The sequence below is a fragment of the Leuresthes tenuis genome, unplaced genomic scaffold (genome assembly GCF_036924035.1).
Source record: "Leuresthes tenuis unplaced genomic scaffold, fLeuTen1.0.hap1 SCAF_9, whole genome shotgun sequence".
NCBI lineage: Eukaryota > Metazoa > Chordata > Actinopteri > Atheriniformes > Atherinopsidae > Leuresthes > Leuresthes tenuis.
In genome coordinates, this window is record NW_027325363.1 from 3,159,236 (window position 1) to 3,223,514 (window position 64,279).

A 64,279-nucleotide genomic window follows, 5' to 3' on the forward strand; every position below is an offset into this window, starting at 1 on the left:
CAATGCTGGGACGTCCCAGGAAAAGATGTGGCCTTGAAGGCAGCATATGTTGCTGTAAAATCTCAGTGAGCTTTTCTGCATTAATGCTGCCGTCACAGAAGTGGAAATGAGCTTTGCCCCCTGATCCAACCCCATACCATCACAGAGCCTGGCTGCAGGGACTGGTTGCTGACAGCAGGCTGGATGCTGCTTCTGCTCTTTGCTCCATTTCTTCCAGCAAAGATGTGGAATACTGATGGGTCTGACCACAGCACACGTTTCCACCGTGTGACGGTCCATCCCAGACGCCTCCGAGCCCAGAGAAGTGGACGCCGCCTCTGGACGAGGTTAACATCAGGCTTCTTTTCTGCACAGTAAAGCTTGTGAATGGAACTCTGTATTGTGGTGCTTGACAAAGGTTTCCACAGTAATCCCTTGTCCATGTGCTTCTATCAGCTGCTGATGAATGACGGTTCTTGATGCAGTGCAGGTGTGAAAGCTAATCTGGTGCAGACCAAACTCATCCGCATGAAACATGGCTTTCGGTTCGCTTCCAGTGGGAAATGCAAACAGTGAAGTCACAGTTCCAGTGAACTAAAGAGAGGAAGTGACGTAGAGCGCGGTGCATTTTGGATAGAAATAAACGAAGCAAACAGACGTAAACAAAGAAAGAGTTGGAAAATGTCCCATGGGCAGATGTAGTAGCAGTTAGCTTTCAGCACCAAAGGAAAAGCAGAAGCCCCAACTCTGCATAAACTTGGTGTTGCTGCATTGTTTGTTTTTGTTGTGAACAACCCGGCTGAATGGGGTGGATTTCCATTATCGCTCCTGGCCAGTCGATGAGCCGGGCTTTCTTCTTCCTCACGCTTTTTTTCTGTAACCTGGCTGTAAGCGTTGTCCAGGCGCTCAGGTCCACTTTCAAAAGTGCACTAAACCAAATGAAGGTGTGAAATGTATCAGCATCCCCTCCCATTCGAGCCCCTGACTATCCTGGCGCCCTCACAGACTCAGCCTTTCACCAATGCTGCTTTTGGACCAAATCATGATTACAATCACCTGTTTGTAATAACTTCATTCTAATTATTACTCAGTTTTACTTTATCCTTCTCAGCTAAATTATCCTGCTCCCAACTGTTGAATGTGTTGCTGGCCTATATTAACAAATTAAATAAAGCTGACAAGAGAAAACATATTATTTATGAGACATAACATATAATATATTTGGCTTTGGAGTAAGTAAATGCAGAAATGTTATTTAATTAGTATTTTCCATACTTTTTGCTTTGTACAGAGTAACAGAAGCTGTGTCGACTCTGATATTTAATGTTGTTGCTGTTGTTTTGACACCTTGATGTTGTTAAAACCTTTACTTTGTATTTTCAGATGCTGTATAGTTTGATGAAAGAAGCATTTTCATTTAGTCTGTGTAGAGACTGCTAAGATAGAATTGGCTACACATCCACTTCATGAGGCCAAAAAGATCACAAATCACCTCATCAACTATACAGTAACTGAGAAAGATTAGAAGTCTTCATGTAATTAGGTTAGAAGAGATGGTGAAGCATTAATTCAGATGGTTTCCTGAAGGTTTGGCTGTGAAATGCCTTGTCAGTTAGCAGTGGTTTGGGTGGAGACGGAGAGGAGGGAGGGGCAGGTTTATAGACACTGATACAAAACAGTAACATACTGTGGGGTTGTTCAATTTTATGGTTTGCAGTATTCTGACAACAGAAACAAAAAGATTGTGGAGCTGGTTTTCTGTTATGATACAAATGTCCCACAAAATAAGGAGATAAATGTCTGGAAGGCGAAAGAAAATCATTTATTTTTTCCACCGATACATGCAATTATCTTTTAGACTGTGTGCTCGCATAAACACAGAGTTTCTCTCACCCTCACAAACACACTCACACACACACACACACACATGCACAACAAGCATGGTGAAGGGCCCCCTGTCTGAGCCTGTCTTGGCCTCTTTGTTGAGACCAGCATGACAAGAGTTCCATTGTCCGAAAGCTTCTCCATATGTTCCCATCGACACCACAGTGAAGCATTCTGGGCAAAATAAGCACACAGGATCCGCTCTAACTGTCTTCTGTGGCTTAATTGAGGGCAAGAGCTCATTCTTAGCCTCACGTGGTTGAACTGCAGTCAGTCGCCTTCAGCAGTTAAACAATTCATGACAAAATTAGGTCATTTGATGCTACAGGTTTATGTTAAACATTTCATCACCCGAAGCTGCTGTTGCTGTGGAGAAGAAGCTATTTAAAATCATTAATTAAACTTATTGCAACTGGACCAAATTACAATAGAAATTGAACATAGATCTAAGGGAAATAAATATTCTGGGGTTCTACTAAGCATAATCCTACTTAAATACGTGTCAGGCTGTGTTGGGATTGTGCATTTGTTCACTCACTCGCTCTATTTTGCTATGTTGAGGGCTTGAAAGTGGACAAGAGTCGCCAGCTGCTGATTAATTTTGAGCGTTAGTTGAATGCAGCAAAGCTTTATAATTATGCTCCGGATATTGTGTTATCTGTTGTCCGACAGTTCGGTGTCACATAGACAAAAAATCTGTGGGGATGGACAGCAAAAGGTAGCTATTTTTGGTTGTAAACATGTAATCTGCGTCTCTCTCCCAACACTGAGAGCTTTATGACCCAAATCTGTGCACAACCATCATCTTTTTTTAATAGCATGTGTTCTTAATTATATTAACAACTAATATTAGGAAGCAATTTAACATGTCAGAGTTGCTAATGCATAAAGCACAATCAATTGGACCTCAAACCGGCCTCGGCATGGTATGAATGTTTTAGTACACAGAAGAAGAAGAAGCAAGAGATAGTGAGCATTTGTAGTAAAAAGTCAAATATATAGTGCATACAAAAATATAGAGAGCTGTAATGCTGTCCAATAACATAAACTGACACCTATTTAATTGTTTTGACAACTGGAAAAGGTCCAAAATGATTCCAGTACAGGAGTGCTACTGGGCCAAAGACAGTAGAGCAGTTAAAGGGTCGGTAACTATGGGCTGTAACCATAGTCCAGCATGTAAATATAGGGACTATGCTGCATGCATTTAGATGCATCTGCACAGGTAAATGGAGATGAAGCAACAAATCTCTCCTAATATCTGCTCCTTTGGATTGGATATCATCCACAGGATGTTGGAGAAGACGAATTCCACACATATTTGTCCTGAAATGACAGCTTCAGCAGGGCTGCAGTGGACTGAAAACTGTTGTCATGTCCAAACGGTGAGCATCAGTGAAGGAAGTGGGACGATGGTTATAAAAATGTGTCGAATCGCTTGATCACATCCTCTGAGATGAAGTGTCGTCCTTCAAGAAGAAGGTGATGGGTTGTTTACTCTTCAGGTAAAAACGATTCATGCTTTTAGTATTCATCCTGATCTCCTCCCTGCCTGCACATTGTCATGGAAGTTGGCTCTTTGGGGTATTGGCCGTTAAGGGGCTTATTTTTAAGGCCACATCCTATTGATCAGACCAGCCGGCTCTGGGATCGGCGTGAAGCTGGACCCTCAGACTGCTGGACATTATGCACGATGCCAGCCACCCTCTGCACACCGTCATCAGCAAGCAGAGGAGCCTGTTCAGTGGGAGGCTGAAGAACTCCTTTGTCCCTCCGGTTATACAACCCCTCACTTGGGGGGAGGAGTTAACAGGTAGCCACGAACCACCTCATCATCGTAAACAGTTGCTGTTTTTCCTTTTATTCAGCAGCAATAATATATTCATCTGTCAAAATGGTCGTCATATGTGCAATAATTTAATTTCACTAAATAACTTCCACGGTTTACTTCTATATTCTCAAAGAGTGTATATTTTTCTGTCTAATCTTGTGTTTTTTTTATATATTTTTTTATTTTCTTTTAACCATCTGTGAGCTGACTCTTGTATAAGCTGCTGGAGACTGAATTTCCTGGAGGGAGTCATCCCAAAAGGATCAATAAGTTTAGTCTAAGTCCATTGTTGCAACCTGCTGTGCTTGTTTGCATTATGGATATTTGCTCCCACTTTTCTGCCTCCATTGATCCATCCTTCCTTCCTTCCTTCCTTCCTTCCTTCCTTCCTTCCTTCCTTCCTTCCTTCCTTCCTTCCTTCCTTCCTTCCTTCCTTCCTTCCTTCCTTCCTTCCTTCCTTCCTTCCTTCCTTCCTTCCTTCCTTCCTTCCTTCCTTCCTTCCTTCCTTCCTTCCTTCCTTCCTTCCTTATTTCCTTATTTCCTTCCTTCCTTCCTTCCTTCCTTTTATTTTCTTTCGTTAAATTTCTATTAAGAAAATAACTTGAAGGCTGAAGTTTGTTGGAGATATGGGATCCTTGGATTTTAATATATACTTTAGCTTTCAGTCCTTGTTTGGTTAGGTTTAGGTATTAAAAACGAGTGGTTAGGTTTAGGAAAAGATCATTGCTTACTTATAAGTTTCTTCTGACTAGTCCCTTCTGCTAAAGAACTTAAAGTGACGCACCAGCTGAAAAATGAAGGACACATGCTGTTAAAATACATAATTCAGAACGTAGTGCTGGATATCAGACATAAAGAATAAATAATCAGTGCCTATCAGCATAAAAGCAGTGCTGAACCTCTTTAAATTTAGCTACTTTCATTTATGTGATGTTGTCTATAACTTTTCAAAGATGACTTGCATCTAAGAATAGAAATATCTGCAGCTTTTGCTTCAGATTAATGAGTTGACTCCCTTGTAAAATCATAACTGGAAAGATACAAATGCTGCAGTTAATCTTCTGGAAGTTTTACCGCGAGGAATCACGCGTTTGTGCCAGTAAAAGTTGCTTCTCTTCAGACACGTATGCTGCTTTCTGTTCACAAACAGCCTCATCCTACATCCCTGACATGCTGCAAACAAACACATTCATTTCTGCTGCACACTTCCTGCATGACACCCTCAAACACCTGAGTGTTTAACTAACAATCAACTTTTTTACTGTTAAAACATCAAATAAGAATCAACATGTGTGAAATAGCATGAGTCTAGTTAATATAAAAACTCAAATTATATCAAAATAACTACTGAGATTTTGGTAAAATTGCTATTAAATGCTGCTTATTTATCTCTTTTTGTATGCAGGGAATGAACTCTTTGACATTAACTGTACCATGCTAGTGCTAATAAAACAAACAGCTCTTTAATGTACTTTTAAGCTGTTGATTTATGGTCCGTTCTAAGGTGCCAGGAAATATCTGCAGCCCCGATATGAGGAAAACTGTTAAAACGGTGGATTGAAATGAAAAGCCATCGAGATTAATGATGGCTTCAGTTGAGAAATGAACATGTTGGTGAGGCTAAGGAATGGATGTCGGTGACTGTTAGTCAGGAGTTGATAAATCACTGTCCAAACTATCAAGACAAGGAGGACATTTCCTTTTGTTTTTGGTCTGGTTCCAATCAACAACCCAACCTCCTCACTCTCATAGCCTTTGGAAAGCGTTTGTCATTAATCAAGATCCCTGATATAGATAATCAGACAGTAGAAAAACAGATGTCCAAAACATCAAGTTTACTATAAATCCACGAGGGAAACAACAGGTGAATTATAATAAAGGCATAAAATATGATCAGTAAAACTGTTCAGCATTATGTTTATTCCTTAAGAGATGCTTTTGCTTCCAAGAGTATCATGTATAGCTTTATGCTAATTATCCTTTATGCTAAGGACTTAATATTCATACACTGACTGTTTCTCTGTCCTCAAACATAAAAAGAATCCGCTAAAAACACGTCGATGCTGCTCAAGTCCACCAACTCAAGTCCATTTTGCCTCTAACAAAAATTACGGAAACATTCAGCTTCTATATTTTGTAAAGAAAGAGAGGAAAAGCTATGGAATCACCTTAAAATTTGCATTTCCAAAGCAAAAAAGTGCATGAGCGCATGCAGAGCTGTTGCACCTGGCTGGTTGGCAGGAAACTTGGTCACAACAAGAGAGCCACAAACTTTTTTGTGCTTCAGGTTTTTGTCTCATTGAGACCTAGGAGCCTCACCTCAGACCTAGTTTTCTTCCACAGGGTTTCACAGTTTACTTGTTTCATTTTTCTTTTGATACATTCTGTGTCTCCTGTAGCTGAGGCAGTGAAGTTGCCCCACAGCGTGATAGAACCTTTATGTCTCCACATCATCTGTGAAGCAAGCCATGTTCAGGCATGTTGGAAAACTTTGCTGTTTGCTGTTTGCCCTCTTTGGCTGAGTCTGCAGTATAAAACAGGCTAAAACCACCTTAAGAGGTTGCTTCAGGCCACAGACTAATCTCACAGAGCCAAGTTTTTCAAGCATCAGACAGTTTTGACTGTGGAACTTCTCAATAACATCTCAAACTACTTAAAAGAGGTTTCGTCATTGTGTTTCCTTTGGATTTTTTTATACCAAATGTATGATGCTCCCAGGCATTGTTCTCATCTCCATCATTGTTAGAAAGGAGCTTCTATAAAATGCCAATTTATGAAAATATTCTAAATTGGTCCATTTGAAATTATGTCTGACGGTGCCAATAATTCTAACCAGATCTGTACAAAGAAAATACAAACTTTTCAAAATCAGTGAAGTGTTACACTGTGAGTTGAGTTTATTTTCATAAAGTGAAACAGTTTCACCGATGAAAGCTGATGGAACTCATGTATGTAGGCAGAGTTTGATGCTCCTTCTGCTCAGAAAAACACATTAATCTTCTTAGTGTTCTCACAGTTCCTTTTTTCTCCTCTGATCCTCCGACGGGCCAAATGGCTCCTTGAATCTTTTCTTTTGACCAACTGCACTTGACCCCCACCCTGAACTGACACAGCCGCTGCATCACAGCGCCCTTTCATCCCACTCTCTCTTTCTTACCCGAGAAGGAATCCCTGACTTCCCCTCTGCGGCACACTCTTGAGGAGGTAAGCTGCAGCTGGTCCTGCTTCCTGGAAGAATATCATCCTAAAAGAAAGATTAAGTGTGTGTGTGTGTGTGTGTGTGTGTGTGTTTGGGGGCAGGGCAGTGAGGGAACAGAGTGTTAACCGCATCCACAGGATTATGTTTTGACAAAGGACCGGACCCCCTGCTGCAGTCATTTTCCCGCCAGTCCGTTTCCTGTTTCCTAGAATCTGGCAACGTGTCACACGGACCAGCACACTAACACACATGCACAGGCCGTTCGGTGCCAGCTGCTTGCTATGATGCAACAGCACACTGACCAGCAAGCCCTCAGGGCATCTGGGTAATAAAGACTTCCTTTCATCAAATCCATGGGAACATAATCCATACGTTATTCTATCATTTGGAAATCGCCTTAAAAAGCAGGCGGATGGAGAATCTGTACAATCCTGTTTGTCCTGTGACAACAATAAAACGATTATTTTCCACATTAAAGCTGACTCTCAGTTTTCCTGATACACACAGCATGTTCAGCATGTGGTTTAACATTTCAGTAGTCAGCAGTTTAGAATAAATGCTGAGGTAAACTTGAATATTCTCTGTATTTATATAGTTTTATAAAAGAATACAGTTTCAAAGTTCACTTTTACCTTAAAGTCTGTTTGGGGCTTCTGTAGCTCAGGAAGAAGAGGCTGAACACTGCCTGTGATGCGAATGTGTGCGATGGAGAAAAAGCCTCTAACACTGTATAAATGAGTGTGTAGACTTGAGTGTTTGAGTGCTTTTTACCATTTTCATACCTGGGCGCTGATATTAGATGCAGCCCACACATATTTTTTAAAAGTTGCAGCTAAAAACACATCCAGAACTCAGTAAACCAGGAGTATCTTTGCTGAGATGTTCAGTGAAAATGGTTCAGAGCTCCTGCTGAAACCATGTGGCTGAATTTATCATAATGGCACGATGGTTTTTATCATGATTTGGTCTTATCGGACGGACACTTGTCTTCTTGAGTGGTTTTTTTTTTATCTTTAATAATCATTACCTCATCTGCTGGACAAACCTGTCATAAGGTCCCTGATGTTAGCTACAAAGAGCTTAATGGAACGGCTCCATCTACTTGAATGCTCTTGCAAAGGCTTCTGTCCCAACTGGGTCCCTCCGTTGGTCCCAGGATTGTCGTCTAGCAGCTCCTACACCACGCCTAAGACAATCCAAACTCTGTTCATGTGTCGTCCCACGATGGTGGAATGACCTACCGAGCGCTACCAGAACAGGGGCGTCCCTGTCTATCTTCAAGAAGCTCCTGAAAACCCAGCTCTTCAGAGAGCATCTCCTATCCCAGCACTTACCTTGTACTTCCCTACCCCCTCTATCTCTGCACTTTATCTTTCTGCACTTCCTTCTATGCCTGCACCCTATCTCTACTCTGTCCCCTCTGACAGAGTCGGACTCCTGGGTTCCTTCTATGTAGTTTATTGTTAGCTTTTTATAAAGCTGTTATATCTTCATTTGTAAGTCGCTTTGGATAAAAGCGTCTGCTGAAACAGAAACAGAAACATAAGGTGATGGTGGCTGCATTATACAAAGTTAAACGCATGCTCGGAGGAGGCAGGTCCTCGATAACTCGTATCTGCACGACAGAAGTAAATAAGAAACCTTGTACCTTGTATTGATAACACTTGTGCAGTAAGAGGAAATAGGGACACGTTGTTTCATATCACATAAAGCCCATGTTATGGACAGTGAATGCTGGGTTTAGGTATTAATTTAATAACGTATGAATAAATTCAGTTTAATTCAGAGCTTGTAAATGTCACTGAAAATAGAAACCGGACCAAATGTTGCCGCAGCAACTGTGAATGTATGTTCAAAATGTAGAGAACATGCTGAGAATGATGTGCAGATTCTCAAATGTTCTCTACAAATGTCTCAGGACAAATGTCGGCCTCCCAAACACACACACACACACACACACACACCTTCAATGCCAAGCCGTCAACTGCCACAACTAGTGGATATTTGCTAAGGTGTGTGTGTGTGAGACAGACTGGACCTTGTTCACTCCAGACAGCCTCAGTCTTCTGTCACCGTGTGAAGTAACAGTCTGGAGGTGTAGTTTGGTGCTAAATGAGAGCAGTCTCCACGGCAGCTGCTGCTGTGTTATTTTAACGGGGGCTGCCGTGTGTGTGTGTGTGTGTGTGCGCGCCTCTTACCCTCAGCTGTTAGTTGCTGAAGCTCTTTTGCTTTTGAATTACATCATAAAGTTGGGAACAGAGAGGAAGAAGTGGGTTTGTACTTAAATACCAGCACACAAGAATATAATACAAAGAAAAGCTCGTTTGTCAGCTGTGAAAATCCATCAAATGACCATCATTCATGCAGCTATCAGAAATAGCATCAAGTTGTGTGTCAGTAATCAGCAACACGGAGTTGCAGACATGTGCATCTGTGTTACACACTTGCAGCACAGTTTGTTCTGTCACTCTGGTTTGAGTTACAACAAAGCATGCTGGCAACGCAGTGCTGTCCGCTGGAAGTCCCCACTGTTGGATTTTCCCTCCAGCAGGAGCGAGGACATTTAATCCGATTTGATCAAATGGAATTTACATGCTGCGCATGAGAAAGAGCATTTCATATATTTCTGTTTCTGACAGAACATTTACGTTATGGTCCGAGTCTGACCCAGAAGCAGCAGCGGAATCAGACCTGAGACCAAACAGCTGTTTAAAAACAAAGACTAAATCTACATGAGTGGACATGAAGATCAGAAACTTGCTAAAATAGGATGCTGCTCTCTGAAGGCGTACTTCTTCGAGCTCTTTTGAGCTTTCTCTCGCTGATCATCACACAGGACTTGCACTGGTATTGCAGGAATGTTGGCTATGAACCAGAATAATATGAGGTCAGAGGGGTTAAAAGTTCTCTCTTTTACATTTCTAAACACAGCCTCATTGTCCACGCAGTCTTCCATTCAGCTGCCATGATGCTATTCAGAGTCACTGCACCCAGTCCAAAAATCCTACTTGTGTTTCCCGGTCGTGCTCAAACGAATATTTAGACTGAATCACCACTGCCAGGACAAATCAGCCACTACCTACTACTCTCTCTGATGCACTGTGTATTGCTTACTTGTTAAATGTCAATTAGGGAACAGCAGAAGCCACAGCAGCAGTTGTAATCTAATAATAAAGGCATTTAAAACAGCGTCAGAGCCATTAACCTTATAAACACTAACCTTATTAATGGCACACAAGCTTAAGATAAGGAAACTCAGCGGTGAACTTTGGCTCAATGAATGGTGATGTATTCACCTACTGCTGAACTTACCCAAGTGCATTTAAATGGTTATTATAATCATGAGAATATGAGAAAGTGACCTGTATTCTAACCTTTATTGTCCATATTACAGATTTGCAGTCACAAATTGAACAAATTACAACTGAGTGAGGTCAGATGTTTAAAGAACATGCTTTCCTTGACCTACATACCTCAACATCTGAGCCTCTCATTGCTCCTCAATGCATGAATAAAATGTGTTAAAAGAATATTTTTAAAGAAAAAGGTCAGCACAAAAGCCAGATGTTCATATCTAACAAAATCACACCTTTGATTGTCTGTTGTACAAAGAGCCAGGTGGTCCTCTTCTGTCATTTAGGAATAGTTTTATTTGGAGTTATTACAGTTATTCATCAAATCTGGTCAAACAAAGCAGGAAACACATCAGACTGAGGTAAGCACAAGTAAGCAGGGAGGTTGAGTGACTTAATATGATTGAGTTAGAGAACATTATGTGTTAAATGAGTTTGTAACCATTGAAATTTGTGATAAACTTGGTGTTTCCAAACTGTTTCCTTCAGCGGAGTCTATCATTCCTGCTGTGAAAAAGTTTCGAACCTAAAGCATCTTCTGCTTTTTAACTTCGCAGCATCGTCATGATCCAGCGTGTTCATAGGAGCAGCCATCCAGCCATTTATAACAGAGTCATTACCATAACAAACATTAATTCCCTTTGGAATTCCTGCCGTCTTTTCATGCAACGCCGTCCAATAGAGTCAACACGACAGTCCACTGAACTGTACCATTTACACTGCTATTGTTCCCAGTTTGTATGCCACAGTGGGTCTCCAACGACCCCATTACCCCTCAACACCCGGTCCACTCACTGTATATACACTTTAGTCATCTTTTTACGGTAAATCAACGTTTACATGTAGGTCAGTAACGTTATTCAGAAAGATGGTTGTTTGAACCTTAAAATGTACAACAAATTCTCCACAAACTTCCAGAATTCTGGCTTATTATTATGGATAAAGATGAGTGAATCTGACACCCAGATCAACCATGAAAGACTTTTGCTCCTGCATATTTAAATGGACCCTTTAGGAGCAGAAGTCCCATCTCTGAAGAACGCTCCCTCCTCTGACCTGTGTTCAGCTGCCTGATCAGGCGCTGTCCAGCATTTGAAGTCACCTCAGGTGAATTTGACATTAACGAAATTAAAGTTTAGCATCTTTAGTTTAGTTTTCAGGGACATTGCAAAATCTCAAATTTGAGCTGGTTTAAAAACGCATATCAAATGCTTTCGGTGTCGGTACAACTTGGAAAAGAAATTCAAAGTGCTTTTAAGTGTGAGTTGGGCATGCTGCAAGTGGTAATGAAGGTAAAAATGGATGCATATGCTCCTATAACATTGGGTAGAGCCACAAACCAGAACAAACACAGAAACTCCCTTGAGTTCGGGACTGCAGTACCAGAAGAAGAGCGGAGTGGTTCCGAACCGGCTTAAGCCTGTATGACTAAGTTTAAACAGCTGACTGCAGACTAAGAATTCAGTCAGTGGGCAGGACACCTTAGGTTAGTAATGGAGGTTAATCTGTTGTGCAGTGACCTTTTCTGGCTGACAGAGCGGCAGACGCGCCGCCACATTCTGGACCATCAGAGGGGGTTTCAGCTTGTAGAGCGTTGCAGTGACTGAAGGAAGACAAAACAATGACATGTTCCAGGATCTTTGGTATTTTCTGTGGTAAAGCACAAAAAACAAATGCAACGTGGTCAGAGATGAAGGAGCGAGTTTATACAGAGATTCTGTTGGTTTCTGAGTTCCTTCATCTGGATTTCTCAGCCAGATGAGGAGAAATTTAGGCAGTCATCTGGCTTTGGGAAAGTTTCTGAATGTACTCTTTGTGTTTTTAATGTGCAAGATTTAAATTTGAATGGAAAGAAGTTGATTAAAAACACTACTAAGTGTACAAGGAATAAATTAAGACACCAGGAAGGCAACTGTAAGGGAAACATAATCAGGGCAGAGGACATTTTTTATTCATTTATTTCGCATTGCGGAATAAACTTGTTCATACAGCAAGTTTGAAGCCAGTTTATGACATTAAAGCTCAGGTCAGGTCACTGTATCAGTCAGTGGGTTTACTTGATGAGATGAACTGGATTACAGCTACAGTTGGGTTCTGCTCCTTATCTGAGGGTAATTATCCTTGGATATATGGCGGCGAATGAATGGAATCACTGGCACAAAGCATGTCATACCCTGGTACGATAGGTGGCGCTGTCCCCATTTCAGCTATCGCTAATAGAGCCACTTCCTGTTGACGTCTTCACCACCAACAACAACAAACTCAGGCATTCAGAAAGATGGCGAACGCAGAGCGAGATGAAGCTGCGTCCCTCTCCATCTGTGATGAGCTGGTTATGGCACAGAGATGCACAACGGCGCATTCTCCATCGCGTTGTTTCTTTCTTTCTGACGACAACAACAGTAATATCATCTCCTTCCACTTCCGGGTGAAAAAATCTGGAGCATGTGCAGAACGCTCGATCCGATCCACTGTCGTCTACGTGCACGTTTAGTGCACGTTTGGATCGAGTTATCTCGGGGTCTTAACCCGATCTGATCCGTTTTAGATTAAGACTTACAAATGAAGATATAACAGCTCTATAAAGCTAACAATAAGCTACATAGAAGGAACCCAGGAGTCCGACTCTGTCAGAGGTGACAGAGTAGAGATAGGGTGCAGGCATAGAGGGAGGTACAGGATAGGATATGCTCTCTGAAGAGAATGAATATTACATTTCAAATCAGTTTTATTTAGCCAATGTAATTTGATGAATGTAATCTCAAGGCACTAGATTTAGATTAAGTTGTCTACATGAGCTGAATAACTCAGTTTTATTGTAATTTAGCCTTTAATCCGATCCGATGGCGCTCATGTAACCTCATGTTTCTCCAAAGTGATTCTCTTGTCAAAGTAAAGGCGTCATATCTGTTGAAAAGCAGGACTGTCAACATCACTCGGACACAAACACACCTCTCTTCTCTGTTGGTCTGAGCTCAAACACACAGCGTAAAGAGTGCGACACCTCAGCAGCAGCGCATGTGTGTGTGTGTGTGTGTGTGTGAGCTGCTTCACAACTACACGTGTCTCCTGTCAGCGAGTCTGCAGACCAAACATACGGTGACATAATTACAGCAGGAAAAGAAACAGGCTTAACAGAGGTGTGTGTGTGTGTGTGTTTGGGGGTGGTCTGGTACACATATATGACAGACATATAAACAAACAAGCTCACACACACACACACACCACCTTGTATACGGTGTCCTTATGCTCCTTGTGAATGTTTGCCATTAACATGAGGGAACTGTGTGTGTGTGTTGCCTCACAGCGCTGATAAGCAACTGAGCCGCTTTGACCGCATCCCTTGCCTCACATTGATAATCTGAGCAGTTAACGAGTCACAATGAGTGTTACGAAGCGCACTCTGCATGTGTGTGTGTGTGTGTTTGTGTGGTTAGCAGTGTGGTAATGTTTGAGCGAAGCGGGGTTAACGAACGCAGCTGCCGTCAGTTGGAGTGTACAGCAGGAACTCTGGATGTGGTTTACAGTTGACTGTTTCTGCGTGGGTGTGTGTGTGCATTCTTCTATGTAAACATGGGACAAAATCTACGTATCGAGTTCACGCATTAGAGTCATTCTTCAAAGGTTTTAGTTATTTGGGTTAGGGTTTTTGGGCTGAATTTGTATGAAGAGAAACTAAGAGCGCTAACGTTGACGTTGGCTGTCTGTTAGGAAGAAAAGGCCTCAAAAGTCTGAGTTCTGGTAATTTACATGGTTTTATTTAGACTTTAATGATTTATTTTAATGGTTCTTGTGCAAATAAAAAATAAAATATGTTGGATTTTGATGTGTTTCTAATTCTTTCGACTAGATGTGGCTGCGCTCTCCTGTCATTGGTCAAATGTCTCTGTTTCTGGGCACAGGAACAGAAAAACAGTACTGATGATGTTCCTGTCAAGACAACAACATGCTGCTGGTCCACATCCAACCCAGTGTTGTTGAAAAATGTGAAACAGGCACACAGCTCCACTATCAAATAACAAGATTTCAGTGTCATATATGAAAAAAAAGGATGTTTATAGCATGCAGTTGGTGATCTGTATCAATTTTAAGGCAAGCAATGATGTTTTCCTTAACCTAGCTATCATTTTCAGTCCTAAACCTAACTACGTAGTTAGGCTAAAATACCTGTTAAAGAAGGAATACATTTAATTTTTGGAAGTTTCATTACTAACTTGACTTTATTTCGTTATGCATATATTTTAAAATTAAAAATTAAGGGAATAGCATGTTGCGATTTTTCTAAAAAATGATCAAAACTTGATTTTTTTCTTTGACTAATTGCTCGCAGCTGTTGACTTCATATCCCAGCAATCCTACTCAAGGGTACAGAGACCATTTAACCAATTCAGATTAAGCCATTTTTTACCAAAATGTATAAGTAAAGAAACCAAAATGTTTGGTTCGGTGAACAATTGTAGTAGAAATATCGTGTTGCTCCAAACGACTAAGCTAGGTTCTCCTAAGATATCAACGTCAGAAAACTGTTGGGAGCCCAGTCTAACCGGGAAAAGCGTTTCCTCACATGACCAAAAGTAAGTGTCACAGTCCATGTTTGGAAACTGTGAGATGGCAATGAATCTGTTATTTTGTGTTTGGCAGCATCTACTTGACATGATGGGAACAGCAACACATGAATAGTATAAAAAAGTATTTTAGCTGTAAACGTAACCACAGAGCGAAATAGATCGTTGTAAGCAGTGTAAAAAAGAAATTGCAAGTATTTTATGTTAATTACTGTATTTTTTGGGCTATAAAGCGCAATATCAATGATTGACTGCTAACGGGTCTATTTTCTTACATAAAGCGCACCATAAGGCGCATTAAATTAAACAAAACTCGGAGAAGTCAAACTTTATTCAACTCACTTGCTGTACTGACTGATAGCGTTGAGTTTGAAATCCGCTTCGTCTCTGAACAGGAGGCATTTTTGGGGCAGCAGGTATAGAAAATGAATGAATGAATGCACACACCTTAATGTTGAAGCACAGATCGTGTTACTCCGCGAGGCTCCTGACTACGGTGGCCCGTAATGCTCAATCCATCAAGCAGCGCAGCTTCGTAGCTCACCAAGGCCGAGCTAAAACATTTTGACAGACTTTTGAGCGCCGTGTACCACATAAAATCAGTTCTAGGTCAGAAAGCACAACCAGAATTAATCCATACATTAGGCGCACTGTCGATTTTTAGTTATTATATAAAATATACTATATATTTTTATATATATGTAGTTATTAGAAGTTATAATGTGCATCACAGGAAACTGAGACAGCAAAGAAAAGCCTTTAAAATACCGAGCCTCTCTGAAAGCTTCACTTCAACAGTGACATCAATGGAAAAATGAGAAAAATAGTCTTTATCAAGCTTATATTTGTAAATTGTTGCATTGTTTAATTGTACTTGGGGTCTGAGAGCTTTCTTTTGACTCAGTTTCATCCACATCATAACATCACAGCAACCATTTAGGAGACTGTTGCTGTAACAATCATTCAGTGAAAATGTTTCTGCATTAAAAACACAACGACTCCACCAGGGAGAACACAAGCAGCCAGTCACAGTTGCACTCCCCACAATGAGCAGGTGCACGTGCTTACAATCCAGCTTAATGCTGCTGACTGGGGTGTGTGCGCTTGTGTGTGCTGTCATTGTGTATTTATTCTTTCCTGTAGTAGCTGAAGAGAGGGGTCTTTTTATGTGAGTGTCATGTTCCTTCCTGTCTGTGAAAGGAGGACAGATATGGAAACTGACAGAAAAGAACTGCCTCTTATGTAAAACACACACACACACCACTCAAATACCTCTGGCTGGTATGGACAGCTGGTCAGTTGGCGGGAAAAAGCTGAGGACCAGCTGTCACTGGGAAAGGCGGGAAAGCAGGGAGGGTTTATATTCACCGAGAGAAAGAACCAGAGGAAGAACAAAAGGAGATACAGTTAACAGCTAGAGGCAGGAATACATTCAGTGACAGACAGAAGCAGGATGATAAAAGGGGAATGATGAAAGACACGGACAGAAAGGAAGATAATAACCTTGAAACAGAGGAAACATGCTGTTTTACTCCCAACAACAGAGAAAATACAACTGAAATCACCATTTTTACCACTCCAAACTGCAACACTGCTGGATTTAAGAGTGTAAAATCAAATTAAATCAAACCGAATTTATTTATGAAGCTCATTTAAAACAACCACAGCTGAGCACGAGAACATAAGAAAAGGAAACTAAAATATATATAAGCAGAGACAGATCAAAAGCACGTAGGAGCAAAAACAGACAGCACCAAGTATAACTTAAAACAAATGACTTCCCTAAAAAGTCAAAAACAATACTTAGTCTTTAAAAATACTAAGTTTACTAAAGACTTTTCAACAGAAAAAGTTTTGCACAGTTTGAAATATCAGCGTTACAGCTTGGGACAAAACGTCTGCTCCCCATGGCCGATTAGCACATATTTAAAGGTCTGGTGAGCCGGATCGGTGGTTTGGTGGGTGCGGATATTCAAAAAAATACTTACCCACGCATCACTTGACTTTGTGATACTGCTCACATTATGTAACATAACTTCTCAGAGTTACCACAAGCAAACTTAATCTACTTTGAATAAATCGGATAATTTAATCTTCATCATCTTGGCTTCTCCAGTTTGCAGCATTGAATTTGATTCAGCGCCTTTAAATCTGAATCAATTCAGAGTAATTTGACAGTAGACTTCATAGAATGACAACACAAGTCACAGTCATTTCTATTTTGGTGGCTCCTAAGTTTCAGAGCATGTTTCCTTTCTGCTGCTTTGAGAAACAGACATAGGTAGTACTAAACCATGGAGCTTATCCATACCAGTGCTACCAGCAGCAAAAGCTGTGAAACCCCTATTTTCACGTCTTCCTGTTTAAGCTGCAGCAGATACAAGGACTGCAGTCATTTGAGGAACTGGACTTTCCACCCAGGGGCTTTTCTTTGTGGGGAAACTCCTGCATCACAGATGAAAAGAAATGCAAGAGGGAGGTAAATAAAATTAATCATGGAATGTTTTCTGCAGTTAAGAATGCAGTTTTTTCTCTTCCTCGTGTCAAAATTGACAAAATTCAAAATGTTTCATTGCAGACTAACTGACTTAGAGATTTGTTGCCCTTGCTTGTCCTCATTATCCGTGACAGTGTTTTATCCATCCATCTATTTTCTTTACCCACTGAAATAAATCCAGGGTTGCGGGTGGGGAGCCTATCCCAGCTGTCACTGGGCAAGAGCCACGGTACACCCTGGCAACCGTGCACGCTCACACTCACGACTTGGATCAATTCAGAGTCAATAATTAACCCAACATGCATGTTTATGGATGGTGGGAGAGTAGCGGGTGGTGTAAGGACCCAACTGCAGTACAACGGACTCTGAAGACAGTGGTTAAAAAGTGCTAAAAAGTAAAAAGAAACTGGCAAACAGGAATCAGGAGAGGAGAAGTTCCTGGTCAGGGATGGAAGGTTTGGTCGAATTACCAGGAGGCAGACAAAGAGAATCAGGGACAGACGAGGTCGGTACCGGGAGGACAGGCAGGAGGACGCTGGAAAGACTTGCAAAGGAGTGAGTGTGGAGCTGGGCTGGTTGCATGTGATGAGAGGCAGCTGTGTGCACAGGTGAGTGGAGTGAACTGACTGTGGGGGGGGGGCAGGATCAATGGAAAACTACTGATGGCTGAACTGTGACAGGGAGGAAGCCAGAGTACCTGCAGAGAATACACATTCAGACCAGGAACCGTGTTGCTGTGAGGCGACAGTAGTACGATAAGCCGTGTTTCAGTCTGTCAGAATACCCCCGGCAACAAAATCTGTTTTCAATTATTCAATAAAAACAGGTTATGATTTGCAGAACAACAGCCTTGAAAATGTCTTTTTCTGTGTGTGTTATGGTTCTGGTGATGGCTTAACTTAAAATGTCAAAATCGTAGGCTAAAAAAAAATGGTGGACGCGACAATCATTGATCTGTTATATCTTTAATATAACTTTTACCATTGATTATTCTTCACCCTTTGCAGAGGATGTGATCCTATTGGCTTCATTGGGTGGTAGAATAAAGCAACCAGGATGAAAATTTAGCCCCTCCCAGTCCGAGGCCATGATCCTCAGTTGAAAAGATGACTTCCCACTCAGGGTTTGAAGTTAGTTGTGGCTTTAGGTTGAGGAATTGAAGTATCTTAGGGTCTCTGGTCTGCCGTCCCACATTCCAGACTCCATCTTTGGTCTGTGGGTAGTGACCAAAAGGGAGAATTGCAAATACAAGTGGCCAGAATGAGCTTTGAGGTGTGGCTAGCCTCACCTACAGAGATAAAATCAGGAGCTCGGTTGTGAACGGATATATCTTTTACATGAATTAAAACACAAGTAGATCCGGCTAAGTGCAATGCCATTTAAACCCTAGATTAAAAGTCCAGTATGAAGGTTGTGCTCTTATACACCAAACCACTGTCAAAAAACAGGGGCTCAGACAGGGCTCCCTGCTGGCCCAGATGGACAAACAATCTATCTGGACAAGAGGACACAACTCTCCAGTGCCGAAGGGGATGGAACACTGGAGGACTGCATGGATAAAAAATGCACACAAGGCAGTATTTACGTATTATCAGACCATCGTGGTTCACTTACCATGAAAGTTTGTGTGCAGAGTGGCGTTGGCAACAGTTGGCCTGTTGGTTATGGAAGACCACACAATTCAACTTGTTGAACTGGGTTTGGAAAACGTTCCAAATGATGCTTCAGACGTTTCTAAATGCCGATTGTCAGCTTGGTTTCTCGGGCTAATTATAGCAAAGTTGCAGGTTTCGGGTAAGTGTCTGTGGCAAAAATGTTGAGGTAACTTTGGGCTTTAGAGTCCCTTGAGCTGTAGTACTTTGGCTTTAAAGCCAGAGGAGAAAAACACAACTTTGTATCCCTTCAAAGGATGGATTTTTTTCTTTTTGAGTAAGGACAGGAAAGAAAGGGCTTTGGTTTAAATATGGACCTTATGTGTCAGGGATTTTCACAACCAACTGAGCGACCTTTCACCTCAGAAAAGTGGTGTTTTTGGAAGGTGAAAGATGAATAGTGCATGAAGGAAACTTAATGTTCATTCTGATTTTTAAGCGGTGAAACAACAGATCCATGATGAAGGTCATTTTATGACTGTGATTTCGGTTAAACATTTAATTTCTGTGGCACATGGCTGAAGTTGTAAGCATTTCGCTACATTTTCAGCATGTTCTGTCCATTTCTTTTTCTGTTTCTTGCTGTTTTCCCACAATGTGTCCTTCATTCAGCGATCAGTAGGTCAACTATCTGTCTCCTGACTGGCCTCAGGGCTTTCCCCACACAGTCTCTCTCACACACACAAATCTGACATAAATCTTCAACCAGCACACAAACAGATGAATGTAAACACATAAACAAAGAAGAAAACACTAAAAAAAACACTAAAAACTCACTTGTTTTTCCGTTTTAGCTTTTTAAATCTGGTAATAAGTTTACTTGCTAATAAAGTTTTTGCTCTTATTCAAAATGTTCTGCATACAAATGCATTTGTTGCTCAGATTTGACTGATATGCATTCAATTCTAGTTCATTTGTACCTACTTTCCGTCAAAATAAATGTTTTATTCTGGTTTATGATGAGGCATTATCTTCAATGAGCACGACTAACACTAAACCAAAGGTTTGAAACGCACACACACAACCTTACAAACACACACACACACACACACACACATGCAGAAGCCAGGGATCGTGGTAAAATAAGGGTGAATAGTGAAAGCACCCATTTATCCCCACTCCCTCAGGTCTCTTGGGACACTCACTGATAGGAACAATGACCGGTTTAACTCCATATACTGACCTGCCAAACACACACAGACACACACACACACACTCCTCACTCTGTTTAAGACATACAAGCGCAGTAACACAGCTGCTCATGAAAACACACGCACTCTCTCATACTAGATCCACTCTCTCAGTAACTTGAGAACAAACTTTAAGATATCTGTTGTGGATGTAAAACTGCATATTGATTCATTCTCAACCAGCTGCTGAGTAGCTCAAATTGTAATCAATCACACATGTTCTCCTTTGAGTTGGTAAAAACTTGGTAGCTGTAATGGATATTAGACAGCACAATTTATCAATAAATGCGTCATATGTCCTTTTTTATTATCTATGTACAATATGAGAAGACACGGTGAGTAAAATTGCATGTCATTATGGCATTTTAAGCTTTTCATTTGTCTTTTTCTGTCGTTTAAATAACATAAAATGTTAGGATTCGGTTAGAAGATCAGGGCAGGCACTCATTTCTTCACAGTACTTGGTGTTAAATCACATGCAAAAAACTCAAAACGCATCATAAAGATACACGACATAACTAGGCCTTTTATTCATATGCCATTAATGACACATTTCTTGCCATGTTACACAGTGTAGATCCCATCTTAGGGAAGTAAATAATCCATCAGAAGTCGGGTGACAGGCTGTGTTAAAGGAACACTGGGTAACAGTTACTGACATCTAGTGGTCAATTTGGAGATTGCAACCCTCTCAAATACTGCCAACTCAATCTGTCGGGAGAAAACAACACATCTGCATCTGTTTTAAGATCTTTGTTCTTCATCAGTGATTTCTATCTGGGAAAAGCTGCATCAGTGTTTATTCTTGTTTTCTGCCTTTGCCTATCCTGAATATTTGCTTAATTTATTAATGTTTTCACCTCATTGATTCGTGGGCTGTTGTCTTCCATCGTGTAAAAAATGGTCCTCTGAACAGTACTCTTCTTCTATGGTGTGCAAATACGTATCAATGGTTTATTCTTAATGAACACAGAACAGATCAAACAAAACCATTAGAAACATACTGTAACTTAAAGGTTCTTCCAAACTAAATAGTTTCTGGGACTACCGAGCCATTCACACTTTGAAAGTGTCATAAAGTGTTTCTTAGACCCATGATTTTCCCCTGCTTCTCTTCTAAGTTCCTTAATAGAGTCCAGACTGACATTTGCTGTGTTTGCTGTCAGCATTTTTTATTTTCACAAGACCACCCACCCCAAAAAACCCTTTTTTGAGTCTCTCACAGTGTATTTGATGCACTGGAAATGAAAATGGCTTCGGACTACATTCTTTAAAGCAATTTTTTTCTGGTTAGATTTGCACAATAGCCTGATGTCGTTCAGTGGCAAGTCAAAAATGTTGGAATACCTCCGTGGCATGTAGACTAAGTATAGTTTGGGCTTCACCATTCGACATTTTACTGATTCTCACATTCTTTTATAATGGCGAGAGCCTGTGCTGCCTTCATGTGTTCCAGCAGTTATCGTACATTTCTGTCCACACCAGTCTGAGAGTTACATTGCTGATAGTTCCTGTTATGGTGAAACTTTGCCAAGGCACAAGCTACAAACTATATTTATCCTTTGCTTCTTTATTACTCTCCCATAATGTTTTGCTTTAACATGTTCACAGTAGATTATATATTGTTCCATCCATTTAGAATAAAAAAAGCTTTAATCATAACCTGTTTTTCATTTTTGAGCACATTATCTCCTCCTTTCGTTTTTTCAGTGGTATCAAAATTTAGATTCTTCTTCCCCTCATTTATTCCTTTTCCCCTGTTCCCACCCTTCCCCTTGCATTCTAACCTTCTCTCTTTGTTGATTTCTTTCTCTCTTTATTTCTTCTCTTTCTCTTGGCCCCTTCCCCCAGTTTTCCCATCCCTGTGCTCCATCGGGAGCACCACAAAGCCTGCTGCTGTCCTAGCAACCACCACGCCACCGCCTCTGCCCTGGCAACAGGCCGTCGTCAGGACTACTGACCCTTGACCCCATCACAGCTGCTCAGCCATCAAATGTCCCACAATCCCCTGCTCCCTGCTCGTTCCCGTGACCAGGGGGGTCACACATGGGAGTCAAAGGTGAATAAAACTGCACCGCTTTCACTTTGTCCTGCATGCACTTCTAAAAAAAGAGGAGGAGAAGAAATTCTGAAGAGGAGAAAAAGGAAAGAGGAGAAGAGTGAAGGAAAACATCAGGGGAGATGGGAGGGAGGGAGGGAGGGGTGGAAGGAAAGAGAAAAGTAGAAGAAGACGAAGATGTGGATAATATCAAAGAGTAAAAGAAAAGCAAAGATGGGTAATGGATGACACCAAAGATTAGAGGAAATGAAAAGAAATAGAATAAAGTAAAAACAAAATGCTGAAAAAAGCAAAAAGAGACTAAACAAAAAAGCCAAGTATGGAAAGAATGGAAATATGTTCAGACGAAAGAAACAGAGACAGAAGAGAATGTAAGAAGATGAAGGAAAAAGTGGAAAAGAGACAAAACCAGAGAGAGAGCAATGAGTCAGATAAAGAAAGGTAGACAAAATAAGTGCAGAAGAGAAAAAGAAATAGAACAAAGATGAAAGATAAAAGAAAGTACAAAGGAAAGAGAAGGGAAAAACAGAGACTGAGGAAAGGAAACGAAAGGAAAGGAGAAAATGTTGGGGAAAGATAACAAGTAGAAAAGAAATAGAGAAATTATGAAAGGGAAGGAAAACACACAAAAAATAAATAAGAGAAGGGAACAAAGCAGGCAGAAAGGGACAAAAGTGTGGATAAGAGACACTAAGTAGGTTGTTTTGGTTAAAAAGTCTTGGAGAAGTTATGGAGACGATCATGATTGTTTCCACACACATACACACACTTATATTTATATATATATATATATATATCTGGGAGCTCCTGGACAATTTGAATTTCCCCAGAATCTGCACAGATTCGGTCAAAATGGACCATCATGCCTTTGGGCCTGGAACCAGCTGACAGAGTATGCTAACGCTGGCTAGTTATAATATACGATACAAAACTATTTGCAGCTTGTTATTTGGAGTTTTCTATCTGTTGAGAAAGCCAAGTGAGCTTAATACTCCCAGGAAGTCTCACCCATAATGTACCGCGTCTTCTTCTTAAAACACAGGAGTTTATCAAATATAAGTCAAATTTACACAGGAATTCAATCTAAAACTGAAGCTGTTCAGTCTAAACAGGATAAAAGCGGCTTTCTTTTTAAATATCCCATGTTTGCTTCAACATTGGAGCTTACCAGCAGTTCTTCTTCTGACATATTCAGTTGCTTTTCTTGGGAATTAATAATTAATAATTAGAACATTTTTAATCAAAAGTGCCCAAAGTTTGATAAAGTTTCATGTCAGTTGGAAATAAGTTATCTCAAAAAATGGATTAAATCATTGTATATGAACAATGCTGCGAGTGTCAGAATCCAAATGCACACACTTTCTTCTTCACCTGAGTCTTTCAGGTCATTTTTTGGTCCCCACTCTGTAGTTCTTTGCTCTTATTCTTCCTGGGGTAGTTTTTAATTTAAAGGAGGTGTTGCTTTTAGCAGCAACATGGGGACAGCTGTCGTTTCCTAAGTAGTTTCGGACGAACTACTTCCTGCTTGTTTGTTTGGGAGTTTCAGGGCCGTTATGCCGGGTGACGTATGCAGATGCTGTCATGTGACTCACTGTGGTGCAGCTCAACATAGCAGCATCAGCTGTGAGACTTCAGCTTTAAAGCATCGCTGATAGAAAACAGCAAAGCCATCAGTTAACTATGTTTAAAGAGAGAGAAATGAAGCAGCGTGTGTCTGTCACTGTGTCTGAGTGTGTGTTTCTGTGTGTTCTGGTTCCAGGTGCTGCCCTCAGTGTAAACTGAGCTAATCATTATAAATAAATAATGCATCTGAACCAGTCAGCTCATAAGGCAGGTACCTCCGGCTTATTCTGCCCTCCAAAGGACGCACACAGATATACGCACAGGCTCATCTGACCACTACTCAACATCACAGAGTCAGAGATTATCAGGACTCAACTTTTCACTCATTTTGTCTTGTGGAGCGACCTCAGCGATCATGAATCCTGAATAGTAAGTGTTTGTCTTGTTTTACTGTAAAAAAAGAAGTGAAAATATTGAGTTTCTACCAGGAAAAGAGAGCATTTAAAGCTGTACGACACCCTGGATTCTTTTATGTTAGTTGAGTTAAGTAACATTTTATAAAGATATGCGAATAATCCGCCTGACAATTGTTTTATCTCTGTCCAGGAAGACAGCAGGTTTGTATAATTTCGTTGATCTGACAGTTTTAGCCAACTCATAAACATCAGTTGTACAACAACTATAGCTGGAGCGGTAGGCCCCTGAGGCTCATGGGTATTGTAGTCTTTAGTGTTGTCTCACAAAATGAAGCCAGAAGAAGAATATTTAAGCAAAAGTATATTTTCAACAGCATATGATTGTGTCAAGTTACTTTTTGACTACATATCGTCATTAATAGATCAGCAGGAAAGCCAAAAGATGTACAAAAAGGAATTTTAAAATGAAGTTTATATATGTTTGCATCGCCAGTCCGGTGGGAAATCTTTAGATTTTTAACAGAAATGTACATTTTTGTCTCTAACTAATCAAATTTGTGAATTACACAGTGAGTAAAAGGTCTTCTGGGTTTCATCTATTACTTTTCCCCGTTTGATGCTACAAAAATTCAACACAACGATCCTGCATCCATGAATCATAATGGTACCTGCAGGCCTTTTCTTTAATTCTCTGCAGCTGTTTGAAAGATGTTTTAACAGAGAAATGCTTCTATTGCAGGTTAAGCTTTTACAATATATCTCCGATTCCATTTTATCGAGGCTTACAATGAAAAATAAACTGAAACCAGAAACTTCTACTGTCCCATTGTTGGAAAAACATTTTTCGAGCTAAAGCCTCTGACCTCAAGTCTAAGTAACAAACTTTGGTGCTGAAAAATTAAGCCAAAGCAGAAATTACTGCATTTCCTGAAGTGGTCATTTGAGGCTGGTTCCCACACAGTGAGTCAGTCCCCACAGACCACAGAACGCCAGCTTTACAACAGTCTGACACAAAGACTGCTTTTGGGCTCTGGAAGTAAATGTATTATTCAATGACAAATGCATGTGGGCTCAATTCCTGTAGAACTCAACCTGTTTAATTCTATATATATAGATTTAAAGGGATGTATAAGTGTGGGCAGGGCTGCTTTGAGCTTTCAAAATGTCCTCCAGCTCCCAGCAGATCCTGCATAAAGATTTCAAAATGGTCATCCACAAGTGAATGGGTGGTAACATCCCATAAAGTAATAAAAACCCCGAGCAGCAGACACATTTCAGCCCAATCTGAGCCGCTTCTGGCCCTCAGCATGGAAGGACTTCGGAGGATGTGCAGAGCACCGAGTCTTTCTGAGACTCAAACACCACTCGAGTTATTTGTGTGCCTGATGATTACGGTCAGACTAACATGTCTACGTTTTAAAAGTCCACTTATGAGGCAAGGCACGTTTATTTGTACAGCACAACTCAACGAGAAGGTGATTCAAAGTGCTTTACAGAGACATTAAAACTGAAATAAAAGCATGACTTAAAGTGTAAACAAAAGAAAGAAATAAGAACAATAGATAAAATCAGAACAATAAAGATAAGATTGATTCAATTTGTAATAAAATGATAAATATGACAGATAAAATCAGTAGTTAAAATGTGATTCCGTTTTGAAACTCAAGCTTATTTGGAGCTTTATTCAAATGCAGCTGAACATAGATGTTTCTTCAGCCTGGACTTAAATACTGAGAGTTTCAGCTGATCTGAGGCTTTCTGGGAGTTTGTTCCAGACATGTGGAGCATAGAAGCTGAATGCAGCTTCTCCAGGTCTGGTTCTGACTCTGGGAACTGATAAAGAACCGGATCCAGGTGACCTGAGGGGTCTGGGAGGTTCATAGTGGGTCAGGAGGTCACTGATGTATTTTGGACCATTCAGAGCTTTATAGAGCAGCATCAGAACTTTATGTCAGGTTACCAGGGGATTCAGGACGCAGATGCAGAGTCGTTTGGTTCCAAGATGGTTTTATTTAAATAAACAAACACAAGATCTCGGCACTGCAGGGCGATCTCCTGGCAGTGCAAAAGAAAAGGCTGTAAAACTCCTAAGCGCTCTCCTCCGTATCTGTGGTGGAGGAGGAGCGCAGATATGAAAGTTAAAACATAAAATCTCTCCGAACTAGGAGGGAAACAGAAAAGCTATGAACACATAAAGCAAAGACTCGCTCTCAAAATGAGGCGGAATAAAACAAAAGGCACTCTTAACAAAACAGAGGCTCTATGAAACTTTAACTAAAAGCTCTCCTTTAGCGGAGGCGTCTAGGAATGGTTACAATAAAAATCGCTCCTTGAAAACGGAGGAAAAACAAAGCTATGAAACATACAGAGTTGGAATTAATAAACTAATGCTATGGAACAAGAATAAATTACAAAACAAGACGCACTACAGGAGAGTCGCTCGCTGCAGGCTGGTGGAATCTGTGGGTTCAAGGGACAAGACAAAGGGCTGGTAATGTAGCTCAAAAGGAGACAAAATACTGGCACAAGACAAGGGAAACACAGACTATTTGAACACATGAGGGACCAAGGGGAGCAGGTGGAAACACCTGGGAATCAGGGAAGATAATCAGACGCTTGACACAGGAGGAAGGGCAAGGTACCTGAAACAAGAGGAGAAGGTCAGTGATTTTCAAAATAAAACAGGAAATGACAAAACATGGAACAGAAAATAAACCGTGACATTTTAAAGTCTATCCTCTGATGGACCGGCAGCCGGTGGAAAGACCTCACAGCTGGACTGATGTGCTCCACTTCTTTGGTCTCAGTGAGGACTCGAGCAGCTGAGTTCTGGATGAGACTTTTTAGGTAGTTCTGTAAAGATGCTGTTCCAATAATCAAGCCAACTGAAGATGAATGCATGGACTGCACACTGTCTCACTAATTAAACTGGCATGTGTTTGTCATGGCCTTTCAGTCCCATTTCATGTATTTCAGCTTTACTTCCTGTTTTATTTTGTAATGATTTCTCTCTTTTGCACCCTGTTTAGTTTTGCTTCCTCTCCTTGTTTCACACCTGGGTTCAGTTACTATTTCTTACTGATTATTAATCACCTCCTTCAACGCATATTCTACCAGGTTTCCTTTAATATTTGTTTGTTTTTTTCCTTCTGTGTTACACCAGTTTATAACATTTGAATGAAAGTTTTGTTTTTCCTGCAACTGTAACACCTTAAATGTATTATTTTAGGTCCCCTGTTCACGTGAAATCTGGTATTTTGATCACCACAGAGTTTTCCTTGCATTTGCACTTACCCTCTATATATTAATCTGGCATTAAAAGTAGCTTTGAGCACTCAGAGAAGGTCAAAGATTTTAAGTAATTTCAACTACATTGTTTCTCAGAAGCTGAATTATAAATATATAAGTGTAGTAAGATTATAATATAATATATATACTATGCTTATAATATAAATACTACAGAATTATCAAGGCTGGTCATTCAGAAAGGAGAAGAAAAATGTTGGGATAGAATACTATAGTGTTCCTATATTTACTGACAATATTGGTTCATTTTAGCACAGTAGTATGAAAATAATCAAGCATTTTGCTTTCAATGTTGTGGCTACATTGAATTCTGGGACAGATTTATTTTTCATAAAAAAGTCTTTTTTTGTCTTTTTTTCTGCTAAAAGGAAGCTTTGAGCTCCTTTCCTTAGCTCTTATCATGGCTACCAATTACATACCTCCACGTTATTCCACTCAATCAGGACCCTTCCTGGGTGAATGAAACCTTAAACCTTATTTTTGGTTTCAGTTGTGTGATTTTACTTCTTTTCAGTGACTACCTGTTCAAGCTTCTTCTCATTGGTGACTCTGGTGTTGGGAAGTCCTGTCTGCTGCTGCGCTTTGCGGTAGGGACGCTAAATAATACACAAACGCATACGTACAGGAGGGCTTTCAAGATGAACGCTCTGCTTCTTTCTGCAGGACGACACCTACACTGAGAGCTACATCTCCACTATTGGAGTTGACTTCAAAATCAGGACCATCGACATGGACGGGAAGACGGTGAAGCTGCAGATCGTGAGTGGGATTTTTAGGAGTTTTACGCTGTCTGTGACAACAAAAAGTGAGAAGAACTGCGTCTGTAAGCTTGATGCGGACTGATGACTGTGCGTTTGCCCTCAGTGGGACACGGCAGGTCAGGAGAGGTTTCGAACCATCACCTCCAGCTATTACAGAGGAGCTCATGGGATCATCATTGTGTATGATGTCACAGAGCAGGTCAGTAAGGGGGTTTGCCCTCATCATAAAAGATGAGCTTTAAACATTAACTTCGGGGCTCTTTGCTCTTTGCCCGCAGGAGTCCTTCAACAACGTGAAGCAGTGGCTGGATGAAATAGACCGATACGCCTGTGAAAACGTCTCCAAGCTGCTGGTGGGAAACAAGTCTGACCTCGTTAGTAAGAAAGTTGTGGATGCTGCCACAGCTCAGGTAACAGAAACACAGTTTCCTCTACCTGCAAACCTTAGAGGAAGCATCAGTTTCAGAGTTCATGTCATGAATGGCTGATGGTACAAAGAGGGGATTCAGTTATTCTTTTTTACATTTTACCCCAAAAACTCAAATGTTTTACTCTGTGGTGTTCATATATTCAAGAATTTCTGAATATTAGCTTGATTTACGATTAAGTGTTCCACTTTTCCCTCCCCCACCCTCAGGAGCTGGCCACATCTCTGAAGATCCCCTTCCTGGAGACCAGCGCTAAGAGCTCTGATAACGTGGAGAGGGCTTTCCTTACCATGGCCTCTGAGATCCACAAGCGCCTGGCCACGGAGGGTGGGGGCATGCAGGGCCAGGCCACCGATTCCAGGGCCCAGAGCGCCAAGATCAACAGCGCCCCCGTGTGGCTGGGAGGGGAGAAACAGACAACAGAAGCCAGCAGCTGCTGCTGAGATGAAGATCCGTGGACTTTAACCACATCCACCTGTCTACTTTCAGGACTTCCTGATTCTGTGTCGCAGACGCACATCTTGTCATATTTTTGACATGAGTACTGTTTAATTTAAGAAATAAACATACGACTTCTGAATGTTTTAGCTTGACTGCAATATATTTTTGATTCTGGTCTTTTTGAATAATATGAATTATGATTTTTGGTTTATTCAAATAAACAAACAGGAAATACAAAAAGATAAATATTTCAGCCAAATGAACCACCCGGGCCATGTTTTGTTTGTATGATGAAAAGTGCAAAAACTTTGTAAGACTGTGATGTACAAATGAACCATAGTTGGTTAAAATGGTTAAAATCTGAGCAGTTTACGCTGCTGTAATAATTGGAATTATCATTTAGATTCAAACCCTTAATTGTGACTGCTTTTATTTAACATATCAGTTTTTGTTGTGTTTCTCTCCTTGTTTGTTTATATCAATAAAGATATCTTTGAATGAAGAAAATATGTTAAACAAAAGATAAACAATTTGAGGGAATAAGTTTCCAGAAAATGACCCTGATCGCTACCACAATCTAAAGATGAATCAGCACAAAATTTTAAATAATACATTTTAAACTGATTAATTTCAGCCAAGAGAACTCCACAAAATGCTTTTTGTAGCGTATTTAACAAAAGTTTGGTTTTCGTTAAGTTGTTTTGGTTTTTAGGAGAAAACTTAAATAGTTTCAAATGTTTGAATCATTTATCTGCAGATAATTCCAGTAAAAACAAAAAAAGGTCGTACAGTGGTCATTATAATGACAAATAACGTTATTATTGTAACTTTACTGATTGCAATTTTTTTACTAATCATGATTAATCCATCATAACTTAACATATTATCTATAATTAAATTTGTTGCACGCTAATATCAAGTACTGACGAATGAAGGAACTGAGAGGTAGAGAGGTGAAGTCATCTTGTGGATGTTGAGGGAACAACATAAGTTTCTGTTTGTAATGTCGTGACTTTGAATAATTCAGTTCAAGATGCAAATTCAGAAACCGCGATTGAGGTAGTTTCCTTATCTGGCCACAAGAGGGCAGTAAACACAAGCTGTGGTTTATGATTTTATTTCTAATATTTCTAACAGCGAGGTGATAACCGTGTAAAACTGACTTGGCTTTGGACAAAACTTCATCTTTACAAGTCCCTTTTTTTTCTTTTAATCTTACTCCCCAATATGAGCCTAAATGTTTGTTGAATTTATTCTTAAAAACACTAAAGCTTTAGATATTACTTCCCCTGAAAAACAGAAGGCAGTTTTACAGTATTAATTTAACTTTCAGCTTATTTTCCATATCATGCGTTGTCCTCTATTATATGTTGTTTTTCTGGGATTATTGTTTTACATTCGGCTTGTCCTATCACGGTATCTAGTTGTGCATCTAAACATATTAAAAATACAATTAAAATATACATTTGAACAAATTAGTCTTCAATGTGAGAAAAGTTCAGTGTGAGATAGAGATTGATACACTTTATGTTTATTAAAATGTCAAATTTGGCGCATTTCATTAAGTTTAGTGTTCGTAGCCAATACTTCTGGCAGTCTGCCGTAAAGAAATCAACGCGGAACACAAAAAACTACAAGTTCCAGTCTCAGCTTGAGTGTGACGTCACCGGAAGTCTGCTGATTTAGTATAAAGTCATTTCCGCGTCCTTCCGCGGTCCTTTCCTGTCTACGGCCTATTGGAAGATGGCGGTGCAAATCTCCAAGAAGAGGAAGGTTAGCCGTGTTTTATCCTTGTATTACTCAGACAGACAAAGGTATTTTGTAAAAATGGAGCCATGTTTGGTGGGATATAGACTTTTGATGCTCGTCCCGGTGTCAGTTGAGCCCGTCCACCCCCGGTTCGGAGAGGATTGAACCAGATTCTGGCGGCGCTGCATCCCCCTCATTTGGCTAGCTAACATGGCTCTGTTAACCGGCATGAACCCAGTGATAAAATGTCCCCTGAAATGTGTTCAGGGTAACCAGAATTTCATTAATTTCTTTTGTGAAATGTGATTGCTTGTTTCGATTGAAATATTATGCGTATGTCCGACTTCGGACTAGCAGTTAGCTCCCCGACAGTATTATGAAGAAGCCAGAACATGTCAAACGAGCACAAATCAGGCTGATAGGGACTAAATTATATGAGTGGCGTGTTTGTGACGTTAAAGGCAGTATATTCAGCTTAATTCACTTAAAATTATTATCCAATTACTGTAAAATTGGTGTGAGTTGCCAGGCGCTGAAACTTTTCAGCTGTCATCACATTATTTTGTTTGCAGCCTTCACAGCATTTCTATACCTTTATTTCCTTTAAGTGGTTTAAATTATAAAGTATCTGTGAAACCTGTTGGATGGGCAGGTTTTTTTTCTAGTTCGTATTTACATTTTGATACATTAACGTGCTGATTAATTGAATTATGAACAATATCTTAAATTAACATTTTATTTTTTGTTTTTTTACTAAGTTTTAGAAGAATCTGACATTGTTTCTTGTCCTCAGTTCGTCGCAGACGGTATCTTCAAGGCTGAGCTGAATGAGTTCCTGACTCGTGAGCTTGCTGAGGATGGTTACTCCGGGGTGGAGGTGCGCGTGACCCCAACCAGGACTGAGATCATCATCCTGGCCACAAGGTGAGTAGAGCTGATGGGCTCTTTATACACCAAACCGACATCAACGGCCCCCCCACCCTCACCCCGGTAGTGTAAAGGGGAATTGCTTTTGAACACAGACAATCTCCAACAATAGGACACAACTTTGCAAAGAACAATGAAGTGAGAAGCTATTAATTATTGTTTGTGTAACTCTGGAATAGTTTTTATTGTCCAACATGGCTCGACCTCAGTCATTGGCTGTTTCAATTTATTTGGGCTCAAAAAGCAGCATTTCAGTTTGGATTAGTACACAAGTGCTCTCAAGTAATAAGATTATGCATGATAAATAATAAAGTTTCATTAACTTCCCACAGAATTCATTCATTATGCAGAGCAGCCAATCAGAGTGATCTCTCACTGTCATTCTGGACAAGCTCCAACAGAGTCAACAGTGCATTTCACACCAATAAGACAAGCGAGGCAGATGTTCAAAGGTTTGGTTTGTGAGAGCCAACAGTCTGTAGATATCAGTAGGACTGTCACGGTGAGGAAATTTACCCACCAGTGACTTTGGGTGGTTCAGTTGCACGTTATTACACGTGTTTACGATGTTCTGTGACAGAAAATGAATGATTTTTATCACCTAAAGTCTGGTCGGCGTGGACACAGAATCCCTCAGACCTCCACCAGAGGAGGGAAGAACAGGGGGTGCAGGTGTCTCCTGGATGGTGAGGCCTGGGGAGGAGGTTTGGATGCACAGTAGCTGTTTCACCCCCCATTCAAAGGGGCAGTGACAGAGAGTGGGGGGCCTAAACCAGGGGCCCAACGAGCTTTCGAGAGATTCTCGGTGGGGCGTATCCGAGCTTTTCTTCTTGGTGTCGAGGCTTAATGTTACTGTTGTGAACAGTTAGGAAGGAAAGAGTCTGTTTGCTGGACCAGGGTTCTCTGAGCTGCCTGCAGATGTTCATGTGAACACCAGAGCAAAGGTTGTTTAAAGTTTGTTTCTCTTATTAACGGGCCGCTGTGTTTTGTGCCCTTTTTTAGGACCCAGAATGTTCTGGGAGAGAAGGGCCGTCGGATCAGAGAGCTGACCGCTGTGGTCCAGAAGAGGTTCGGCTTCCCAGAGGGCAGCGTGGAGGTAAGATAACGTCTCAGCCTCCCCTGGGTTTTAATATCAGTGTCAGGAGTGAACTGTTCCACCACAGCAGAGTATTCAGATCTGTGCATCCATAAAACAACGCGTTGCTTGTTTTCTTGGATGGCAGCGCGCTCTGTGAGGGTTTCTGTGTGTTTTTTACTCTTTAAAACACACGTTTTTAGTGCTTTTCTCAATTCGCCGTCAACAAAACGCAGAAAACTTGGTTCCAATCTGCTGTTATCCTGTAAGAAAGTAGATGGATGTCAGCGTGAAAGCTTAGATTCCCCTTCAGTGATGAGACGATGACGAGACAGAACAGGACTCGGTCTGGGTCTGCAGGTTACTGCTTCAGCTCCACGTTCTGTGGTTCTGCTCCAGTTCCTCAGGTCCTCGAGTCCTTTCTACATGAAGACACCGAGGCATTTGTCTGAGAAGGGTAGAAGCGGCTCACGCTGAGCTGAGCTAAGCTAACTCAGGTCGTAGGAACGCTGTCATGGAAGTTTTCCCTGTTTTCCCTCTTCAGCTGTATGCTGAGAAAGTTGCCACCCGTGGGCTGTGTGCCATCGCTCAGGCTGAGTCTCTGCGCTACAAGCTGCTGGGAGGCCTGGCTGTGCGAAGGTAAGGTGCCTCACACCCTGACTTTGTTGTTACAGTTAAGACTTTTCCTTATCATTTCCCACCTTTTCAGCAGATCTAAACTCATAAAGATGTGCCTGAGGTCTCGTTTAAGTTCAACACTTTGACAGAAACTCGTATTTCAGACACAGCACGAATCATCCTGCTCTGAAATAAAACCACTATTGCTGACTTTATTCAAACTAATACAGTTTGATTCTGTTTTTCATTGATTATCACTTAAAGTATTTAAGTGACTGAGTGGGTTTGGACCCTCGAGGTTCTGTTAAATGCACCTGTTCAGGTGAAATAAATTTCCCTTCGGTGATGAGACGATGACGAGTCGGAACTGGTCTCCGTGGTTCTGGTGGTCCCTGGTTCAGAGTCGCGTTCTGTGGTTCTGGACCAGCTCATCAGAACCTGGAGTCCTTTTCAGTTGAAGACATCGAGGCATTTGTCTGAGAAGGGTCCCAGAATAAAAGTTTTCAGGAAAACGCAGCTTTTCAGCGCTCCTAAGACCCGTTTAACCTCCCTTTCAGGGCCTGCTACGGTGTTCTGAGGTTCATCATGGAGAGCGGCGCCAAGGGCTGCGAGGTCGTAGTGTCCGGCAAGCTGAGGGGTCAGAGGGCCAAGTCCATGAAGTTTGTGGACGGCCTGATGATCCACAGCGGTGACCCCGTCAACTACTACGTGGACACAGCCGTGCGCCACGTCCTGCTGAGGCAGGGTGAGTCCAGCCGACCAATGACACGCCTCCATGGCCTCAGGTGTTGCTGGTGCTGATGTCGGCGGGCCTCTCTGTCTTCCTCAGGTGTGCTGGGCATCAAGGTGAAGATCATGCTGCCCTGGGACCCCAGCGGTAAAATTGGCCCCAAGAAGCCCCTGCCCGACCACGTCAGCATCGTGGAGCCCAAGGAGGAGAACCTGCCCACCACACCCATCTCCGAGCAGAAGGGGGCCAAGCCGGAGGTGCCCGTCATGCCCCAGGGAACACCTGTGCCCACCGCATGAGCAGGTGAGCGGCAAACTGAGAGTTAAGGCCACAACGTGTCTGCTGTTGAAGCGCGATCCGTTTGTAGCTGGAACAGCGAGTCGTTTCTCAGGAGCCTGGAAGCAGGCTGGGCTCCGTTTCCACGGCAACTTGAGCTGCTTTTAGAGTCAGACTGAATGATTTCAGCATCTTTAAAGAAAGCACAGTTGGTCCCTTCGGTGATGAGACGATGACGAGTCGGAACTGGTCTCCGTGGTTCTGGTGGTCCCTGGTTCAGAGTCGCGTTCTGTGGTTCTGGACCAGCTCATCAGAACCTGGAGTCCTTTCCAGTTGAAGACATCGAGGCATTTGTCTGAGAAGGGTTGGAGCAGCACCGAGCTGCTGCTGTCAGGACCGGTTTCCCTCTGGGAGATCGGTTTAGCTTCAGAGCATCGTTAAAAAACGAGATGACCGTCTTTCATTCAGCCTCACAGAATGTTTTAGTTGGTTTTTAATGGACATTTTTGTCTTTTTTTACAGGTTTTTAACCGCTCTGCTGGATGGAACAACGGCTCTGGGATTTTTGTGTACAAAAACAATAAAATCTGGAAAATACACTCACCTTGTGGTTTCTGATACTTTCTGAATCGTGCCTCAGGAGATGCATCTGTCAGGTCTGCAAATGATGAATAAAAGACGGGATGTTCTTTCTTTGTTCAGAAAACGGCACTAAAATATGAACCGATCGAACTTGGTATGAAACAAATGTAGCTTTTAAAAAAAACTGATCAGATGTATCAGTTATGGACTTCAGTTATTCAGCTTCCACCTGCACAGAATGTTATAATATAATATAAAGATGTTCTGCTCTTAGCACAGATGTTTCATAGCAGGTGGGTTTGAACAGAAGTAGGTGGTGTTTAACCAGATGTGGAAGTCATGTGACGTCTACCTCAGAGGAGGCGATTTTGACGTCTCACTCTGTTTAGTTTCCTGGATCCAAAAATGTAGAGAAAACATTCATGGTTAGATTTATGTCCCCTTCTTTAAAGGGGAACTCCGCTATTTTTAAACCTTATTTCTGGCATGAAATACGTTCATCTGCTCACTGAGAACAGTTTGGTAAAAGTCGGCGTCCTTCAGAAGATATTTAGATAACTGGAGATCCATATAACGGAGTGAACGGGGCTTAGAGGATGCAGCCTCTAAATAAGGCATTATCTGTCTTTATTTCACCAATACTTTAAGAAGAATGAATGAATGAACGTGTGCTATAGCTCTGTTAGCTCATAGCTGCTGTTATGTGGCTACTTGCAGCTATAGGAGAGCTAACGGAGGGATTTCTACACAGGCACTCTACTGGGACCACTTCATCCACACGCCCCCCTGCAGCACAGCTTATTCACTCCGGTAAGAACGTCCATCTTACTCAAAGTCGTCGTTCACGTTGTCAAAATCTGATAAATATCCTGCCATGTTGCACAAAACTATCAGCAGCAAACTTTGTGTGAAGTTAGCCGACTGTCACAGAGCACGGAGTGAATAAGCTGTGCTGCAGGGGGGCGTGTGGATGAAGTGGTCCCAGTAGAGTGCCTGTGTAGAAATCCCTCCGTTAGCTCTCCTATAGCTGCAAGTAGCCACATAACAGCAGCTATGAGCTAACAGAGCTATAGCACACGTTCATTCATTCATTCTTCTTAAAGTATTGGTGAAATAAAGACAGATAATGCCTTATTTAGAGGCTGCATCCTCTAAGCCCCGTTCACTCCGTTATATGGATCTCCAGTTATCTAAATATCTTCTGAAGGACGCCGACTTTCACCAAACTGTTCTCGGTGAGCAGATGAACGTATTTCATGCCAGAAATAAGGTTTAAAAACACCGGAGTTCCCCTTTAAGACCTGTTTCAGACGATAATGTAATGAGATCAACTTGTACTCTGCTCATTTATGATCAAAGAAAAGAGAGTGAGCCGGATCACTTTGTAGGCTGCAGACATGAGGAAAAGAGTCAAATATTCGGCTCCTGGGTCCCTCCTCTTCTCAGCTCCGAAACCGCATGTCCGGGTTAGGCCACGCCCCTTCGTTTCTACCTGTTCATCCAGGTTGAAAAATAAGTCAGCTCTTCGTCGTCAGCTGGACTCAGAAGTGAAGATGAGCCTCCCGGACTTCAAATCAGCCGTAAAACAGGCATCATCCGCTCCCTCAGTAAGAAAACGTGTTTCATTGTGATGCTTTGCAGCTTTAGCGGGAGAAACGCTCACCTGCGGACAGGTGGATCAGTCTGCAAAGAGGACTTAAAGTGTTCACTGTCGAGCAACAAAGTGCCGTTTTTCAGTAAAAACATACAAAGAGACTTTAAAGCAGGGCTCTCCTGCAGGTTTTAGGTGTTTCCCTGCTCCAACACACCTGGTTCAGATTAAATGGACCTCTTCTAAAGGTTGTTAAATTCGATTAATCGGATGTGTTGGAGCAGGGAAACATGTAAAACGTGCAGTTTGAGATCCCTGCTTTGAAGGGTTTGTTGGAGCAGCTTTTTCTGTGTCTCCGGAAATAAAATCAAACTTCGAGGAAGTTTTGTCTCAGGAAATCACCTGAGACTGAAGTGAAGTCTGTCAGCTGTTCAGAGATCTGGAAACCATTAAACTCCGGTCTTTGACTCGTTTTGTTATGCAGACGCTCACATTTTGAGCCCTTTTTTTTTATTATTGGATGCATGTTTGCTCAGATTAATTTTCTCTCTTCTACACAGGGAAGGTTTTAGAAGTTGGATGAATTAACTTTTGGTTAATTTTGCAAATGTCGGTCTTACGAATGAGAAATTCCTGATAGTAAAGTGAGCTGTTGGAGATTTATGAATGGGTCCATTTTGATTGAAAAGCTGATTATGTAGCAGTCCTCATCATATAGGCCTGCTGTGCACCTGTCCTTTTTTTTTTTTTGGACCATCCTTTTTTGATCACAGGGACTATTAAAGCATATTAAAATGCGCTTTTTTTAAACACCCCCCAGCTCTCTCCCATTGTTCAGTTAAATGTCGGGGGTCACCTGTTCAGCACCACTCTGAGCACCCTCAGGAAACACCCAGAGTCCAAGCTGGCGGAGCTGTTCGGCGCACATCCCAAACTCCGCACCGACGCACAGGGACGCTACTTCATCGACCGCGATGGGTCCCACTTCGGAGCCGTCCTGGAGTTCCTGAGGTCCGAGCAGCTGCCCACCGAGAACACCCAGGAGGTCCGGTTCCTTTCACCTCAGAAACAGAAGCTGCTGGTCCAGCCCTTGGAGACTTTCTGAGCCTAACGTGCGCGTGTGTGCAGGTTCTGAAGGAGGCGGTCCACTACAACATCGCGCCGCTGATCAAACGTCTGGAGGAGACTCCTCGGCTGTTTGGAGAGCTGGTGGGAAGGCAGCAGTTCATCTCCAGAGTCCCACACTACAAAGAAAACATCGAGGTGAGCTTCACTCGCTCCAAAAGTCACGACTGCTTCCAGAACCAGAACATCTCAGTTTATGACGGTATCCAGCTTTAGTGGTGCGGTTCTGCTCCTGTTAAGAAGGCAAATCTGGCCTTTTCCCTCAAGTTGGCACAATTTCATAAAGACTGTGACATGTTTCAGATAAGTTGTTTTTAGATGTCTGAATTTAAAATAAACTCATGAAACTGTGGCATTGTTTGGTCCGCAGTGAGCCAGTCAGATTCGCAGGATAATTCTATGTCAAAGTTGGGGGCCAGAGTGGAAATTTACAGCCTTTTCATCTGCATTTCCAGCCAACTTCATGTTCACATCATGCTGCATGCTCTGTGCCTCAGAAAAGGGAAGCTGAACATCTCTCCTCTTGCTTTTTGCTTTGCTTTCAACAGCTTTTTCTCATCAGCAGTTTTATAGTTCACTTAAGAAATTATCTTGACCATATCAGGTCTTTGTCTGATGTTTTATGTCAAGATAAGGACATTTTTTTATTTTTATTTTTTATTTCAATTCCCCTTTTATTTATCTATTTATTTATTTCATTGAATGCACCTTCAGCAGCCTTTCCAAAACTAAACTAGTCAAAATCGATGAAAAATAGCTCAAATAGGTTTTTTTTTCCTGTTAAAAGGGAGTTTTCCTCTCCACTGTCGCCTTGTTCATGCTCAGGATGGAGGACTTTAATTTAAGGGACTATTCAGTGTTATCTGTTGGTTTCCTTTGCCTGGATTTGAATTGATTTGATTTGATTTGATGGATAACAATGACTCGGGTTGAATTAAATTATCTTTTTATTTTGAATACTTAAAATTGAAGCTGCATAAATGAACAGAATCTGAATAAATGGTTTTTAACACCTGAACATTTAAAGATAACGCTGGAATGGAGGCACAGTGAACTCTGGGGTTTGTGGAGCCAGGATGTGGCAGAGGAATTATGAAGTGGTTGGTGTTCTTCAGGGGTTTGACTCGGTGATTTCCTTCTTCTCATAATGTGTCATCTTTTTATCAGAAACTGCATCAGGTCTCCAGCATCATCTCTTGGTTCTGTGTTGAAGTAGTTTTAGTTTCTGTTTTCTTATTGGCAGAAAAAAGTGTTCAGACTCCACTTACTGGGTTGATTCCTGATCATCTATAACTCGGATGGATCTTTGTTTATCCAGTTTTTCCTTTAAATTGACATTTGTCCAAAAATGTCTGTTTTTCTCGAACATTATTTTAATTTCTTAAGGGGTCACCAGAGAGAGACCGACCCCTGCAGCTGTGCTGGTCTCATTTGTTCACACTTTAATGGCAAAATAATGACATGATTAATTGAAATTTTCACGGTTCTGGTGGGAATATGAGTGCAGAAATGTCACCTGTCCTCCAGGTGCTGATTCGTGTCGCCCGAGCCGAGGCCATCGCCACACGCCACTCCACCATCCTGATCTGCCTGCTGCGGACAGAGGAAGACTTGGGTTCTTATAACAATGCCATCAACAGCCTCGACTCGGACAAGGAGTCGGTGGTGACCTTTGGGCCGTGGAAGGCCACGCCGTCGGTTAAGGACCTGCTGGACTCTGTGAAGATGGACATTGAGAGTCGGGGCTACAAAGTGAGCATCGAGCCTCACGTCACGGAGAGGAACTTCTTGTCCAGGAGCTACGATTTCTTCTACAAACTCACCTTCACCTGGTGGTGATGAGCTGGCTGTTGGTGTTGAGAACAAACTGTAGAATTACAGACTGCGTTTTTATAGATAAGCTGCTGCGTCTTGATTTGTTTTTTAAACTTTAAGACACAAGGGGTCAGTAAAGCATCTGTAAATTACACTTTTTAGGTTCTATAGTCCCAGATAAAGATACTTTACTTTATATTGTCTTTTAATAACTTAACACAAACGGATGCATCCTCTGATTCATATCCAGAGGACTGTTAAACGTATGACGTATGTTTAATGTGAACCCCCTGCACAATAAAAAGCAATATAAACCAACAAAGTAATATGTGAAGGATTTCCTGTGCACCACACTGGTGTTAATGAGGTGTGTTCTTGTCTTTGCTTTGAAAAACTTCACAGCTTTCGTGGGGGATTCAGTAACCAAGCAAAATACTGCATCACACATGCAACATTGGGCAATCCGCGGCCCAGTTTAGGAGAACTGTGAAGGTCTTACGATGCAAAACCTGAACAAGCGTCCGTCCCGAAAGCAGAGCAGCAGCCCCAGAGTTCACCACAAAACGGGCAGAGTAGCTAAAATCTGTCAAACCACATCCTGAATGATAGGAGTGAGAAAAAACAAGGGTGGTTACAGAGAGGTTCCACAAGCTGCCCATCAGCAGAAAGGCTCATGTTTGTCATGTTTACTCAGAGCAGCGAAGTGTCCCGATGTAGCAAAGCAGCGCGTCTCCTCACGCAACCAGAGGCTGAGGCTCAGTTTCTGGAATCATTATCTTCATGGTGTCTTACTGAGTCACAGCTTTCGTATCAGAAAAGAGCTCGATCCTCTTTATTTCCACTGGCTTTACAGTGAAACTGTGAGAGGCTGTGGGTGTGTATCTGAGGCCCGTCTGGTCATGGTGTAATACGTTGGGTTGTTTTTAATTCTATTCATGTATGTTTATCTTAATATTAAAAAGAGTTATGCTTTATTTTTCAGATGGTTGTTTGTACCGAGGATGATAAAATTACAATCAAATAAAATGTTTAAGTCTGAGCCCTCTGTCCATCTTTTCATACCTTGTTTTTTTGTTGACATTTTTCTTATTTTTGCGGGTTTTTTTCAAGCTTTACTTTTTCTCTCTTTTCTTGCCTTCGTCCCAGCTCTTTTAAAACAGGATGCTTGAGTCTGAAAGAGGATTTACATAATATTTCTTGTATATATCCTGTAAAAATCTCAGAATAAGAAGATTAACATATAGCATCCTGAAGTTTGCACTGAGCAAACCATATTTTAAATAAAATGTCAGATGGATTTCTTGCAGTTGTAACAATATTCCCACAAGATGTAAAATAAGGTGGAGGACATGGAGTCAGGACAGGAAACCTGCTAAACAAGCAGGATGGAAGCATTCTGGCATTTCTTTGTGCTTTCATGCAGCCTCACAAAGTCAAATTTATTTGTACATTTCATGTACAAAACGATGCAAAGTGCTTTACATAAAATAAAAGCATTAAAAATGTGTAAAAGAATATAAATAGAAAGAAATAAAATGAATTAAAACAAGCAACAGTCTGGATAAGTTAACAGATATCCTGCAGATTTCATGCACAGACACATGAGAAAAGAAAGGTTTTTAACCTGGATTTAAAAATGTCTCCATTTGGTGACAGTTTGATCTCCACATAACAGCTAAATGCTGCTTCTCCAGGTTCAGTCTGGACTCTGGACTGGACCAGCTGACCTGAGTCCTTGGATCTAAGAGCTCTGCTGGGTTTATATCACAGAAGCATTTTGGGCCTAAACCGTTCTGGGATTTATAAACCATCAGCAGGCTTTTAAAATCTTTTCTGTGACTGAGTCACAGAGCAACCGCTGCAGCTCCAGATTCGTGCATTGTGGAGTTTTGTTGATAATTGCTCCTGCTCTTTTTAAATATTCCCTGACTCTTCTTTACAGACAGCTTTCAATATTGACTGAGCTGTCAAGTGAAACACAAACAGGTCACAGGAAGAAGGTCGAGAAGCTCTGTGCTAGAATTCAAGGTTAAAGCAAGTTTCCGTCCCTAGACATGCTGCAAGTGTTGAAATGCAGCACACAGCTACTTCCACCACAGAGTGTCACAATTATACATCCTCACAACAACAAAAAAGTGCAGACGAATGCATTTCACACCTTGGATCACATTAACAGTGACACTGATGTGTGACAATCGAAAAATGTCAGAAGGAGAAGGTTTTGTTTATGTTTCATAGAAAACTGCCGGTTTTTCCAGAATCTTCTGCAGACTGAGCAACAGTAGACCCCCCCCCCCAAGAAGAAACAGCTGGAGGAACATGTTGCAGCTAATTAGGTTAATTAGAAACAGGTCAGGAACATGGTTGGATGTAAATGGAGCAACTCAGCGAGTCAGAGTCTCTCAGAAATAAAGAAAAAGTTGAGAAGCAGTTAAACGATATTGCTCCTCAATGTAAAATTGTGAAGACTTTGAATGTTAAATCAACTGCAGCACATAAAAAATTAATTCTGGGTGTCTGTGACCTTCAGGCGCTCAGGAACACGTCCAGGAAAGTATCTGTGAACACAGCTCACTGTAACTTCCACAGATGGAGGTTAAAGCTCCATCAAGCAGAGAAGAAGCCACACGTGAACATGATCAGGAAACTCTGCCATCTTCTCTGGACCAAAGCTCATTTATTTTATTTTTATTAACCTTTATTTATACAGGTAAAATCTCATTGAGACCCACGGTCTCATTTGCAAGAGAAACCTGTTAATTTAATTTAAAATGGACTGAAGCAGAGTGGAAACTGTTCTGTGGTCACATGGATCAAAACTTGTAATTCTTCAAAACACGGACCTGTCATCAAATTCATGGCATGGTCATTTCTTCAGGAAACGGGTCAAATGATTCCTTTAGGACAACAGATTTAACTTTTAAGAACAAACAAAATATGAGTTTTTACAACGAGAGGAGAGAAAGATCATACAGCAGAGAAGTTATTCAAGATGAAATAATACTGAAAAATACAGAAATCAAACATGAACATCATCTTATTGAGTCAATATTCTGCTTTATGTGTATGTTTCTTAATTAAAGATTTAAAATTCTGCAAACTAAAGCAGAAGCAGAACATGTCTTAAATGAGTGTGTTCCTGTTGCATTCATCAACAAAGCAGGCATCATTTAATGTGTGCCAAGTTCCAGCAGAAAACTCCTTTTCATAATCTGAATATTTCATAGATGATGCTGAGAAACTGCAAGCCTGCTGGCGGTGAAGCTGAGCGTCCTCTTCAGCTGAGACCAACACAGGAAATGAAGACACCCTGGTAGCGCGAGTGGCTGCAGCTGAGTTTTGTTCGAGGTGAAATCTCAAACATGACGGACATAATGACAGTTCTGCTACTCGCCAGTCTGCTCCCTGGAGGTAAGCTTTGATTTATGTGTTGAATTTGGTCCGGCTTTGGTTCTGGACAGTGGTGTCGGATGTTTTCAGAGATTTTGCTAAAACAGAAAAGTGAAAATTCGGTCTGACGAGGATCGAGTTACAGAAAGTGGAAACATGAAAGTATGATTAGGAAACTGCACTTAGTTCTAAGTTCTGCAGTGAAAGCACTGAGCCTGTAACTCCGATGCTATCAGCGTGTTTTCATTTATATAAAAGCAGTATTTTACAGGTTTATTCATATTGTGGTGGAGCCCAAAGTTTCTGGTAAAATCTATTCTAGTCCAAAACTCTAAATGATCAAACTGACTGAAAAGCAGGAGATTTTCACAGATGAAGAGTTGATATTTCTACATGAAAAAAATGACTAATAGTGTCTGATTAAACTTATGAATCACATATGAATCCATGACACAGCATCCCGCAGCATTTCAGTCGCTCCTGGTTCATTTCGTGAGTAAATAAATCTGTCAAAGGTGAAAAGTACAATTCCCTATGAAATATATTGGATTATGGAAGTAAAAAAATCAGAAACTGGTACTTGAGTGAAAGTATTTGGTTTTGTTCCAGCACTATTTACTAAATTCTTCCATTTTTCAATTTATTTTACGCTTCTCAACATCCCCGAATATGCTTTCGTTATTCCAGAAAAACCAATAATTAATGTTGCTTTTCTCCGTCAGCAGCAGCTGATACACAGAAGTACCAGAAGGATTAATATAATAGTTTAAGTCATTAAGTTTGAGATAAACATCTAAAGCATCAAAAGTGAGAGTACTTATTCTTGACAAATATCCCTTGTAGATTATTTTGGAGTTAAGTGACACAATTTGATGAGATTGAGCTGAAAAGATTGAGGCTAAATGTGAAAAATAGTGTGCAGCTGGAGTGCTTTTACTATCTGGAATCTCATGGTGTTGCCACCAGGTGCGAGAAGCCAAAAGGACGCTGTGTTTGTGTACAGCATTCTTGGAGGTGAGGCCCTCCTTCCTTGCACCAAACTGGTCGCCGCCGACTGCTCGGCCATCACCTGGACCTTCTTCAAAGGGGGCCAGGTGCGCTACACGGAGGAGGTGAGCGAGGGGCGGGTGAAGGCCGACTCAGACAAGGCCGGCCGGATGACCGTCACATCCAACTGCTCCATCACCATTCGTGACCTCACCGTGGAAGACTCCGGCTCCTACGTCTGCCTGCACCAGCAGCAGGCCCTCACTGACGTCTACCTTTCCCTCCTCACCGTCACATCGCCCTCCGCCATCACCGAGCTGCAGCCTGGAGGGAACCTCGTCCTCAGCTGCATCCTCTTCACTTACTACGATGCGGGGAGCTGCAAGTCGTACTCCAGCGGAGTGTTCAGCCTGCGCTGGCAGAAGGAGGAAAGGACCCTGCTGCCCGATGACAGAAGGTAGTTTGTTCTCTGTTCGTATAAAAACTGAATAAAGATGTTAACGGGAAGGAAAAAAAACACAAGATGGTAAACTTAACATTTAGGCCTGACAGGTGGAAAATGAGAGATTGGAAAACCAAAAACTGACTTAAAAGATCAAAACAACAGAATTTCTTTTCTATACTCTTCCATTTCTCTTGAATGACAACAAATCAAATCGAAATACCAAAGACAACAAATGTTAAGCAGACTTTCAACAGTCTCCTTTGGCTTCTGCACAAGAAATAGATCATAAAAATACATTTAAATGAAAATAATTTGATAAAAAGAAGGACGAAACACAGTAGCAAAGATAAAAAAAAACAATAATAGAGCATATTAATTTCACAAATCAAAATATCAGAATATATTTAAAAAAATGGCATTTTATAAAACAAAACAGACAACCCAGCATTGAGTAAAAAAAGGACTTCAGGCTAAACAATGTTCCACAGAGCACAGGAGAGAAATCACAGCTTCATTTCACAAACATTAGTATCAGCTGTATTTATTCATTTATTGATCACATAATACAACATTTAAGAAGCAAAGCAGAAAAAACATTCAAGAAGACACAATACATCAGCTTAAGTGGGTCTGAACCCTGCACCACCCGTCTCCTCAGCTCTAACTCCACTCTAAAAACACCTCACAGGTTGGAATTTATCAGGAAAATATGAACATCCTTAGCTGAAATGCTCCCATGTTTCCTCAATGCTTCCTCTGATCTTTTAACATTTTTCTGAGGACACCAGGGAAAGTACACAGTGTGAGGATGGGAATTAACAGTGAACTCTCACCAATGACCTTTTGTTTCGCCACAACCAAGAAATATTGTCACCATCTTTTACTCAAAGTGAAACATTGTTTTTTGTGACAGTTCATCTCGGCTTCTGTCGTGTTTTGCATGTTCTTGCTGAGTTGTCTTTGGTTTCGTTGTGTTTAACGTTGTTTTTTTTACCTCCGAGACAGAAGTAGCTCAAACATAATCGCTTCAAACAGTGGATCATTCCACATCTGTGTCCGTCACACTTTTATCTTATCGACTAACTTTGTTTGGAGAACCAAAGCGTTGCCTAAAAGCTGAGCATCAGTTAGAAACACTGTCACAGACTCTATTTGGAGCTGCAGGTTGCTGTTTGTTTCTAACTGATAATCAGCTAATATTAAGCTTCGGTTCTCCCAACAAAGTTGGTCGATAAGATAAAAGATTTGACACAAAATGAAGAACACACTGACCAAAGTTTGGGTGATCTCCCCTCTATGCAGGTACCAGCTGATTGAAAACACACGCTGTAACATCACTTTGGTCACAAAGCTGCAGATGGAGGACAATAACAGAAGGTGGAGGTGTCAGGTCAACAGCACTGAAACCAGCACGGCTACATTTCTGGACTTCAAATCCTCCTTTTTGTTTCAAAACACCCCCACAGCCCCACAGACTCCAGAACCTTCGGTCAGCACCGAGTGCTCTGTCCAGCTGCCCATCAGCCGCATCGTGCTGTGTGTGGCTCTGCCGCTCATGCTGAGCATCGTGGGAATCTTCACCTGGAAGGTAGATCAAAAGAGGGCCAAGACGTCCGCGGCTGTCTTCGAGCTGCAGGAAGTTCACTAACTTGACTGTTCTGTTATTTGGCCTCATTAAAAAGAATAGTGGCTCTGAATGTGTTGTATTACAATTCAGATTCTGACCCACAACCTTACGTCTCATCTCATACTCATGATTTTATAACTGTGTGGTCACAGGATGGATTTCTGTCATGTCGTACTTTTTCCAAACCAGAAAAATGAAAACAGGTCTGAGTTGTGGGTGAAATTAAGTGTGAAAGTAAATATAGAATTAATAAAAGTTATTTGTTCTCTATGCTGCAGGATTTTGATGCTGTTGGCCTCGTTTTCAAGTGTTTAACACACACTGGAGGTAGCTTAAAGCAAAAGTCTTCACCTTATAAGCAAATTACAAGCATGTTAAAGCAGGAGGAACACAAACGTATGGGTGGCAATCTGCCATATTTTACACGCACCTTTAAATGATTTAACATGTATTTTAACAAGTTTTTTTTCTGAATATCAAGTCATCAACTTTCATTTAATTATTTAATTGTAATTCCCAACTATGACTGAGCAGCTGATCTTTTCTTCTCTCATCATGTGATAGTCAGAAGGGCTTCCCGCGTAAAGCTGCTTCAGTTGTATTAAATAGATGTAGAACAGGTTCCAGCGGCAGTTGTATTAGTGGTAGTGGAGTTTAGATTTATTGGATGCACTTTTAATCTATCAATTAAAGGCAGAGATGATGAGTAGGAAAGATTAACTTTCTCCTTTTTACTTTGTGATGTAGCAATGTTGGTGTGACACGTTGGTTTAAAAAGACCGCTTGAATAAATTGACATTTTAAATCAAACTGATCCTTTTCAGATGTCTTTGTGGTCATTTTTGTAACCTGTTATCATGCTTGTTACCAGAGTTCTTTATACTTTATGTATGACCGTTTAAATCTTTTTTTAAAAATACATATTTTAATTTTAAGTTTCTAATCAACTTAATTAAAAAGAGAGCTAATCAGGTGTTATTAGATAACTAACATAAAATCAGTTGGCTGCTATCTATCTATCTATCTATCTATCTATCTATCTATCTATCTATCTATCTATCTATCTATCTATCTATCTATCTATCTATCTATCTTTATAAGTATATATTTTTTTTCTGGCAAAATCACATAAAAAGACATCTGAGATCAGCCTGGCTCAGTGGAAAAGTGCCGAAGGTTTACCATATTTTATAAAATAGAAACATACAATTGTGTGGTAGACATGCACATCATATAGTTGAATAAGGTAACTCACAGTCACTTAATATAATTTCTTATGGATTATACATACATGTATAATTAATACTTATACATCTAAGACTTCCTGAGTATAGATAGATAGATAGATAGATAGATAGATAGATAGATAGATAGATAGATAGATAGATAGATAGATAGATAGATAGATAGATAGATAGATAGATAGATAGATAGATAGATAGATAGATAGATAGATAGATAGATAGATAGATAGATAGATAGATAGATAGATAGATAGATAGATAGATAGAGTCAGGTGTAATTTACCAAACGCGTTTTAGTTCTCAAACCGTAGTTACGGAAAGAGTGTAGGGACAATTCTGTACTCTGAATGAGACAGCTTAAGGCATTTAGCTTTCCCTGGAAATGGCAGCGCATTTGAAAAAGCGGGTTTATGAGGAGTTTTCCAAAGTTGTCCAGGTGAGCACATTAAATCGTAATTCCGTCGCGCGAAGTTGATCCGTGAGCTAAATGCTGGAGATGCGGCTACACGCTAACTAGCTTGTTCGCTAATCCAAGTAGCCAACAGCCTACTGTTCACAGTCACAACACACACCCTCCCTGTGGCGTGTTGCTTCATTCTCCACGAAGCTACTGTTTAAACTTGACTTAGGATGTTTGTTGTCGTTTATGTGACGAAATTTACCTGAACTCTAGCGATTTCAGACCGAGTTAGTTAGCTCCTGCTAACGATGGCTACCGGCTGACTGCAAAATGGGTGCTAATATTTGATTATCAGTGTTTTCTTTCTGCATAAACTGTACCAACAGTTATAATTTGTCCTTCCTGTCTTTAACTGTGGTTATTACACCATGTTTACTCAGTACACTCATGAGATGTGCAGCAGAACAAATACACCAAATCCTGTTCTCATCCATTTACACTGACAACAAATGAGGTGAAAGGTCAGATTTCCACAGATGTTAGTTTTAAAAGTATGAAACTGTGGGGAAAATCGCGAACAAGCTGCAGTAACTTGTGTTGACGCTTGTGCAGTGCAGACGTTCTCAGTTCTGTGTGTCTGTACAGATTCCCCATGAAGAAGCTCCAGCCAAGAAGCTGCGTCTGTCCAAACCCAGTAAGTCTGCAGCGCTGCACATTGACCTCTGTAAAGCCACCAACCCCACAGATGCCCTGCAGTACCTGCTGCAGTTTGCACGCAAGCCTGTGGAGGCGGAGAGTGTGGAGGGTGTGATCAGGATCCTTCTGGAGCACTACTACAAGGTGAGGCTAAAACCACAGCCTGCACCGTCTCAGAATCATGTTGATCTGGTTCAGCTTCAGCTGAGATGTACACACAAAACACTTCTAATGTTGATGTTTCCTCTCTCAGGAGACGGATAACTCTGTGAGACTGAAGATCGCCTCTCTGCTGGGCCTGCTGTCCAAAACACACAGCTTCAGCCCCGACTGCATCGTTGATGACGCCATTAACACACTCAGCAATGAGAGTGAGTCCCATTGACTGTTTACACTACTGATTATTGTTTATGTTTTTATGCATTTAGCAGACGCTTTTATCAAAAATGACTTACAGGTAGGCAGATAGGGTAAGGGGGCCTTGCCTAAGGACCCCTACTGGAGGTAGTAGTACCTTTCATGCAGGGGATTTGAACCCAGGTCACCCACATGAAAGGTGGCAATCTTACTGCTACACTATCGATTATCATTATATTCCTTAATGTCAAGTTTCTGTCGTCTTAGTTTTAGGAATATATGTGGATTTTCTGTAGGAGTGCAGTGTAAGATACCATAAAAGGAGAAAAAACCCCTACTTATTTACACTTTAACATGAAAACAGATTATATTAACTGTTAGCTGTCACATTGAACCTGAATGCTGTTTGTTCATGAGTCTCTTTATGGCGACAGAGTCCCATCAGGTCCTCGCCCAGCTGCTGGACACCCTGCTGGTCATCGGAACACAGCTGCCTGAGAGTCCTGCCGTCAGACTGAGGCTCATAGAGGTGGCTTGCAAGGTAACACACACACAGTTAATGGACTGTACTTATCACTAAGCTTTATGAGCTCAAGGACAACAAACTCCTTCCTTCCTTTTAGCATCTGTCTGATACCTATTTCGGGGTGAGAAACAAGTGTCTGCAGCTCCTGGGATGCCTTGGCATGGTCGACACTCCTCTGACTAAAGACAACGAGGGGCCGAGCACATCTTTAGGTCAGAACCATCGCTCAGTGTATTAAGATTTAAAATATATAAGAAGATATTTACAATACCTATAAAACTAAACTTCACAAATAGGTTTGAGGATACTTTTTTTTTTATAATTATAACGTCTTTGACTTAATTATGGGTCATGATTGTGTTCTGATCCGTTGTATTATTGTGGTTTATTTGTATTAAACTCCAGGAGGAGTGAGGGATGTCCAGAGTATCATAAGCGACTACTTTTCAGACCAGGACCCCAGAGTCCGCACTGCAGCCATAAAAGCCATGGTAGGACACAGCAAAACACACCAAAAGCTAACCAAAACATAGCCAGTGTCACATGTATGTAAGTCAGTCCCTGTTTGTCTTCCAGCTGCAGCTTCATGAGCGAGGAATGAAGATCAATCAGATCATTTATGAGCAGGTACAGGCTCTCTTTGTTTTTACCACAACCTGTGTGCTGATTTAAGGAGAATATCTCTGTGGGAGGTTTAAGCTGCATTTCCACCACAGGAACTTTGTCCAGTGACTGGGGAAACTTCTGGAGGGTTTTCCACTACAGGTGGCAGTTATTTACAGAGTCAACCGTTTCTGACCCACTCCCAGCATCCTGTTTCCACCGTCTCTCCACCAGAACTTGAAACCTTAAGTTATTAATGCTTGTAGACACAACATTTAAACTCAGCTGTGCAGGAAAATGCAGTCTGAAGGGACACATTAGCTCCATGGGAGTAAAAAATAGTGTGGGACACGCAGTATTAAACACCAAGAGCTGTGAAAGAAGCCTGATGATGTATTTTGTGTGTTTGCAGGCCTGTAGGTTGCTGTCAGATGATTATGAGCAGGTCCGCTCTGCAGCAGTGCAGATGGTTTGGGTGCTCAGCCAGCTGTACCCAGAAAGGTGAGGACGCAGACATTCAAAAGGGTTTTCTGTCACTACAGCTGTGCAGTTTGCTCCTTTCTCTTCACCAACAACAGGAGAAGTGTTTGAGCACTGAGGAGCAGAAATGACAGTAAAATCAGACTTGTTTGGATGCAGCGTCCCAGCTTAAAGTGCTGCAAAGTCTTTGGAAAAGCTTTTCCTGTGATGCTTTTTGATTAAAAAGTTTCTTTGTTCGCCATCAGTTTGACCTGTGGTTACTGTTCTCTCTGTCCAATCAGCATCGTCCCCATCCCATCGTCCAATGAAGAGATCAGACTGGTTGATGATGCGTTTGGGAAGATCAGTCACATGGTCAGCGACGGCTCCTGGATGGTTCGGGTGCAGGCCGCCAAAACTCTGGTGAGGGTACAAAATCAACGCAATAGACCGTATTCACACATTTAATTTAATTCCTTTAAACATACAAGCATTTCCGTAAATTATACCTGCATCTGCTGGGGAAAAAAACAAACTTTAAGGGAAAGATAAAGTTCACATGTGAAACTCTGATGGTTTTCTTGTGCATCAGGGCTCGATGCTGCAGGTCAGTCCTCACTTTCTGGAGCAAACCTTGGACAAGAAGCTGATGTCGGACCTCAGAGTGAGTAATGTTTGCTCACAGAACACCTATTTTTCATTGAGAATATCCAAGCAGAGTAGAAAATAAGACTGAAGTTCACTCACTGCTTCACCGCGCCCCGCTTATTGTTTCCCTCTTGTGTTCAGAGGAAGCGTACGGCACATGAACGGGCCAAAGAGCTCTTTGCCTCTGGAGAGTTTTCCTCTGGCAGGAAGTGGGCTGATGACGCTCCGAAAGAGAAACTGGACACCAACACAGTCAACCTGATTGCCTCAGGGGCCTGCGGTGCCTTCGTTCACGGGCTGGAAGACGAGATGTTTGGTACTTTTTTTTTGTGGTTTATTTCATAATTGCGTGGGTTCCTGCTTTGGTACAGATGAAGTTCACTGAATCTTTTACAGATTTGATACTCAGACTGTTTTCTTACGCTCCAGAGGTCCGCATTGCAGCGGTGGAGGCACTGTGTCAGCTGGCCCGATCGTCTCCCAGCTTCGCTGAGAAGTGCCTGGACTTCCTGGTCGACATGTTTAACGACGAGATCGAGGAAGTGAGGCTGCAGTCCATCCATGTGCTGAGACAGATCTCCACCCATATAACCCTGAGGGAGGACCAGCTGGACACTGTGCTGGCAGTGTTGGAGGTAAACCAGCTGGAAGCCCAGACCACGGATGTGTTTTTGCATTTCTGAGTGCACGCATTGATGAAGTCGCCGTGTGTGTCCAGGACTCGTCTCGTGACATCAGAGAAGCTCTCCATGAGCTACTGTGTTACACCAATGTCTCCACCAAAGAGTGCATCCAGCTGGCTCTGCTGGAGCTGCTGAAGAACCTCAACAAGTATCCCACCGACCGCAACTCCGTCTGGAAGTAAGACTGAGACCGTTTCCCAAAGTGCCACGAGTTCATTACAAGTGTTTTTCAAATCAAATTCATCACTTTGAACTCTGTGAGATGAGCTTCTGCTGCTGCTCAGCTCGCTGATGTGACACTTCAGAGCTTTTGGTCATCAAAGTACGACACACTTTGTGTTTTATGATCAAAATATGGTTCAAAATATGGTTGAAAATGTGGTTCTTTAAACCTAAATGCAGAAGCAAACCACTTGTTCTGTCTGAAGATATAACAGAGTGTATGTATATATAGAGAGAGAGCCTCTGTCTCTCCTTTGCCTCATACTTCCTGCTCATAAGCTCTCTGTCATTCTCATTCTCACCATCCAGCCATGAACACGAACATGGGAACATGTATCTGCAACGATTTCCAGCTTTTCCTCCACTGATTGAGGCATTTTCATCAGTTAAAAAGACTCCGGTTTAGACTCCAAACAGGACTATTTTTGTGAGCTTGTTTGACAATTGAAAATCAGTGGCAACAGGTCTTATGGAGTCTTTTTGACACAGCATTTACTGTTCAGCCGTAAGAGTTTGCCTTTCAAAGTGAAGGATACCGGCTCTGTGTAAACGCATCACAACCACTAGCTAAGTTCAGGATGATTAGAAGTAGTCCCTTTGCATCAGCTCTGCCTGTCAATGATCGGCTGGTTTCTTCTTGTCCCTCAGATGTCTGAAGTTCCTGGGCTCTCGCCACCCAACGCTGGTGTTGCCAGTGGTTCCTGAACTGCTCAGCACGCATCCATATTTCGACACACCAGAACCTGACATGGACGATCCGGCTTGTATCCTTCATATGTAACCAGACAATAGAGCTGGAAGCACAGCTGCACAGCAGCACAGCTGCAGAGCAGCACAGCTGCAGAGCTGCAGAGCAGCACAGCTGCAGAGCAGCACAGCTGCAGAGCAGCAGCACAGCTGCACAGCAGCACGGCTGCACAGCAGCACAGCTGCAGAGCTGCAGAGCAGCACAGCTGCAGAGCAGCACAGCAGCACAGCAGCACAGCTGCAGAGCTGCAGAGCTGCAGGCTTCTTCTCACATCACTCAGTACATGTGTAACATTTTAATGTTTTTCCTTTTTTGTCATAAAGCACACACTTTTAGATTAAACTTGCAGTTAATAAGTCACCAGAAATCAAGCCGAAACTAATAATCTGAGAAATGAATAAATGAACAACATTTCTGCCGCTTTTCTTTCCAATCGTATTTGCTGCTGTGGTGCCTGTTTGTCTTTCTTGACCGCGGCTTTGATCTCAGACATTGCGGTTCTGGTGTTGGTGTTCAACGCGGCCACGTCGTGTCCCACCATGCCGGCGCTGTTCTCCGACCACACCTTCCGACATTACGCCTACCTGAGGGACAGTCTGTCGCACCTGGTGCCGCCGCTCAGAGTGAGAACCAAAGTCTTAGAACATTTACTCAGGGTTGAATTGTTGCTGCTCATGTCAGAGTTTTTGCTGTTTTCAGCTTGACTAATCGAGGCGTCACGGCACCTTTAGTCCTCTGTCAATTATCTTTTTGATTGATCAATTATTTGAACTTCAGAATAAAAAAAACGACAAAGCAAGATTAATGTCTGAGTGAGGTATGGCGATCCTAAAGTCAGAGTTACTAACTGAGGCTGAACTCATACTCATATATCCTCCTGGTGAGGGTTTTAGATTAAATCGTGTGTGAAACGTTTGATCCGTTCATTGATTCTTTTCCTGATGGTGTCTCAAACATCTAAATGAGGCTGAAACAACAGTTGAGTCATCACAGAGGTATGAAATCTCTGCTGATTGTCAAATAAATGACAGAAAATCAATTATTTAACCCTTAAACCCTTAAAAGCTGTTCTGTGTTTGTCGATGTTCAGCAAACGTTGGTGTTTTCATCGCACAGAAGACGTTTTCCTTTATTTAATCTGCTGAATAGTTCGTTAACAGAAGTAAGAACCTCTTTTGTTTCTGTTATCTTCACTTCATTCATTATTCTGAATGAAGTGTCAGTCCATGGGTGAATTTTGTGTTGCAGACGCATCAAATGACACTTGAACACCCACAGATCCTGAAGAGGAAAACCCGTATTAACAAAGAAAGATCAGAACCACTGTGGGAGCGCCGTTATCTCTGAGCACAGCTTTAGGTTTTATCAAACAGCAGCTTTAGGTTTTTGTTGTTCACCCTCGCAGGAGCTGCCACAAAAGTTCAGTTCTTGGGTGAAAGAGATTTTTGGGCCACATCTGTAACCGGGATGTTGTTGTCAAAGTAGAGTCTGAATCCTTAAAAGTCTTCAGAACATAAATCTCTGAAGAGACAATCTGGCTTACAGAAAGAAGTCAGTAATAGGAGATGAAATTGGAATAAATGAATAATTGGAATGAAATCATTTTAAAACAATGGAATATATATTTTATTGCTTTATTTTTTTTAATAGAAGTAAAACTTAGAATATTGCTTAATGTAAAGTGAATTAAAAAATAATAATAATAATAATAGAAAGTCTTCACTGAAATGTCTCACCTCTAATAGTTTCTGCATTTCGAGCCTGTGATTAGGGCTGAAACAATACGTTAATCTCACGATACGATACAATACGATACGATACACGGCATTCAGCCAACGATTCGATACGATTTAATACACTTACATCATTTTCTGAAATATTTTAAGGGACAGTGTGATTAGACGTCACTGATTGGATGGTGGTCCGACCTTTGAACCGGAAGAACACGACCAGACAAACAGAAACAAACAAACATGTCACAACCGTGTCTTCAGCGTACGCAGACTCATGTTTATGTTGTGAATATTACATCATCAACCTGCTTGTTTTACCTGCTAAACACCATAAAAACAAACACAAATTCTTAAAGGCTTAAATCTGATTCACAGTTTGGATCAGAAGCGCTCACTTCTGTAACCGTTGTGTGTTTTAGTTGCCGGGCAGGAAGCAGGTGTACAGTCTGGACTCTGTGGATTCGGATTGTGGTTCTGGTTCGGTGGAGTCGGCCCAACTCTTCCTCCTGCAAAGTCTCAACAGAGTCAGCACCATCCAGAACCTGGAGACCCCCGGAGCTCAGGACCTGCTGGACCTCACCATACGGTGATCTCACACCTCAGAGCTCTGCTGTAGAAATGTTCTGCTTGTGTGTGGTTCTGTGCCACATCTTCTCATTGTTGTGCGATAATAATCCTAAATAAGCCTTAATCTCCCGTCTGTCCCTCAGAGACCTGCGGCGGCTCGGCGAGCTGCAGACAGAACTCGCCGGAGCGGCTGATTTCTGCGCTACGTACCTGCGCTGCCAGCTGCTGCTCATGAAGGTGGGAGTGTGTGCAGCTGTGTGTGTTACACTTCCAGAACCATGGCTACTAAGTAAGAAGTTGTGTTTGTTCAGGCTCTGCAGGAGAAGCTGTGGAACATGGCCGTCCCTCTCTGCCTCAAACAGAACGTCATGGCCACAGCAGCAGCTCAGCAGGTCGGCACACACACACACACACACACACACACACACACACACACACACACACACACACACACACACACACAAGCATTATTATAGCAATAACTTCATTTTAAGGGACTTTTCTTTTGATGTTTCTATAGATCTTGGAGGAAACCTACAAGTTGGAGTTTCTGTACAGCGGTTTGGAGAGCCGGCAGGTGGCCACTGTTCATCATGTTCGCCTTCAGGCCAAAGCCCTGCAGCTCATTCTGATGGCTCGCTCCAGACAAGGGTCAGCACACACTCTGACAAACACACACTCCTGCATGCATGCAGCAGCGGTCTGTTCAGATGGTCGTTTCTCCTCAGGTTGGATCCTCTCATCAGCAGCTGTGAGAAGTTCCTGCAGGAGGTCGAGTCTTTTCAGAGGTAATATCTTTATCTGTGTGACACTATTCAGAAGAGCCCCAGCTTCAGCATGTTTCTTATCCCTGCTGGTAGGGCAGGTTTCCTGTGCTTTACAGAAGTAAAAGAACTGAGACTGTATTTTCTCAGGAGTTTACTTTGCTGCCAGTGTTGTCATCTCTTGTCCTGGTTTAAATAAAGTTTTAGCTGAGCTTCAGTTAGGATTTCTCCTGCTCGTGGGTTCAGTTCAGCTCCTCCCTGCACACTCCAGGCTGTTCCAGACAGAGCGGCCCCACCTCCAGGACAGCTTCGTGGATAAGCTTTTAGACGTAATGCCCCGGCTGTCGTCCTGTAAACCAGTGGAAATGGTGAAGATCCTCCAAACTACCCTCAGACAGAGCGGCCTGCTGCAGCTCAAGCTGCCCGAACAGGTGGAATAAACAGGGAAATTCTGAAAGAATCTGTTTTTACACCCAGTAATGGCTTTGGTAACCGAGTTTCTTCATAACAGATCCATCAGGCCACAGCCACCATCATAGAGCCGACGGGGGAGTCGGACAACCCGCTCAGGTTCACGTCCGGCCTGGTGGTGGCGCTAGACATCGATGCCACGTTGGAGCATGTCCAGGACCCGCAGAACACTGTGAAAGTGCAGGTCAGTTTGATGCCCAGCTAAGCTCCGAGCCTGTTTGTGTTGGTTTTAACATCCGTCCGGGGAAGCGGATCAGAAGCGGACTGCTTCCAGTGTGAGTTCACACCTGCAGTCAGAGCTGTGGAAGCATGTTGGCAGCAGGTGCCTCAGTTTCTCAGGAATCCTGCAGACTGCGGCTGTTCTTTTCCTCTCCCAAATTCAAAATGTGTTGCTGAATTTGGAGCTTCGCTGGAAAAAGCTTGACTTGAATGAGTTGGATGAGGTTGAGCGAAGATAGAAAGAAAAGTTCCACCTCTGTTGTCTATCAGAACGTGTTCTGGTTTGGTCTAAAAGTCCAACAAACACTTCAGCTCTGCTTGAAATGCAGAGCTGCATAACAGCCGACTTCCACTGAGATCGGCTCACTTACAATCCTGCCAGCAAATGCACAGTAATTCCAGCGGTGAGAGTTTTCATTAAAGAATGTGTCTGTTTATCAAAGCTAAGACAGCTGGATGCTAATTTTGCTGCTGCTTCCTGCTTTATAGACACAAGAAGTCTGAATTTACAGACTGAAGAGGCTTTGATTGAAGTTGTTTGTCCTTTGACTGGTTGGTGATGAGCCTCTTGTCTAATTCAAATGAAAAGTTTCACCTTTGACCTGCTGGCTGAGTCGCCTGCTTTCTGTTCCTGTAGGTTCTGTATCCAGATGGCCAGAGTCATGTGATCCATCCCAAACCCGGTGACTTCAGAAAACCTGGGCCTGACAGGCACAGACTCATCACACAGGTGTACCTCTCACACACAGCGTGGACAGGTCAGTATCAAACGTTTCTTTCCCCATCTTCTTTAAACCCGACCTGAAAGATCTTCCCTGCGTTCTCGCTGTTCTCCAGCATCAGCAGCACAAAAGCTCCCGACATCATTGTTTTTCTGCCTCTCTCAGAGCCGTCTCAGATTGAGGTGCGCCTCCTGCTGGCCTACAGCTCCTCCTCAGGCTCCCTCTCCTCCGCCTCCAACAACAAGCCAGCATGGAGCGACAGCATCGACACCCTGCCGCCAGCAGAGGGCGCTGTTGAGGGAACAATTCCGTTCAGCAAACCGGTTAAAGTCTACATCATGCCCAAACCTGCCCGACGTTAAAGACATCTGGAGAAGCAGCTTCAGCCTTGAATGGTCAGGAAGACGGAGGACTCCGGCTCATCGTCGGCCTACAACTGGAAACCCAAAAGCTGTGCAGAGAAGGTGGAACCTTTGTTTTCACACCTTATGTGTGTCAGATTGTAAATTAAATACTTTTCGTAACACGTGACGGAAATTCATTTTTCATACGTTTATTCTGTGCAGCAAAAATAAAAATAAATAAATGTTCACTCTTACAAAAATAACTCAATCTTTCACATCTTTTTTTGTCATATAAAGAAATAGAGTATCACATCTTAAGTTTGATTTAAACATTTATGTTGAACTGAATTGAGTCCAGTGTGTGTAAAACATCTGGAGTCAAACACTCAAAGGCCTTCTGAGGTGCTGCTGTGTGAGTTTTAAACAAAAATCATTCAAAACAAATCAAAACTGATCAGAAATCTTCTTAAAAGCTCAAAGTTCCTGAATCTCCTTTTAATTTCCACAGCAGAGTCAAAGCAGCGGGACTTTTAACTAATTAAGCTGCTGATTTCTAAAAGGATGCTTGGATTTGTGTGTTTGCAGGTGTAGTTTTTCAAAGCTGAAGAAGAGTTAAACGATCCTACAGAGCACCCCGGCTATCAGTCGCTGCGAGTAAAACCCTAAACCTTTACAGAGGATTGCTTTATAAGCTGGGAAACAGTGGCAATCCTGCTTTTAGATGCTGATAGAACTGCAAGTTGTGGAATTAGTTCCTCTGGAAGGTTCCTACTGAGGACCTGCATCTAATGAGTTTCTACAGGTGTTTGTCTGGTTTCCAGATTCAAAGCTGAAGATGACCCAAAGAGTTCATCCTCGCAGAAATTCAGTGCTGCTGAGAAAAGCTCAGAGCGAGTTAGCAAGCCAGCTGTGTGTGAATAAGCTGCTAAATGGATGCCCCGTCCTCTCTGTAGATCATCTGAGCAGGAACATTAAGGCAAGCACGAGGTCATCAACAGGTGGAGTGGAAGACCCCGCCCACTTTGGCGCCCTGGACAGCCAGTTTGTTGTATTCAGCCACGGCTTTCTCAGTCTGGAGGACTGTGACGTCGACACCTTTCTGCTTCACAAAGTCCAGAGTGGAGGAGGGAACCTGAGAGGTGAAGACAGCCCAGAAAACACACACATGAGCCCTAAAACAGGAGCGTTACCTGCTCTGTCAGTCAGCTACTTTAACTTCAGCGACTGCCCCCTCACACGGGACCCGAACCCTCCAAAGAACACCCAGAAGAAGACAGATGAGTCTGGAAAAGGGCTCTACCATCAGCACTTCCTGTCTCATGTCTCTGCACCAGGCCAAACTGAATAAACGATTCTTTTTGGAGATGTCTCACCTGCAGAGCCTCGCTCATGCCTCTGCCGATGACCAGCAGGTCGATTCCTTTTTTCAGCACCTCCTCCAGGTCGGCAGGTTGCACTCCTGGGTAATGCTGGACAGAAAGCAGTACATCACAGCCAGGCCTCACAGGAAGAGGGTGGGGGCTTTATAGTCCATCCAACTACTCCTGGAGCGAAGTTGTGTCCATATTCTGGTTTACTCACATCAGTCCCAGTCTCCCTCCAGTCCCAGGCCCGGCTGCCTCCAGGCCAGACCTTACAGTCCTTGTAGCTGGAGGAGCATCCCTTCACCTTCATGTGGCCCCATGAGAGGGAGGCGATCTCTGGAGAGGACATGGTTATGAGGTGCTATCTGCTGGAAGACCGAGAGGAGAAGGGATGAGGACACCGCAGGCAGCACTTCGCCATACAGTAAAAACCCAAACAGGCCTCCTATCTGCAGTGACATTTCAAAGCACTCAGCTGGAATTTCTCCATATGATTAACAGAAATCAGCAGGGATGCGGTGGAGTCTGTTAGGACACGTTTCCTTACGAATACGAGAAGCCAGAGCGGTCCAGCTGTTTGGATCTGAAACAGGGAGGGTACAGGACTCCTGTGGGACAACTCACCCTTTAATGGGCTTTAAAATAAAAAAAGAAAGCTTCCACCATAGGATTCACTCCCAAAATAGGTGTCATAATAAGCCTTTGTTGGAGAAAAGCAGGGTGAAATTTATATTTCTTCATTTCTTTATATTGATCCAGACTTTCTTGTAATCTTTAAAGTGTTTTTTAACCAATAGTTCTGCAGGCTTTCTGAAGAGCTTCCGGTCTAAACCACTTAACAGACATTACAATCCTTTAAGTATAAAAAAAATGCTCCAAACTCAAGTGTGGAGCCGACACATAACAGAAAACTTAGCAAAGAACCAGTTTTAAATTGGATCTTAAGGCACTTTGTTATAAGCATCCTATAGAGATGATTGAATTATGTGCTTAAATGACTGAAAAATTCAAACTTATATGAATAAAAGTCCTTTTGCACTCCATAAAGTAAAAGCGTGGTCCAAAGTTATGGCAAATTGGTGAAAATACTTTGTAAAACCTTTTAACTTAAGTCTAATCTTCTGTGAATACCTCACAATCAACATTATTTTGAAGTATAAGCAGCTTATACTCTAAAAGAACCCATAAGGGGGCAGAACTGAGTGAGTTGTGATCAGGAGGATTTACAATGTGCCAGTATTTGTTCAACTCTGACTCAGATTTATGAATGCCTGACAACATGTTGGAGTGACAGGTGGTTAATTAACGCTGCAGGAATCAGAGGTATTGATGTGCAGTTCTACAGGGGAGAAAAGGGATTAAATCAGCTACAAAAGCCAAAAGTCTCCACTTCTGCTGTTATTAATAGAAGCTGCTGGAAGCTATTTCTGTACCAGACTGACCCGTTTGAGCTCATAACAAACCGTCAAACTCCGTTACTGCATTAATGCAAACGAAGTAGGGTGGTGAATATTAGAAAATGAAGCTGAAAGCATGTATCAGTATGTCAATATAATGTAAAACATGAAGTAAAGAGCTGCGGTGCCGCTGCTTACCCGGAGTCGATGTCAATAACCCGGACACTCCTCCCGGAAGTATTCTTCCTCTTCTGGTTAAAGAATTTATTTTATAAGGGGATATTTTATTTATAGACATGAATCTACACACAGGTCTGGTCTTTATGTTACACACGTGCAGCATAAGGAAACTCAACTGCTTTGTTTCCTTTCTTTTCTAAACTTGACAGCTGTTGATTGGTATTTTTGGTTCATTCTTTACATTTTCCAATCATCTCTGGTTGTTCTGCAATACGAGCCAAAAGCCGCCATATTTGTACTTAGAAGTACCCCCTCTTTACGTTGCACTGGCTAACTGTCCACTCGTTCACTATGAAGGGCACTTTGTAGTGAGTCAGCCATGTAGTGCTGTTCGAAATGTCAACTGAAAATTCTCATTCACTTCCGTCACGTGGTACAGAAGATGGACACTACGTTCGAAACAGACCATCATGCAGTGCGCCCTGGAGTTAGCCGCTAGCAGAACGTGCTAATGTTAGCTATCGATAGATGGCGCTAACGTTCGCTGCTCAATATTGTGATTTTTCTAACCTTTCATAATCCTTTCTTTGTTAATTTGTTATTACGGTATTTATTTATGTATTATTTTGCCTCACGTTGTATTGAGCTTCTCATTTCCTTAAAATTACGTATTTAATATTGTATTTTTACTTTATCATATTTTTATTTATATTCTAAATTAATTGTATTTCTATATTTTACTTTATCTATTTATAAAAAAAACTTCAGTTAACTTCAGTTTTATTTCCCCAAGCCCCCATATTCTTTCCGTAAATATTCTGTATTTCTGGCAATCCCCAATGTCCCAATTTAAGGTTATTTTTACATAATTCTTTATACGTTTCATTGTTCCTGGATTCTTTTCACTTCCTTTACAATTAACTATCGTAAGAGCCTTTTTTCACTGCACTGTGTCAATGATCATCCAAAAGACCTGAGCATCTACGCTAAAATTTTACAAGATTTATTGCATGATAAACCTACATGTTTGTATTTGAAGTCCATTATCAAATTTAACATAAATACATTTGACACACAGATACTGGCAGAGATGAGTAAGTTCCCTTCTTACTTCCCTCTTGTGGTCTCCTGACCTGAGTAATCTTTGCATACTGATTTCATACAGCTAACAACACAGCTGAAACTTCATGTTGTGGGTTCAGTACAAATGAATGAATGAGGGCTTTATTTTGAACATGAGAAAAACAGCCAAAAAGAAAAACAAGTAGTAAACAAATAGTCAAAATGACGAAAAATAAATAAATAAATGTTAACATAACATACCCGAAAGGGAGTAGGAAGAAACATGTGCTTGTTTAATCCCACCTCTTCTGCTTTTCCAATAATTAGCGATCGTCCGTTGTTTAGCGGAAGGACCAAAGCCCTTCATCCTCCCTGTTCCCTGTAAAAAACATGTTTTTGTTCCACCTTCTGAACTGGTATTGCTTGGACATTGCTTGAGCTCCTCACCCATTCCACAGCTTCACTCCACAGCTTTACTCCACATTATTTTGCGGACACGAAGATGTTGTAAATTGTACTCCCCCCTCAGATTATAATCTCCATCTCTGTTTTGTATATTTCCAGGAAGCAGATTGTTTATTGCTTTTCACATAATTTGTGCTGTTTGAAATGAAAGCAGGTCAATGAATTTTAATGTTTTTGATTTTAAGAATAGTGAATTTGTGTGATCTTTATTACCGGCATTAAAAATGAACTTTATGGCTCTTTTTTGCAGTATTGACACTGATTGTAATGTGCATTTGTCAGCGTTGCCCCAAACCTCCGCACAGTAATTTAAATATGGTTGAACCAGTGAACAGCAGAGCATGTGGTGTGAATAATAAAGTGTCAAGATGCTTCTTGACACTTTATTTTGTCATCTTTTATAACACCAAGAAACTTATTTTCATGAACTCTTTCAATATCCACGCCTTCTACTTCCAGCTCCACTTGACTATCCCTTTTATAGTTGCCAAATTTACCCTAAACCCTAATAACATGAACTTAGTTTTACTTAAATTTAATGATAATTTGTTTCTATCAAACCATCTAATTTGCACGTTTCTATGGTGACCATCTCCAGTAGCCTCTTTGAGTCCCTTCCAGAACAAAAAATGTTTGTGACATCGGCAAACAATTCTAATTCTAATAATTTTGATAACTTGCAAATATAATTTATATAAAGGATGAACAGTTTCGGACCCAGTACTGATCTCTGGGGGACGCCACAAGCAATGTCCAAGCATGACACACATGCTTTGTCACATATAGGAACAAGTGAAGTTAGTGGAGTGGTTATTTATTTTCTTTTTTCAAGGCTAATGTGTAAACACATTTCAAAGGAAAGATGTTTTCTGCTCCCTTTCTGTCAGATGAGTCATTTCTGGTTTCAGTGAAAACAAGAGCCGGGTGAGAGCTCCTGACCACACACTTATTCCTTTGAGACTTACTATTGTTGTACATTTAATGTCCTTGTTTTTAATTGCATTTTCATTTTGGTGTTAAATTCAAACACAAAACTTAACCACGAGTAGGACGTGGGACTTTACTTTAAGCAGAATTCAGATTAAGAATACAGACCCAGTTTAATACCTTTTATCTTTCCGGTCTATTTAACTGTTTTGTTCACCAATTCATAATCATTGCTGGTCTTAGTTTGGTGGAAGGTCCAAATGCTGATCACATATGCATTTCTGAAAAAGGACTTTTTATTTAAATCTACCTAATGATCACCACGTTTTTGACTTCAAGTTGTTTTTCCCACTTTCAAGACTGACTCTTGTGTATCACACCTTTAACCTCCTAAGACCCAAACTTTGACACTGCATGCATGTTTAATTTCTTCTGGTTATGTGGGATGATCTGGGCCTCAGCACTGTCTCCGAACAGGAGATAGTTGTATTTAGGAACATTACGTCTGTTTTACATCTTTCCCGCCGCTCTGTGCCGACAAACACTAAAGTCACATGACTGCCCAGCGTCCAGATGTGATAATATCCCAGATGTTCCCAGAGATGAAAGTAATTCCTGAGGAAGAACTCTCTCCCTTACCCCTACTGGATGTCCGTCACAGTTGTTGATTCTTTTCCTTTTCAAGGGTTATTCCTCATTCTACTAAATTACAACCCTGAGCAATGTAACCAATACTGCCAGCCTCTGTTTGTACTAAATATCATTCATCACATGGGACTGTCTACTTGCACTATGCAGCATTTGAGCAGCCAGCTTGGTCAAAGTTACTGGCCTTGGAGAAAACTTATTATTATTCATGGATATTTTCAGCCCTTCCCACTTCAAATGTAACCGATACACATAAAATCTCCTCTGACACTCAGACACTTCCTTATTTTCATTGCATCATGTGATCACTTCATTCCTTTTGCACTGCTTGTGCAACACCTGATGACTGAATATCCAATCACAACATAGTTTTATACCAGAATGCAGAGTTTCATGTGACACCATGTTAACCGGGGCTGTAAAACCGAGCTCCAGCACCGAAGTCCAGCACAATGTTTGTAAATGCCTTCTGGATTGGGCTTTAGTGCATGTACTGTCCAAAGGGAAAGGCTCCTGTACATGAGATCGCTCTTTTATCAGCTGACGAGTTCCTGTTGTGAATGAAATGAAAGAAAGTGCTTTTGGGAAACCAATGAAAACACTCAAAACTCCCACATTTAAAAAAAAAAAGTCCCTGTAACAGCTGGCCCAGAGGTGGAGGAGTCTGTGGTAATTTCCTTCAGGTGTACGGCTTATTTACAGCCTTTCCGTGGATGAACAAGTTCTTAATTTTAATAGCGGGGTGGGATGTGGTTGAAATAACTGTTAA

The 64,279-nt window shown here is 41.7% G+C and overlaps 6 protein-coding genes and 3 non-coding genes across 9 annotated transcripts; 8 read left to right on the forward strand and 1 right to left on the reverse strand.

Moving 5' to 3' along the window:
• The first annotated feature begins 17,635 nt into the window (after positions 1-17,635).
• On the forward strand, positions 17,636-29,546 carry LOC140313908 (ras-related protein Rab-1B-like). Its single transcript, XM_072391893.1, has 8 exons — positions 17,636-17,916; positions 22,002-22,209; positions 23,969-24,201; positions 28,009-28,081; positions 28,158-28,253; positions 28,359-28,454; positions 28,534-28,665; positions 28,893-29,546. Exons 3-8 carry the CDS (start codon positions 24,188-24,190, stop codon positions 29,124-29,126), a joined length of 645 nt encoding a protein of 214 aa, XP_072247994.1. The 5' UTR covers positions 17,636-17,916; positions 22,002-22,209; positions 23,969-24,187; the 3' UTR covers positions 29,127-29,546.
• A 1,283-nt stretch (positions 29,547-30,829) lies between these two features.
• On the forward strand, positions 30,830-35,098 carry rps3 (ribosomal protein S3). The gene is made up of 7 exons (XM_072391894.1): positions 30,830-30,897; positions 31,667-31,797; positions 32,803-32,896; positions 33,420-33,514; positions 34,051-34,238; positions 34,323-34,526; positions 35,022-35,098. The coding sequence occupies exons 1-6, from the start codon at positions 30,868-30,870 to the stop codon at positions 34,520-34,522; spliced, it is 738 nt and encodes a 245-aa protein (XP_072247995.1). The 5' UTR covers positions 30,830-30,867; the 3' UTR covers positions 34,523-34,526; positions 35,022-35,098.
• LOC140314883 (small nucleolar RNA SNORD15) lies at positions 33,183-33,332 on the forward strand. Its single transcript, XR_011917212.1, has one exon. It is a non-coding gene; the product is annotated as a small nucleolar RNA SNORD15 (small nucleolar RNA).
• On the forward strand, positions 33,831-33,978 carry LOC140314882 (small nucleolar RNA SNORD15). The gene has a single exon (XR_011917211.1). It is a non-coding gene; the product is annotated as a small nucleolar RNA SNORD15 (small nucleolar RNA).
• On the forward strand, positions 34,716-34,863 carry LOC140314885 (small nucleolar RNA SNORD15). Its single transcript, XR_011917214.1, has one exon. It is a non-coding gene; the product is annotated as a small nucleolar RNA SNORD15 (small nucleolar RNA).
• A 1,477-nt stretch (positions 35,099-36,575) lies between the features above and the next one.
• On the forward strand, positions 36,576-39,648 carry kctd14 (potassium channel tetramerization domain containing 14). Its single transcript, XM_072391666.1, has 4 exons — positions 36,576-36,688; positions 37,493-37,717; positions 37,801-37,935; positions 39,325-39,648. The coding sequence occupies exons 1-4, from the start codon at positions 36,635-36,637 to the stop codon at positions 39,634-39,636; spliced, it is 726 nt and encodes a 241-aa protein (XP_072247767.1). The 5' UTR covers positions 36,576-36,634; the 3' UTR covers positions 39,637-39,648.
• Positions 39,649-42,974: 3,326 nt separating this feature from the next.
• On the forward strand, positions 42,975-46,788 carry LOC140314412 (uncharacterized). The gene is made up of 3 exons (XM_072392584.1): positions 42,975-43,023; positions 43,969-44,446; positions 45,737-46,788. The coding sequence occupies exons 1-3, from the start codon at positions 42,975-42,977 to the stop codon at positions 46,080-46,082; spliced, it is 873 nt and encodes a 290-aa protein (XP_072248685.1). The 3' UTR covers positions 46,083-46,788.
• Positions 46,789-47,617: 829 nt separating this feature from the next.
• ints4 (integrator complex subunit 4) lies at positions 47,618-57,716 on the forward strand. Its single transcript, XM_072391895.1, has 24 exons — positions 47,618-47,741; positions 48,351-48,545; positions 48,655-48,772; positions 49,193-49,299; positions 49,382-49,496; positions 49,690-49,775; positions 49,861-49,911; positions 50,300-50,388; positions 50,649-50,769; positions 50,939-51,010; positions 51,136-51,310; positions 51,424-51,629; positions 51,713-51,855; positions 52,548-52,663; positions 53,137-53,270; positions 54,800-54,966; positions 55,091-55,184; positions 55,259-55,339; positions 55,468-55,598; positions 55,676-55,735; positions 55,983-56,142; positions 56,223-56,366; positions 57,039-57,159; positions 57,289-57,716. Exons 1-24 carry the CDS (start codon positions 47,688-47,690, stop codon positions 57,483-57,485), a joined length of 2,937 nt encoding a protein of 978 aa, XP_072247996.1. The 5' UTR covers positions 47,618-47,687; the 3' UTR covers positions 57,486-57,716.
• aamdc (adipogenesis associated, Mth938 domain containing) lies at positions 57,663-60,497 on the reverse strand. Its single transcript, XM_072391896.1, has 4 exons — positions 60,427-60,497; positions 59,049-59,199; positions 58,841-58,936; positions 57,663-58,599 (listed from the first exon to the last, which is right to left on the reverse strand). The coding sequence occupies exons 2-4, from the start codon at positions 59,178-59,180 to the stop codon at positions 58,459-58,461; spliced, it is 369 nt and encodes a 122-aa protein (XP_072247997.1). The 5' UTR covers positions 59,181-59,199; positions 60,427-60,497; the 3' UTR covers positions 57,663-58,458.
• Between the last annotated feature and the right edge of the window lie 3,782 nt (positions 60,498-64,279).

Excerpts from the sequence above, each read along its gene's own strand:
- LOC140313908 (XM_072391893.1), top strand. Across the intron at positions 28,082-28,157 it reads GTCTGCTGCTGCGCTTTGCG|GACGACACCTACACTGAGAG; the intron begins GTAGGGACGCTA and ends TTCTTTCTGCAG. Across the intron at positions 28,455-28,533 it reads TGTATGATGTCACAGAGCAG|GAGTCCTTCAACAACGTGAA; the intron begins GTCAGTAAGGGG and ends CTTTGCCCGCAG.
- rps3 (XM_072391894.1), top strand. The coding sequence starts at position 30,868 with ATGGCGGTGCAAATCTCCAAGAAGAGGAAG. Across the intron at positions 30,898-31,666 it reads AAATCTCCAAGAAGAGGAAG|TTCGTCGCAGACGGTATCTT; the intron begins GTTAGCCGTGTT and ends TCTTGTCCTCAG. Across the intron at positions 32,897-33,419 it reads TCCCAGAGGGCAGCGTGGAG|CTGTATGCTGAGAAAGTTGC; the intron begins GTAAGATAACGT and ends TTCCCTCTTCAG.
- kctd14 (XM_072391666.1), top strand. The coding sequence starts at position 36,635 with ATGAGCCTCCCGGACTTCAAATCAGCCGTAAAACAGGCATCATCCGCT. Across the intron at positions 36,689-37,492 it reads AGGCATCATCCGCTCCCTCA|CTCTCTCCCATTGTTCAGTT; the intron begins GTAAGAAAACGT and ends AACACCCCCCAG. Across the intron at positions 37,718-37,800 it reads CCACCGAGAACACCCAGGAG|GTTCTGAAGGAGGCGGTCCA; the intron begins GTCCGGTTCCTT and ends GCGTGTGTGCAG.
- LOC140314412 (XM_072392584.1), top strand. The coding sequence starts at position 42,975 with ATGACGGACATAATGACAGTTCTGCTACTCGCCAGTCTGCTCCCTGGA. Across the intron at positions 43,024-43,968 it reads CGCCAGTCTGCTCCCTGGAG|GTGCGAGAAGCCAAAAGGAC; the intron begins GTAAGCTTTGAT and ends TGTTGCCACCAG. Across the intron at positions 44,447-45,736 it reads CTGCTGCCCGATGACAGAAG|GTACCAGCTGATTGAAAACA; the intron begins GTAGTTTGTTCT and ends CCCTCTATGCAG.
- ints4 (XM_072391895.1), top strand. The coding sequence starts at position 47,688 with ATGGCAGCGCATTTGAAAAAGCGGGTTTATGAGGAGTTTTCCAAAGTT. Across the intron at positions 48,773-49,192 it reads TAACACACTCAGCAATGAGA|AGTCCCATCAGGTCCTCGCC; the intron begins GTGAGTCCCATT and ends TTATGGCGACAG. Across the intron at positions 49,300-49,381 it reads TCATAGAGGTGGCTTGCAAG|CATCTGTCTGATACCTATTT; the intron begins GTAACACACACA and ends CCTTCCTTTTAG.
- aamdc (XM_072391896.1), bottom strand. The coding sequence starts at position 59,180 with ATGTCCTCTCCAGAGATCGCCTCCCTCTCATGGGGCCACATGAAGGTG. Across the intron at positions 58,937-59,048 it reads GGAGGGAGACTGGGACTGAT|CATTACCCAGGAGTGCAACC; the intron begins GTGAGTAAACCA and ends CTTTCTGTCCAG. Across the intron at positions 58,600-58,840 it reads GCATGAGCGAGGCTCTGCAG|GTTCCCTCCTCCACTCTGGA; the intron begins GTGAGACATCTC and ends TTCACCTCTCAG.